This window comes from Meriones unguiculatus, chromosome 4 (genome assembly GCF_030254825.1).
Source record: "Meriones unguiculatus strain TT.TT164.6M chromosome 4, Bangor_MerUng_6.1, whole genome shotgun sequence".
NCBI classification, from domain to species: Eukaryota; Metazoa; Chordata; class Mammalia; order Rodentia; family Muridae; genus Meriones; species Meriones unguiculatus.
Window position 1 is genome coordinate 28786330 of NC_083352.1, and position 67666 is coordinate 28853995.

Consider the following 67666-nt stretch of genomic DNA (forward strand, 5'->3'; position numbering starts at 1 on the left):
TGTATATATGTAAGTGGGCACTAGACCTATAATATAGGATAAACATACTAAAATCTGTACTCCTAAAGAAGATAAACAAGAAAGAGGACCGAGGATAAGATTGTCAGTCTTCACTTAGAAAGGCAAACAGGATGGACATTGGAAGTAGGAGAAAACAAGTAACAGGACAGGAGCCTACCATAGAGGACCCCGGAAATACTGTATCTAGCAGTGTATCAAAGAAGATCCTGAGACTCATAACCAAACTTTTGACAGATTGCAGGGAGTCTTATGAAAGAAGAGGGAGTAAGTATGATTTGGAGAGGACAGGAGTTCCTCTGTGCACTGGTCTGTCTTTTTTGACCAAGGACGATGCATGGATATAACCTAGAACCCTTGCTTGGATGTAGCCCATGGCAGCTCAGTTTCCAAGTGGGTTTCCCTAGTAAGAGGAAGAGGGACTGTTTTTGACATGAACTCAATGGCTGGCTCTTTGACCCCCCCCCGTGGGAGGAGCAGCGTGTTAGGCCACAGAGGAGGACATTGCAACCAGTCCTGAAGAGACCTGATGAGCTAGGATCAAATAGATGGAAGGGGAGGAGGACCTCCTCTATCAGTGGACCTAGAGAGGGGTAGGGAGGAGGTGAGGGAGTGAGGGTGAAATTGGGAGGGTGTGAGGGAGGGGACTACACCTGGGATACAAAGTAAATAAACTGTAACTCATATAAAAAGCAATAATTTAATTAAAATATTTGTGTGCACAAGACCACTGTATCATCTCAAATAGGGGTTCTACTTGACATAGCCTATGCAGGCCCTCAAGGCACAAAAAGTTTCATAGAGAAGAAACCCAAATGCTCACGGTTCACATTCTTACTTCATTCTGCAATTTCTTTATGTTTCACTGATAAAATTATAAAAGTCAGAACAGTTAGTAAAGGCTCCTTTACAAAATGTAGGTACCATCTAAAAATGTACAGCAATAACAGCAGAGAACATTTCTAGTGTTGACAATGAACATATTCCCTATAGGTTGAACTTTGGGTGATTTGCTATGCATGGAAGTAAAAATGATCATGTGGGCTGACATGCTGATTCATAGGCCATGATGAGTGCTATGATGCAGTGTGTTTAGTTTTCTGGTGCTGTAACAGAAAGCCTGAGCCTGGTTATTTTTATAATGAACAGAACTTTTTTTTCTATTTTAAAGTCTGTAAAGTTTATGCTCAAAGGTCTTTAGCAGAAATAAAATGAGACATATGCAACAGCAATGTATTTGAGTTAATTTTATGTGCTAAATTGACTAGGCCATGGGATAGAGAAATATTACCTTAAGCAATATTCTTTTGTCTTCAGAAGAATTTCTGAGTCGTTTCGTATTTGAACTAGCAGAGTATATAAGGCAAAGTGCTATACCAGGTGCTGGTGGCTGGTGGAGGTTTCAGCTAATCCACTGAAAGCCAGAAAAAGTGAAAGAATCCAGGTAAGTTTCTACTGCCTATCTTTCAAGTTAAGGCATGCATCATCTCCTGCCCCCAGGCTAGAAATGAATTGTGATGGGACTGATTCCATTGGGACTGCCTAGTGAGTCTTAAGCTGATTTTTGTACTCTTGGGCATTGTCAGCCTCCACAACTATTCCAGCCAGGTCCTTGTAACAAATCTCTGTCCATTTCTTTTCTCTGAAAAATCCAGACTAATGTAATAAAAGAATGAAAGAACAAAAATCAAAATATAATTTCTGTATAATAATTATAACAACATCTTCAATTTTTATTGTATTCCCTATATAGGTAAGATAGTTTAATATCTAGTTTTAAGTGAGCTCATTTATTGTTTAGTATTCTGACAGGATATTTACAGACATCCAAAATATCAGAGTACCTATAATCGAAATATCTTCCTTTTGTTCCAATCTCTGAACCAAGTTCTGAATGTTAATGCTTAGGGTTTTCATTTGAGCATTTGTACTCCTTTTAAAAAATGAAGTAAATTTTGTTAAATTTATACCAACAAATTGTGAAACTAATATGTGAATGAAGGAATCTATGTTTTTACTGTTCATATTCTCAGTAATCATACTAATTTCCCTGGGGAAAATAAGCCTAAGAAAAATAAATTATGTAGTAGGGGTTGAAAACCTCAAGACATGACAATTAAATTATAACATGATTTTATTAACATTGTCAAAATATTTTAGATGTGCCCATAATTACATGTTTTTGCAACATTAATACATGTTAGATGGTTATATAGCAATTCCAAAGAATTATGCTACAAATATCCAGGACAGAATTGTTCCTGCAGCATTTTATTTATTGCACAATCTATATTGTTTACTTGGTGAGAAACTAAGAAAACCTTTTGCTGAGACTTTGTTTCAGCTCGATCTTTGACTTCACAATTTAAAGTGTTGTTCACTGAGATTCAAGAGGTTTCTTAAGGAACAAAATTGTTCCAGACATCACCCATAAACTTTGTAATATACTGAGCTTCATTTCACCTAAGACCTTAGATTTCCCAGTAGCTGTTAAGCCTTTCCACTTGATAGAGAAAAGACTTTTGTGGATGACATCGCTATAGCTTTCTTTACTTTGTCCTGGAGTGGTTTGGTCCTTTTCCAAGGATTATTGATTATCTTTCTTCCTCTATATCCTCTATGTCCTCACAGGGAAAGAATGTAAGGTGGAAGATGCACCTCCTGAAAATTATGCTCCTTACAGAAATCTGTCCAATGAGAGATGTGCAATGTGTAGTTCTACTAACTGAAATGATTTCTGCTTACTAATTATAACACTGTTATTTATTTTATTTTATTTCCTAAATAAATGTAGGTAATAAAAATTTATAGGAACAAATTAATAAAGGGTAATAACATGATGAAGATTTATAGCATCTATTTATGCTTGCTCTACAACAGGTTTATGTTTGCCTGTGAGTGCAAATTTATGAGTGATTGAGAACTACTCTATCTTCTTACTCTTGCATCAATAATCTTGAGTTCAGAATATTGTTGATACATTTAGTACATTTATACATTTTCTATGAAACTAATAAACTTCAGGCTTCCAATGAGTCTTACATGCATATTCAGTCTCTTTGTTTAAGGGCAGTTGCTTAGCAATCGATTTCTTAGACCACACAAGGCTGAAATTTTTCAAAATAATTTTCTGCAACTCATAAATGTCAATGACTTGCTCTATACAGCTTTGTCAAATGCTCCTCCCCTCTCTTGTGGAACAATTGGCATGAGTCAGGAGCTGTCCTGCCATCCAAGTAGGGAGAAGTTAGGGACGCACACAGTTGGGGTGATATCAGATGTAGCAATGAGCTTCATAGTTATTCCTCTTTTTCCTATTGTTCCTATTTCTTCTTATGTAGAAATGTCTACCACAAAATCAACTATCTTCTTCTTTACCAACTCACCAGCACTGGGACAATTAGGGACTGGTACACAGTTTATTTTATAATGTAATTTTGTCCTAAGGTCTGTAGTACAAGAAGTATGTGAATAGGAAAAGAAATGAGGATAATTATTAAGTATAATAAGTGTGGATATAAAACTCATGCCTCGGTATTTTTTCCAGCCATCATGTAGATGAAGCATTGAATTACTGCAGATATCAAACCAGATAAAATAATCTGCTTATGTGCCACAGAAAGAAAATGACACATTTTGATTAGAGCTTTATAATTTTATCATTCTGTCCATAGGGAAATATAAGAAAACATTTGGACTTGGTCATGCTCAATCAGATTCTGTAAGTTTTTTTTAATGCATGTTGCAATTACTTGCCATTATTATTCACATAAAATCAATATGAAAGATAATAAGCATATTGTTCAATACATATACAAAATTAAGTAAATACATTTACATTTTTTCTTTTATTAAAAATAAATTCTCCTCTCACACAATATAACTTGATTATAGTTTCCACTTACTGTACTCCTCCCAGTTACTCCTCATCCCTCTGCCCCTCCAGACCCTCTCTGTCTCTCATTAAAAATCAAGCTTCTAAGAAATAACAACCAAACATCACAAAATAAAATGTAATAAGATGAAGCAAAAATTATCATATCAAAATTGGATATGACAACCAAACAGGAAGAAATGAGTCCCAAGGTCAGCCTTAAGAGCCATAGATCCACCCATTCTTACAGTGAAAAGTCTCATAAATTACTAAGACAATAGTTACGATATGTATGGCCAGGACCTAGGGGCAGACCCATGTAGGCCCTGGGATGGCTTCTTCAGTCTCTGTGAGTTCATATATGCCTTGTTTAGTTGGATTAGAGGGCCTTTTCTCAGGGTGTCCTCCATATTCTCTGGCTCTCACACAAAAGACACTGATATGTTAGTGTAGCAGATTATAATTAGGAATTATTTTATTAATTTTTTAAGCAGTCATCTTTTATTTTATCCTTGATCTCTATGTTCTCTAGTCTCTAGTTCTTGGTTACCCAAGCAGTTCCATATGTGGGCTCCTTCTCATGGAGTGTGCCTTAAGTCAAATTGTAGAAGTTCTATGCCACTAGTGCCCTTGCAAATTATGCATGCAGGACAGATTGTATGTAGGTCAGAGGTTTTGTTGCTGTCCAAGTTTCTCTTTTGGTAGCCTGCAGAATACCTTTCATTACCAAATAGACCAGAACATAGGGGTAAGTCTTCCATGCAGGCACCAATGCTCAACGTGTTGTGTGAATGTTGTCCTTGACAAGGGGGCTCTGCTGTCAGTTTATGGAGAGCAACCTTTTGTATTGAATATATATGGAGAGTGTGGAAAACCCTCTCTTTGTTCCTGATTTTGTTGGACTAGTTTTAAGTTGCCTACATCTAATTAGCTATTGGCTATAGACTTACTGTGAGTTGCCTTTATTATGTTTAAGTAAATCCAGGAATTTTATCCTGAAAGGGTATTGGATTTTGTTAAAGGCCTTTTATGTGTCTAATGAAATGATAATTTCATTTAGTTTACTTATATTTTGAATTACATTTACCGATTTTCATATATTAAACCATCTCTAAATTTCAGGAACGAAGCATACTTGATCATGGTGGATGATCTTTTTATGTACAGTTAAATTCAGTTTGTGAATCTACTCCTCTTGATTGTACTTGCTTCTTTTTGTTCTAGAGCTTTCAGATGTGATGTTAAGTTGTTAATATGAGATTTCTCCATTTTTTTATGTAGGCACTTATTGCTATGAACTTTCCTCTTTGTATTGCATTTTTTGTATCCCATAATTTTTAATATATTGTGTATCAGTTTTGATTCATTCTAGAAAGTCTTTATTTTCCTTATTCATTTTTCTTTTGAATCACTTTTTTTTTAATTCAGAAGGGAGTTGCTTGGTTTACAGGAGTCTATAAGCTTTCTGTTGTTTTTATTGTTGTTGACATCCAGCTTTAATCCATGATCATCTGATAGGAGTTATTTCAATTTTCTTGTATTTGTTGAGACTTGCTTAGTGTCAGAGTATGTGGTCAATTTTACAGGAAGTTCTATGAGGTGCACAGTGGAAAGTATTCTTTTGTGTTTAAGTAAAATGTTCTGTAATATCTGTAGGGTCCATTTGCTTTATGTTTTAGTTAGAGTTACTATTTCTGTGAAAAACAAGACAAAACAAAACAAAACTAAACAAAGAAACAAAAAAACACCATGACCAAAATGCAAGTTGGGAAGAAAAGGGTTTATTCAGGCTTACATTTCCACGTTGCTGTTCATTGTCAAAGGAATTTGGACCTGGAACTCAGGAATACTCAGGAACTCTTGGAGTCAGGAGCTGATACCAGAGGCCATGGAAGAGTGCTGCTTAGTGGCTTTCTTCTCCTGGCTTGCTCAGCCTACTTTCTTATAGAATCCAAAACCACCGGGCCTGATTGAGAAAAATGTCTCACAGCTGAATCTCATGGAAGCATTTCCTCAACTGACGTTCCTTCATCTCTAATGATTCTATCTTGAGTCAAGTTGACACAAATCATGCCAGTACAGTTAATACTGTCTGTTAGTTTTTATAGTTAGTTAGTCTGTCCAGTATCTCTCTGTTTAGTTTTTGTCTGGATGACCTGTCCATTACTGAGAGTAGGGTATTAAAGTCTCTCACTCTCAGTGTGATGCAAGTTTCTTTTACTAAGTTGAGTGTTCTTTTGTTTGGGACATAGATGACAAGAATTGAAATGCCCATCTTGATGGATTTTTTTCCTTTAATTAATATATAGTGTCGTTCCTCAACTCTTTTGATTAGTTTTGATTTGAATTTTATTTTGTTAGATATTAAAATGGCAGTGTCAATTGGCTCCTTAAGTCCATGTGCTCGCAATATCTTTTTCCAACTGTTTGCTTTCAGTTGAGTTGATATCTATTTTTGATGTAGAGGTGCATTTCTTACATACAGCAGAAGGATGAATCCTATTTTCATACCCCATTCTTTTAGTCTGTGACTTTATTGGGGAATTGAAACCCATTGATTTTTAGAGATATCAATGACCAATGAGTGTTGATTCCTGTTATTTCTTGCTGTTGTTGATAGTGTTGGTGGTGGTGATGGTGTGTGTGTGTGTGTGTGTGTGTGTGTGTGTGCGCGTGAGTGTATGTATATTTATGTATATGTGTGTGTTCCCCTTGTTTGATTTTGCTGGTATGAGATAATTTATTTCCTGTTACACAGGATGGGGGTAGTTAACTTCCTTTGGTTGGAGTTTTCCTTCTACTGCTTTCTGTAAGGCTGGATTTGTAGATAGATGTTGCTCAAATATGACTTCTTCATGGAATATCTTACTTTCTACAGGTATCATTGGTCAATATAGTTGCCTGGGCTGACATCTTTGGTCTCATAGAATCTACAGCATATTTTTCTAGGTCTTTCTGATGTTTGGAGTCTTTATTGAGAAGTCAGGCATAATTCTAATAGATCAGCCTTCATATGTTACTTTGTCTCATTCCCTTGCAGCTTTTAATACATTTTATTCCTTCTGTACATTTATTGTTTTTATAATATGGTAAGGTATTTCTTTTCTGGTCCAATCTACTTGTTGCTCTGTATATGTCTTGTACCTTGATAGGCACCTCTGTCATTAGGTTAGGGAAAGAAGCCTAGGCTTCTTTTTCCTTCCTGTATACCTATTATCCTTAGGTTTAATCTTTTCATAATGTCCCACATTTCCTGGATATTTTGTAAAAGGAGATTTTTTTATGTATGACTGATTTTCTATGACTGATGTATCCATTTTTGTCTATGGTGTCTTTAATGCCTGAGGATCTTCCATTTCTTGGATTTTGTTAGTGAAGTTTGCTCTTGTGGTTCATGTTCAAATTCCTAAATTTTCATTTTTAGAAATACTTGTTTTAATTTTCTTTGTAGATTCTGTTTCTAATGTCTTTTCTTGAACTGTTTTATTTTTTCCTTTATGCTGTGGTGGTTTTTAAAAAAGAGACTTCTTCATTTCTTCTTTAAAGACCTCTGTAATATTCACAAAAAGCTGTTTTAAGGTGTTTTGTTTTTTTTAACTTTTTATTTTTTATTAATTACACTTTATTCATTTTGTATCCCCCCATAAGCCCCTCCCTCCTCCCAATCCAACCCTCCTTCCCCTTTCTGCATGCATGCCCCTCCCCAAGTCCACTGATAAGGGAGGTTCTCCCCCCCCCTTCTTTCTGATCTTAGTCTATCAGTTCTCATCAAAAGTGGCTACATTGTCCTCTACTGTGGCGTGGTAAGGCTGCTCCCCCCTCAGGGGGAAGTGATCAAAGAGCAGGCCAATCAGATTATGTCAGAGGCAGTCCCTCTTCCCATTACTATGTAACCCACTTGGACACTGAACTGCCATGGGCTACATCTGTGCAGGGGTTCTTGGTTATCTCCATGAATAGTCCTTGGTTGGAGTATGAGTCTCTGGGAAGTTCCCTGTTTTCAAATTTTCTTGTTCTGTTGCTCTCCTTGTGGAGTCCCTGTCCTCTCCAGCTCTTACTATTTCCCACTTCTTACATAAAATTCCATTCACTCTGCCCGACAGTTGGCCATGAGGCTCAGCATCTGCTTTGATAGTCTTCAGGGCAGAGGCTTTCACAGGCCCTCTGTAGCAGGTTCCTAGGTTGTTTCCTGTTTTCTTCTTCTTCTGATGTCCATCCTCTTTGCCTTTCAGGATGGGGATTGAGTGTTATAGTTAGGGTCCTCTCTCTTGCTTACTTTCTTTAGATGCACAGATTTTAGTGGGTTTGTCCTATGTTGTATGTCTATGAGTGAGTATATACTGTGTGTGTCTTTCTGCTTCTGGGACAACTCACGCAGGATGATTCTTTCCAGGTCCAGCAAATTTACCTGCAAATTTCATGATTTCCTTATTTTTCATTGCTGAGTAATATTCCATTGTATAGATGTACCACAATTTCTGCATCCATTCTTCAGTTGAAGGTCATCTGGGTTGTTTCCAGCCTCTGGATATTACAAATAAAGCTGCTACAAACATGGTTGAGCAAATGTTCTTTTTGTGTACTTGAACCTCTTTTGGATATATGCCTAGGAGTGGTATAGCTGGATCTGGAGGAAGCACTATTCCTAATTGTCTGAGAAAGCACCAGATTGATTTCCAGAGTGGTTGTACAAGTTTACATTCCCACCAGCAGTGGAGAAGAGTTCCCCTTTCTCCACAACCTCTTCAGCATGTGTTGTCACTTGAGTTTTTGATCTTGGCCATTCTGATGGGTGTAAGGTGAAATCTCAGGGTTGTTTTGATTTGCATTTCCCTAATGGCTAGTGAGGTTGAGCATTTCTTTAAGTGCTTCTCTGCCATTCGACATTCCTCTATTGAGAATTCTCTGTTTAGCTCTGTTCCCCATTTTTTTAAGTGGATTGCTTGATTTGCTGCATTTTATGTTCTTTAGTTCTTTATATATACTGGATATGAGTCCTCTATCAGATAAATGGTTGGTGAAGATTCTTTCCCAATCTGTAGGCTGTCACTTTGTTTTGATGATGGTGTCCTTTGCTTTACAGAAGCTTTTCAGTTTTGTTTTGTTTTTATGTGCTTCAGGAATATTCATGGCCTGCTATAATACGATATTTGAGCTTTAGCAGAGATGTTCCTCTGGCTGTTATTGATTTTAGTTTTGCACTGACATCTATTCATCTGGGTTTTGGATGTTTAAAGGTGTAAGTACTGATTTCTGGATTGTCCTTTATTGGTTCAGTGTTTTGTCCCTTAGTTTCTGTTTTCTCCCTGGATTTTTGGAGAGTGTGATTGCTCTGTGTTGTCTGTTTTTCTAACCAATCCAGCTGGTATGTTCACAGAGAATGCCGACTGGTATTGGAGCTTGAGTAATTGGGATGAGTAGGGATAAGAAAGGTTGGAGGAGAAGGTCTTTCTGATCCCTTAGGATTGAGGTCAGAGAGGAAAGGGAGACCACAGCAGGTGTCCAGCTATAAATCTGGAGATGAGTCTGGGGATGTTGCATCTCAGGAGTAGTAAGAGAGGTATGGGTCTACCTTGAGCCTATTTCTTACCCTAGCAGTAGCACTTTGGGTTAGCAAAGGATGCTACTGCAGGAGTCTGGGACAAAGCAACAAGTTATGGGAGGTTGAGGGGTTAAGATGAGATGATTTGTGGCCCCCACAGGAAATATGGGCAGGGGTGAGAAAAGTCTTCAGCTGGTGTTCTGTTGCAGGGCTAGGGATTGGAATAGCAGACCTGGAGAGAGAGAGAGAGAGAGACTAAAGGTCATGGGCAGCCTACCTGGTTTTCCTCCAGGTGTGGCCTCTAAGATTAAGTATGTTTTTATAAAGTTGTTAATTGTATAAATGTGAGTGTTTGAATGGGTAGTGGTATGTGACAATTCAAACGAGGTTATTTTGAAAAAAATATTTAGATCACTGATTTAAAGGGAGATGGTTCATTTATTAACGAGACATATGGACCTAAGTTTGGAGCCCCAACACCTATGAATATGTTACTTCAGAACTAGGAAAGTCAAGGAAGACTTCTGGGAGTATGATTCCTATCAAGCCTAAATGAATCTGAATACTCTAGGTGTGGTTAGAGACCTTTCTCAAGGAAGTATAACTGGACAGATGGTTCAGCCATTTGAAGTGTTTTCTGCTCTTGCAGACTGGAGTTTGGAAGGCTAACTACCTCCTGTCACTGCAGATTCAGGGGATGCTTTGCTCTCCTTTGACCTTACTGGTGCGCATGCATACCTACACACACACAATGGATAAAATAAAATACACAATGGATACACATAAAAATAAAATATCATTTAAAACGTAAGGTAGAAAATTATAGGCAAAAGCACCTGTTTACCATATATGTACATGCATATATACAGCTGTGTATGCCCACTTCCCACACCTATACACACACATATGCAACATGTATGAAGACATATACATGCATGAACATATATACACAAACATATATACAAATATAAAAGCTTTAGAATGATCAACTGAAAATGTACAAGATTCATTTCAGATTTTTACATATCTGTAACTAGCATATAAATATATGATAGAATAGAAAATAAAATATAATGAAGGCAGTCAACTTCAGTTATTTGAGGGCCAATGGGTAGAATATGTAATGATATAGGAATGTTTAAATAAATATGTTCACTTGCAAAGAGAGGGACAAGATTATGACATTTATTATCTCATTTATTGGGGAAAATGAATCACTAAACTTCAACCTCAGTACTATATTAATACTTGTTCACATTATGTTTATGAGATCTCTGAAGAGCAGAAATAGAACACCATTTAAGTGAAAAGATTGTCCAGAAGTTTGTAAGTCATTGGTGGGTGTGGAGAAGAATCCAGAAGACAGAGAAAAAGGAAATCTTCATTTTCACTCTAATGACACAATCTTTATCTAAAAGACAAAGTTATAGAGATCAGCCATGTTGTATGCTAGTGACACAAAGTCCAGCATACTTTCATTGACAGCCAAGTTGAGCGATTTGCCATAGGGTATCAATTTGCTCCTGCAAGAGGTCAATCCTCTGATTGAACACCATCAAGCTTCCTTTTAGTTGAGCATTAATTCCTTTATGTACAACTAAGGCATGAGCTACATTGGCTAAATGATTATTCAGGGTCTGAGCAGTCTGCCCAGTATGACTCATGGCTAATGCCCTGGTGGTAGCTCCAACAGCCGCCAATGAGATGGTAGTAACAATGGTGGCTGTAGTTCCAAGATCCCTTTTCTGTCTGAAGAGAGTCATAGCGTGAGGGGCATCAATGGGCACAGGCACCCAGTGAGGCATGCGAGTAACCAGGGCATACCTAAATTTACTAGCATTCCAGCATTGGGCAAAAAAGCAAGTATCATTACCACAATTACTTGGCTCTATCTGGCTAATAATGAATAAAAATGGGGGATATAGACAAACAGGTGTGGGCTTATAGGAAATATTATGAGAAGCCTTATCCCCTCGTTGGAACATCCTGCGTCAGTTCTAGAACTAGCAGTGGTGGTGTCCGAGGTCTGAGTAGGTTCAAGGAGACCATTGCCCCCAGGGGCGAGACGTGCTCCATGCCAATTGACTAACTCCATGTTTTCCTCCACTTTGGAAAGTCATTTAAGGTTCTTAAATTATTTTTTCCCTTTTTTTTTTCATCAATTACACTTTATTCTTTTTGCATCCCCCCATAAGCCCCTCCCTCCTCCCCTCACAACCCCACCCTCCCTCCTCCCTCTGCTTGCATGCCACTCCCCAAGTCCACTAATAGGGGAGGTTCTCCTCTCCTTTCTGATCTTAGTCTGTCAGTTCACATCAAAAGTGGCTGTATTGTCCTCTACTATGGCCTGGTAAGGCTGCTCCCCCCCCAGAGGGAGGTGATCAAAGAGCAGGCCAATCAGATTATGTCCGAGGCAGTCCCTCTTCCCATTACTATGTAACCCAATTGGACTCTGAACTGCCCTGGGCTACATCTGTGCAGGGGTTCTGGGTTATCTCCATGAATAGTCCTTGGTTGGAGTATGAGTCTCTTGGAAGTTCCCTGTGTTCAAATTTTCTTGTTCTGTTGCTCTCCTTGTGGAGACCCTGTCCTCTCCAGCTCTTACTATTTCCCAGTTCTTACCCAAAAATTCCGTTCACCTGCCCAACAGTTGCCCATCCGGCTCAGCATCTGCTTTGATAGTCTGTAGGGCAAAGAGGATAGACATCAGAAGAAGAAGAAAACAGGAAACAACCTAGGAACCTACCACAGAGGGCCTCTGAAAGCCTCTGCACAGGCAAACCAAGGAGACCAACACCAGAAGGCCTGCTAACACTCCCATGCCCGCCCATTCCTTCAGATGATTCATGGCTGCAGCAATCCATGTTGATAATCCTGTGGCTAGTCCTGCGTCCACTCTGGTAGAATTTACTGTGACAATGGCCACTCTCAGCTGCTCCATCGTAGTATCGAATTCTCCAGTCCAATTACCTAAAATATAGCTCGACAATTGTTTAGACAGATTTGCAGCGCAGGAAAAATTCTCATGTTGTATGCCCAGGTCCCGCCTCTGAGAAAAAGGTATCAGACTGGTCTGATGCTCTTTGGGTGGATGACACCTAAATGAACATCTGTACAAAGTCCCAATTTATTTCTAATATCAGAGATCAGACCTCTACTCTTGCCTGATGCATCTAAAACAAAAAGGGGGAACTGTAGAGAGCTGCGGAATGCTATGCCTTAAAGATGGAGCTGGTTTCCGCCTTCCACCTTCCCGATGGTGAGTGCTCTCTGTCACGAACAACTCCACATTTGGCTAAGGCCGAGGATCTGGCTTGCTTCCATGTATGTGGACCTATCTGCATTGCCCCCGTGGCACGCCTGGGTTGGCTACCCAGAGGCTATTTAAGCTGTGGGCTGGCTTTCCCCGGGGTCCGAGGATTGTTCAATGTTCCTGAATAAACTGCATTGAAAAAAAAAAAAAGAATAAAAGTTCATAATTTGATTTAAAAAGAATAATCATATTTAAAGGATGAGAAAATAAAAACTTCAACAAAATGATTAAGAAAGTTATTAAAGAAAAATTTAGGAATGATTGTCATCATGGATGCCTATACTCTCAAAAGCTAGTTATTCTAAATTTTGGGAGTAATTAGCTTATGCCCCCAGCAAGCTTTAAGATATACAGCCAAAGAAAGAACTAAGATTTATTTTTCATTCTTGTAAAACATATATGGAATATGAGAATACAAATCACTGTTATTCATCACTGGGGACACAACAGTTAGAGCTTGGGGAGGCTAACATTAGAAGACTTAGTATCAAACAAGTTAGTATTATTTTTATTTTGCATACTTTTATATATACTTTATTGATGTCTTTCACTGGTATTTTATTTTCCTATTGCATACACTATTTATTAGAAATTCTGCTGATCAAATTGTATGCTGAAGTTTGACATATTTCTTTCAAGCCTAAAATATGGAGGTACGCCAATACTGTAATGACTTGAAGATACCAGTTTGACCCATACTTAGGGTCATTCCTATAATCATTCTGTGTTTGCACCATTTTCAAACAATTCGGTCATGAATTTTATCAGAATAGACAAGCATGAAATGAATTTCCTCCCATGGTCTATGAGCACCAGCAGAGCCCATAGATCAGTAACATTTGCAGACACCAGTGCTTGATACTTAACTCGTCCTTTTAATTTAAGTAAGCAAATCCCTTCACACATTATTTTGAAATTTCAAGGACTATAACTGTCCTAATTTTGGAGCAATGTTTTCTCTCTGCTTTAAAAGGATGGTTTTCTTATTGTCCTTTTTGATATTTGAAACCATTTACTAAAGTGCTGTGATTACATTTAGATATTGTGACATTTAAATTAATCTCAATAAAGACAATAATCTGTGTTTATCAAGCAGTTAACATTGTTTAAGCCTGAATTAATTTTGAACTGTTTGTTTAGTATTTATGATAGACTATTTAAAGTATTAATTTAAATGGCATTATATTGTATTACATTGTTAATTTTAGAATACTGAAAAAAAGATTCTGTACTAAAAATCAGTTATATCAAGAAGATAAGTATTGGTGAAGAGTTTTTATTCTGTTACACTTATAAATTTTATTTATAGAGCCAAACTATGTATAATTCTAAGTCATGACAGTCAGAATTCCTATGTTGTTACTCATTAAATAGTCATGACTTATCGATTCAGTGGACTTAAACACAAATACTTTCTGTAAAAAGATGACAAAAGAAGTAATTTTCTTTTGTTCCTTATTTTAATTTTTGTGATAATGTTGAGGTCTTTAAAAAACTCTCACTTAAAATTTCTTTGAATTTGTATTTTTATTGACAAGTAATTTTAGTCTATTTATAGATTTGAATGTGACTCTTTAATATACACATGTCGAAAAATGATTTTTCCAAGCTGATGAACATGTCTTGGAAAAACGATTTTTCCAAGCTGATGAACATAAGTTGAGACACATAGCTGCATATTATTCAGTTAGCAAATTAAGAATCCTCTCACAATCTTGATATTATGTGTTAAGACTCACTGTATGTTAATTTAATAGTGAGAGCAGATGAATTGCTGGACACAATTACTTGAAGTGCCTTAAAAATTGTACTTTTCTATGGCTTTCATCTTAGCACTTAGGAGGAAGAAACAGGCAGATCTCTGTGAATTCAAGGCCAGTCTGCTCTACAAAGAAAATTCCACTAGAGCCAGGACTATTATACACAGAAACCCTGTTTCAAAAAAAAAAAAAAAAGGTTCTACCTCTCATTCTCTTCTTACTTTTTAAACATATAATAAGACTAACTCTTTTATTTGGCCATAGAGTGAGTGGAAGAATGGGCAGAGGGAAAGTAAGTGTGGAAGACAGAGAAAAGGGCTGAAAATAATAACTTCTGAGCTTGACACAGGCATTGGGATCTCAAAAATATAGCCACTGATACTATCTGCACAGGAACTACAAAACAGGTCTATTAACAGTCAGCTGTAGTTTCTGATGCTATCTGCACTGGACCTATGCAAGGGAGCCCTGTTTAGAGTTGGTTACAGATGGGGAAGGGGTTCATGGTGATCTATCCTACTGTGCACCTAGTGGTTGCTGAAACATACTAGTAGAAGTCAAAGCAGTGAGTTTAGTTATTTGTATGCTCATTGATTTAAATATGTAAAATGGGAGAGATTTACAGAATGCACAAAATACTCAGATCTATGCAATCTTAAGAAACTTGTTTATTCTTAAGTATAGACTCAAAGTTAAAATGTGAAAGGACATCCACCCAAAGAGCATCAGACCCGTCCGATACCTTTTTCTCAGAGGCGGGACCTGGGGCATCAACCCGCATGCAACCAGACATGCTCTTCTCTGCGTCCAAAGCGGCTGACCCTGAGTGCAGTGCTTAGCCTCGCATCCTGAGCATAACATTTTAGCTTTTTATGGTAGCCAACCATGCTTGGGGAGAATGTCCTGCTTCAATGGCTGTAAAGGCCTAAATACGAACATCGGTACAAAGTCCCAATTTATTTCTAATATCAGAGATCAGACCTCTACTCTTGCCTGATGCGTCTAAAACAAAAAGGGGGAACTGTAGAGAGCTGCGGAATGCTATGCCTTAAAGATGGAGCTGGTTTCTGCCTTCCACCTTCCCGATGGTGAGTGCTCTCTGTCACAAACAATTCCACATTTGGCTAAGGCTGAGGATCTGGCTTGCTTCCATGTATGTGGACCTATCTGCATTGCCCCCGTGGCACGCCTGGGTTGGCTACCCAGAGGCTATTTAAGCTGTGGGCTGGCTTTCCCCAGGGTCCGAGGATTGTTCAAGGTTCCTGAATAAACTGCATTGAAAAAAAAAATGTGAAAGGACAGATAATGCTACAGATGGGCTAAGAGCAGAGCTAGGAAATAAAACACAAAGATATCAATTGCAAGAGAAAGAGAAACTGGAGTTTTCATACACTATAAGCCTGAAAAAATGGTTCAGCTACTCTGAATAAGTATATACTTAAGCAGCAATTGCTTTGTTGGATTTCAAACAGAGAAAACAAAGATTATCCAAAGCTTATGAGTGATTATTCATGATGTGTTCATTTGTAACAAGCAAACTGTAAGTGTTTTTATTTCCTCAGATGAGGGAATGAGATGAGAGCTGTTCCCAAGCCTTCCTAGCTTTTTCTGAACTATTTTTTTTTATTTTATAAAATTTATTACAATGTATTCAATTTGTATCCCAGCTGTAGCCCCCTCACTCTTCTCTCCTAACCAGTTCACTGATAGGGGAGTTCCTCTTTGTGGCCTGTTAAGACTTTCTGACCTCAGAGGGAGATGATCAAAGAACCAACCAAAGATGTTCTCTAACATCTAAAATTAAATATCCCATGATTTTTTAAGGATTCCATTTAGAGGTTCTCAAGATAGTTGAATAGGTACGATGTTTGATGCTCAAGTATGAGGTTTCTAGTATGTCCTCACCGCCCACATAAATCATGGTGAGAGGCAGAAAGGTCACAGAGGATCACTATAGCCAATCAATAAGCTCTATTAGACATATAATGTAGGATAAACATACTAAAATCTGTACACCTAAAGAAGCTAAGCAATAATGAGGACCCTGGATAAGATGATCAATCCTCACTTAGAAAGACAAATAGGGTAGATATAGGAAGAGGGAGAAAACAAGGAATAGGACAGGAGCCCACCATAGAGGGCCTCTGAAAGACTTCACCTAGCAGGGTATCAAAGCAGATGCTGAGACTCATAGTCAAACTTGGCGCAGAGTGCAGGGAATCATATGAAAGAAGGGGGGAGATAGAAAGACCTGGAGAGGACAGGAACTCCACAAGCAGAGCAACAGAACCAAAATATCTGGGCTCAGAGGTATTTTGTGAGACTGATACTCCAACCAAGGACCATTCATGGATATAACCTAAACCCCTGCTCAGATTTAGCCCATGGCAGCTCAGTGTCTAAGTGGGTGCCCTAGTAAGGGAAAGAGGGGCTGTCTGTGACATGAACTCAGTGGCTTTTTCTGAACTCTTGATGGATGGTTTAACTTAGCTGTTCTGGTCTAAACTCATCTCCAAGCTGACTCATTCAAACTGGTTTCTCTTGACTTCTTATTGGTTCTCTGCTATGCCTCAAACTGATTCTGAAGATATGTTTTAATCTTCTATCTCTGTCTTATTCTCTGCGTAATTCCGTCTTCACCATTCTCTAGCTTGTTATTGCAGCCTATCTCTGTAAAATTGTTCTGGCAAAACACTCTTGGTCAAAACTCCCCACCTACCACACACACCACCCCTGTCAAGTGTTTCTCTGATTCATCACTTTGTCAATTAGATGTCACTTTCAATTACGGATGTTTCCTTATATACACTTCATTGTTTGGAATTAAGGGTGTGTACTAAGGGTGTGCTTGTATTCTAGCCAGATCATACTGTAAAACAAAGTGTGTCTGCATTCCAGCCTATCACATAGACCCAGAAAGTCTTTGGTTATGATCCCTTGCCATCAAAGCCATGTTGCCGGATTAAAATTCTTCTATAGCAAATGATAAATAACTAAAATTTCCTTATTGTCTGGATGTTTAATACATTATGTTACAACCACAGTGGGCAAAGTACTGATTAATACATGAAAAAACTACAATGTCTTCAAGGGCAAGAATCTGAATGAAATTAAGCCAATCTCAGACTCATACTGTATGATTCCCTTCAGGCAAGATTCCAAAAAAGATGAGTCACAGAAATGGAAATAAAATCAAGGAAAGAGGAAGGGGTGGCTTTGAGGACAAAGGGGAAGCAGAGACAATCTCCCTAATGAAGAACTGCTTTTGTGTGTGATTACAAAAATGCTCTTAAGGGTCAGATTAGGGTTCTACAGCATAAAATACAAACATTACATAAAAACCAAATTTAGACCTTGAGCACTGGAAGACTTTGTAATTGAGCATACATTTTTTCTTTTGTTAGGATTACATGAGTTTTCTAAGAAAATATGTAAATAATATGGAAATCTCAAATAAATAAAAAATTCAGAATACCAAATATTCTAAAGAGAGAAAATGGTCATAAAATTAATATTTCATATTATAAATAATTTAAAGCAGAATTTAATAATTCTGAATTATGCACACAAAGTTATGTGTGTACATGTGTACAGATACGCACACTTATCAAGAGAGTACATAAAAAGACAAATTATAACCTTTTTTCCAAGTGTTCTAATTGACAGAAGAATCATTCTTACTACTAGTAATTGGCAGTGGAAACTGAAGAATTTCTTTCTATGCTTCTGTAAACTAATGCTGAACATTTAGGAAAGTTGGTGTAATGTATTACTAGTAGATTTTATTGTTTACATAACACAATGGACAATAATATGCAAATAATGATGATTAAGTAACAGGAATAAAATATTAGGTTCTTTGAAAATTTTAAAGATGGTTAAAAATTCATACCATTTTGCATTATATATTCATTTTGAAGAAATATTTTTAACTTCAGTGTAAAGTTATTCATAGGCACTTAGCTAATTATTCTGAGTAATAGCAAAGGGGATTGTGTGTTGTAAGTGGTTAAAATTTACTATTGGTTTATCTTCTTGTAATGCTTGCTGCTAATCTTAAACAGCTGTATAACCAAATGACCATACAGAGACTGGGTTTTTAGTTAACCTAGAACACAATGCTGGGCAATATTTACTCCCTCCTAAACCTCCAAGCCCTCAGTTTCCTAACATTTAGATTTCCCACATTATATTTGCCTTTTGTGAAATCTTAGGTCTGGTTCATGCTCCAAGTCCTCCAAGCTCTCTCCTCCCTCTCTGCTCTCCTCGTGCTCCTCCTCCTTCTCCTCCAACCCTTTCCTGTTCTCTAGCTCCTCCCCTTTTTCTTGTCCTCTGGCTCCTCCCATTGCACAACATTGTATCTAGTTGCTTTATTTGTGTCCTGTTTACACAAGAGTTGAGACAGGATGCTTATAGTGAGTATCACAATGCAATATCCAGATTGAAACCAGAGAGTTGGGGGTGGGGAAATCAGCATTTGAATTAACAAGGGTAAGGCATATACATTTTAATAGAACATTATACCAACAATTGTGCTAATAAATTTAGAGTACATTTTTGAAATTTATCTTATAAAAGAGTAATTAATGTTCATTTTGTTCTGCTATACTGTATACAAACAGATGAAATAACATTTTCTTCCTAAGAAGTTAGAAGTTCTGTGCCTCAAAGTAGTGAAGGCTATTCATCTTCCTCACCTGAAGTGGAGACAGTGTCATCTTCTCAAGTCCATGATAGTGTTTACAATGTCATTTTTAAAGTTTTCAGGCAGTCTTATCTTTATCAACTTTAGAAATTGTCCTGTCAAATCACTATCATCATATTTCCTCCAGCTTTTGTCAAAATAAATACCATCACATACTTACATATTTTTTTTATTTTTTAGTTAAGTTCTGTACATTTCAAAAACCTTACTTCCTGAGATGCTTTCTTAATTTTAAATATATACTTCTACAGTTGCGAACCAATAAATTGGCAACATAGATGAGTAACAGAGAAAAGCATTAGAAGAAAAGATGAACACTTCTGACCCTGATTTTGATTTTTAAAAATATTTATTTATTCATTATATATAGAATATTCTGCCTACATGCCATGAGAGGGCACCAGATCTCATTATAGATGGTTGTGGTTATTGGGAATTGAACTCAGGCCCTCTGGAAGAGCAGCCAGTGCTCTTAACCTCTGAGCCATCTCTCCAAACGCCTATTTTGATCTTAAGTCAAATTTTTGGGCAGATAGGTTATGTATATCAATGGACTCTAAAGGTTGAAAGGAGTGGCCAAAACCTAGAGCAACAAGGAAAAAATTGAAAACTATGGAACTATAGTATATAATTTAGTGCCTGCTATAAACATACAGTAAAATCAATCAACAAATTGAATGTCGAGTCCAGAAATAGAACCATACAAATACAGTCAATTTAAGTATGTAGCAAAGGAAAAGAAAACAACAGTGAAACTAAGATTAATTTCAACAAGTGGTATTGAAATTCCATATGCAAAACAATGAATCTAGACACATAATTTATACCCTTCACCAAAAGAAAATCAAAATTAACCACAAACTTAACAATGAACTGCAGTACATTGGAAGCAATGAACTGAAATTCCTTTTTTGTTTGTTTGTTTGGTTGGTTGGTTTTTTAAAATTAATAATTAATTATTACAATTTATTCACTTTGTATCCCTCCTGTAGGCCTCTCCCTCACTTCTTTCTAGTTCCATGCACCTCCCTCTTCTCCCCCTATGCCCCTTCTCTAGTCACCTGATAAGGGAGTACCTCCTCCCCTTCTATCTTACCCTAGCCTATCAGGTCTCATCAGGGCTGGCTGCATCATCTTCCTCTGTGGTCTGGCAAGGCTGTACCCCATAAAGGGAGGTGATAAAAGAGCCTGCCACTGAGCTGCTATCAGAGACAGCCCTTGTACCCCTTACTAGGGAACCCACTTGGAAACTAAGCAGCCTATGGGCTTCTGCTGAGCAGGGTGTATAGGTGATCTTCATGTATGGTCCTTGGTTGGAGAATCCATCTCTGCAGGCTCTGCTGGGCAAAGGTTTCTTTTTCCCCCTCTGTTGGTCACCTTGTGGAGTTCCTGTCACTTCCAGCTCTTTCTATCTCCCTCTTCTTCTATAAGGTGTCTGGCACTCTGCCCAAAGTTTAGGTATGAGTCTCAGTACCTCTTTTGATATACAGAGATCCCCTGTGGAAGCCTCCTGTCCTGGTCACTGTCTTCTACTTCCAATGTCTATCCTCTTTGACCTTCTGAGGGAGGTTTCAGCCTTTTTCCTAGGGTCCGCCTTGTTGTTTAGCTACTTTAAGATGATAGATTTTATCCTATTTTATATGACTAATATCCATTTAAAACTGAGTATATACCATATATGTCTTTCTACTTCTGGATTACCTTATTCAGGATGATCTTGCCTGCAAATTTAATGATTTCATTGCTTTTAATTGCTGAGTAATATACCATTGTGTAAATGTACCACAATTTCTCTATCCATTCCTCAACTGAGGGGCATCTGGGTTGTTTCCAGCTTCTGACTATTACAAATAAAGCTGCTACAAATATGGTTGAGCAAATGTCCTTGTTGTATATTTGAGCATCTTTTGGATATATGCCTAGGAATGGTATAGCTGGATCTTGAGGAAGCACTATTCCTAATTGTCTGAGAAAGTGCCAGATAGATTTCCAAAGAGGTTGTACAAGTTTACATTCCCACCAGCAGTGGAGGAGTGTTCCCCTTTCTCCACATCCTCTCCAGCATGTACTGTCACTTAAGTGTTTGATCTTAGCCATTCTGATGGGTGTAAGGTAAAATCTCAGGGTTATTTTGATTTGCATTTCCCTGAAGACTAAGGACGTTAAACATTTTTTTAAGTGTTTCTCTGCCTTTCGATGTTCCTCTATTGAGAACTCTTTATTTACCTCTGTATCCCATTTTTAAATTGGATTACTTTATTTGTTGCTGTTTAACTTATTGAGTTCTTTATATATTCTGGATAGTAGACCTTTGTAAGATGTACGGTTTATGAAGAAGTTTCCCAGTCTGTAGGCTGTTGTTTTGTTCTGATGACAGTGTACTTTGCTTTACAGAAGTTTTTCAGATTCATGAGGTCCCATTTATTGATTGTTGATCTTGGAGCTTGAGCTGTTCAGGAAGTTGTCTCCTGTGCCAATGAGGTCAAGGTTCTTTCCAACTTTTTCTTCTAACAAGTTTAGTGTGTCTGGTTTTTATGTTGAGGTCTTTGATCCATGTGGACTTTATTTTATACAGGTTGGTAAATATGGGTCCTTTGCATTTTTTTCCATATAAACATTCATTTAGGCCAGCACCATTTATTGAAGATGCTTTCTGTTTTTTATTGTATGGTTTTGGCTTCTTTGTAAAAAATTAAGTTTCCATAGGTATGTGGGTTTATTTCTGGTTCTTCAATTTGATTACATCAATCCACCAGTCTGTTTCTATGCCAGTAACATGATTCTTTTATTACTGTTGCGCTATACTACAGCCTGAGATCATGGAAGGAGATACCTCTACAAGATCTTTTATTTTACAGGTTTGTTTTAACTGTTTTGTTTTTATTTTTCCATATAAAGTTGAGAATTGTTCTTTCAGGTCTATAGAAATTTGTGTTGGTATTTTGATGAGAATTGCAATGAATCTGTAGATTGCTTTTGGTAGGAGAGCCATTTTCACTATGTTAATCCTACTGTTCCATGAGCATGGGAGATCTTTGCATCTTCTGATATCTTCAATTTCTTTCTTCAGAGACTTAATATTTTTTTAATATAGGTCTTTTACTTGCTTGGTTAGAGCCACATGAAGGTACTTTATATTATTTTTGGCTATTGTGAAGGGTGTTGTTTTCCTAACTTTTTTCTCAGCCTGTTTGTCTTTTGCAACAGGAGAGCTACTGATTTTTTAGAGTTCATTTTGTATCCAGCCACTTTGTGAATGTGTTTATCAGCTGAAGGAGTTCTCTAGAAGAATTTTGGGGGTCACTTATGTATACTGTCATATCTTCTGGGAATAGTGATACTTTGACATCTTTCTTTTTGATTTGTATCCCCTTGATCTCCTTTAGTTGTCTTATTGCTCTAGCTAGGACTTCAAGAACTATGTTGAATAGAAAAGAAGAGAGTGGGCAGCTTTGCCTTGTTTTGACTACATCTTTAGCACCATGCCTGCCTGCCATCATGCTTGTATCTTGATAATACCGTACTCAACTTCTAAATCTTTAAGTCTACCCACAATCAAATAATTTCTTTTATAAGTATTGTGTTGGTCATGGCATCTCTTCACAGTAATAGAACAACGAATACGATGATTTAAAATTTTAAAATTTTTACATTTGACTATCATATAAAAAAGAAAATGTGTGACATATTAATACAGTTTTCATGTGATATAAATGTATCATCAGGGTATGTATATTCAGGTTCTCAAACATCTATCAGTTTAATTTGTCAAAAGCATTCACAAGTCTTTCTTTTCCTTCATAAGGTACCCATTCAGTACAGGATGACTTTCTGTAACCATCCTAATATGCAACAATGCATCATAATATTTTAATTTTATCTAAGTGCATCTTAGCACCCATTGACCAACCTTCTTTATCCTACTCACTACTGCAATAATGTAGATTATTTTGCATATGTATGCTGTAAATTTGTTTTATTAATGCTAATATAAAATAACGATGATCGGTAAATTGGTCTTTAAGAAACAATTTAAAGTTTTTACATTAAAATTTATTAAATATATTATCACATGATAATTCTGGCTTTTAAGCCCTGTTAGCATGTATAACTATTGTGAGGCTCATCATTGTTTACTTGCATGATGAAGCCATTCTTTATGTTTTATGCAACATAACAAAGTCAATAATTTTAAAAATTTAGTCTTCTGTCAGTTTAACTCTGCTTGTGTGTCAAAACAAAAAAAATTAGGTGGTTACTCTACATAAGTATAGTCAATTTTCAGAGGTTATTTGTGTTCAGCATTATCTCACAATTGTGATCCTATCATGACTGTCATAATTAAGATTTATGCAAAAAATTTCATTTTCAGAAATGAACTTCAACAGTTCTCATAAGAGTCTAAATGATTTTGGATTAATAGTTTCAATCTCTGTGAATCATCACTAACATGATTTTAAGTAAAAATATTTCAACTGAGAAAATTATTAAAATTTTTCTTCAGAGTTAAAATTCATGAAAAAAGCATATGATGCTAGCATTTCCCAAGAACACTCCAAAAATTTTGAATTGATATGAGTTGTAACTTAAAAAGTGAAAAATTCTTGTTCTATTAATTTGCAATGCAAATAACAAAGTGACATATGCTGATAGGCATATAGAGATTTGCTTTAGTCTCATCAAAGAAATGAATATTAAAAAACAGACTAGTAAATATTTTGAGTTAAACATGATGTTATTCATGCTACTGCTTTGACTTAAAACTTCTAGAAATCTATTTTTGTTCATGATAGTCATCGTTAAAACATTACCAAAATAATCTCAGCACATCAGTAAGCATATTTTATAGTTGAAATCAGAATCAAACTTTGTACAACAATCATCAAAATATTTTAGGAGGATTTGTAATCTATTTTTATACAACTGTGCTGGTGTACCAATACTCCATAGACTGACTAGGTGATTACAGATAAATTTACTTTTCTTGTTGCCAAGCGTTGTTCATCCAAGAATACAGGGAGCTATTGCATCAAGTGGAGACTTTCTAGTTACTCATTATGGTGGTTTGAAAGAGAATACTGCTCATAGGCTTATATATTTAAAAGTCTGATCCCTCATTAGTGAAAATGCTTGGGAAGACTAAGGAAGTACAGCCTTGTTGGAGGACCTGTATCACTGGGGGTGGACTTTGAGGTGTCTAAATGAAGGAAGGGCCTATGATTGGGATATTAACTCTCTGCTTCATGATTGTGGATCAAAATGTAAGCTCTTTATTTATTCTTCGGTTGAGGGACATCTGTGTTGTTTCCAGTTTCTTGCTCTTACAAATAAAGCCACTATGAACGTAAGCTGTGGAACATCTATACAATGGAATACTACTCAGCTAGTAAAAAAAAGAAAATCATGAAATTTGCTAGAAAATGGTGGGAACTAGAAAAAATCATCTTGTGTGAGGAAACCCAGAAGCAGAAAGACACATACAGTATATTCTCACTCATAAGTGGATATTAGCCACATAATACATGATGACCATACCATAATCCACAGACCTCAAGAAACTAAGTAAGAAGGAAGATGCTTAATTCTCATTCAAAAGGGAAAATACAATAGACACCTAATATGGTTGAAGAGAGGGAACAGGATGGGAACCTTTCATAGATTTCCTCTGAAAAACTCCACCCAGCAGAGAATCTAAGCACTTGCTCAGACTCACAGCCAAATTTTGGGCAGACCATAGGAGTCTTATGGAAGAGTGGGGGGGGTAGAAGGACCCAGAGAGGACAGGTGCTCAACAAGAGACCAACAGAGGCAACAAATCTGGGTCCAGGGGTCCAGCAGAGACTGATGCACCAACCAAGGATGATTCATGGAGAAGACTCTGGTCCCCTGCACAGATGTAGCCAATAGGTAGCTCACTTGCCATGTAGGTCACCTATTAGGGGGAGCAGGGATTATCTGTAACAAGAACTCTGTTGCCTGCTCTTTGATAACCCCACCACCACCACTATCACCGCTCCAGGGAAGCAGCTTTGTCAGGTCATAGAAGAAGAGGATTCAGGCAGTCCTGAAGAAACTTGATAGTTTGAGGTCAAGTTGGTAATGGAGGAATGCTCCTCCTTTCTGAGGACTAGAGGAGGGGATATGGAGGAAGAGGGAGAACAGGTGGGACTAGGAGGAGATGAAGGAAGGGCCTATGATTGGGGATGAAGGAAGGGCCTATGATTGGGATAGGCCAATTTTAATTTAATGAATAAATTAAAAAATTTCTAAAAAGATGTACCTTCTTAGCTACTGTTTTAAGTTAGGGTTAATTTAGATTATTGTTTTAGTTAGTAATCTATGATGAAACATAACCTTCAAAAGCAACTTGAGTAGGAAAGGGTATATTTTGTTCATAGTTCATCATCAAAAGCAGTAAAGGCAGGAGTTCAAACAGGGCAAGAACTTGGAGGCAGGAACTGATGCAAAGTCCATGGAGTAGTGCTCCTTCTAGGTTTCTTTCCATTCCTTGCTTTGCCTCCTTTCTTATAGCACCCAATATGACCAGGCCAGGGGGGGTCCCTATGCCTAATGGGCTAGACCCTTTTCAATGAATCACAAATTTAAAAAAATACTGCCACAGGCTTGCCTGTTATCCCATTTTATGATGATGTTTCCTCAGTTGATATTCCCTCCTCTCTGATGTCTCAAGCTTGTGTCAAGTTGACCAAATAAATCTAGCCAGTACAAAAACAAAATCAACAACAACAACAACAAAACCTACATGGTCAGGTCTATCAGGGTAATACTGCATAATCCTGTTATTAACTTATTTTATTCAAATTTAATATTGTTGTGATGAAACACTATGACCAAACAACTTAGAAGAGAAAGTGTTTATTTCACTCACATCTCCATATATCATTTCATCATCAGAAGCAGTAAAGGCAGAAACTCCAACAAGGTAGGAATGATGCAGGAGGCAGGAGCTGATGCAGGTGCCATGAAAGGGTGTGGGGCCAATGTGGTACTCAAACCCTCTGGTATCATAGCTTCTTCCCCATCTTGACCTCGTACCAGACTTTGAGGCCCTACTCCTCCTAACACCTTGCTTCATCCAATTACTATAATGGTAAATAAGTAGCATTGTAAAACTCACTGCCATTGTTGATTATTAATATTTAATATGATTTATCTTTTAGTTTAACAGTGGTTATTCCTAAACCACCTGTATACCCAAATTGCCACACAGAAACTAGAATTTACTTAATTAATCTAGAGCACAATAGTGAGCAATAATTACTCCATCCTAAACCAAGCCTATATAGGTTCCTCCCATTCAGATTTACCACTTTATACTTGCTTTTAGTCATATCTTAGGTCTGGTTGATTTCTCCTTATGATTCCAGGACCTCTCCTCTAGATTTTCTCCTCCCAGGTCTCTCCTCCCACTCACTTCTTTCTCCTCCTCTATGGACCAGGATGTCCAGCCCTATTGTCTTTATTGCTCAGCATTGACTGGTTGTTTTTATTGGCAACACAGAGAGCAAATGGTGGCATGTTTATACAAACTTGAGGCAGGTGATGCTTAGAATAAACATCACAGTAAAATGTCTGTATTGAAACCAGATAGTGTGGTAGAAAAATCAGCATTTGAATGAACAAGAGTAAATTGAGTACATTGCACAAGAACAGTATACCAACACAGTGCCAATCAAGTTCTGATTCAGTACCAAACCATTCCCAACATAGAGGCTGATGACTATGATGACAACTGTCTTTTATGAAAAAAAGAAGGAGATACGGGGCCAGAAAGCCATGTAACTGGGGAGGTGGACCAGAGCAAGAGTGAGGTTGAGACATGGCCAAATCCTGAATATCTCATCCTGAGAGTGGCAGGAATAGGACTGCTTCCTCCCTGCTCTGGAACTGCATGTCCTGGTGCATGTATCCTTGAGAAGCTATCTCTAACAACCTTGGGGTAGTCAAGTATCCTGGCGGCCAAGTTTCAGGTTATACTTCTTCTCTTCCTGTAAGGACACATCCAGTAAGCACATGGAATTTCCCTTCATGCAAATGAAACATTCCTAACACTTTGGCCCCAGCCAGTGATGTACACTCACCCTGAAAACTTCTACGTACTCCATAAGGCTTATATAGCCCATGTTTCCCCAATAAAGGAAAATGTTTCACTGAAAACCATCTAGAAAGGAGGCTGTTTACCCCCAACCAACAATCCTGCCTAACCCATCTGCTCCAGATAAGTTTTGAACCCTGTAGTCCAGCCTGGTGAGCAATGGTGCCTGGATACCCCAAGAAGAAAAAGCAGACTTGGGGTGGCAGCCATCACCCAGCATAGATATGACAGGACCTCCAATTCAAGCAGGAAAGCTGAGTGACCCTCTTAGCCTTTGTCATCAGCCCAAGGCCCCAAGCTGCCACAAAATGAAGGCTGTCAGTCTATCCTTTCTTCCTTTGTTTTCAGTTTATTACGGTGGGTTCAGAAAGAACAACTGAAGCCTTTTGGCCAGGGTGATTCCTTGGCATTGGTAGAAGGTTCTTGAACCTTTACCTGAACCTTGACATGCCATTTACCCTTTTTTTTCAAATGTAATCTATAATTACTCAATTAACAAAAACATAAAATTATGATTGATAAAAGCTGCCAAGATTCTAATCTACTTTGTACTCTTCTTGAGAAATTCCCTGTAAGCATGCTTTCATAAATAAGATTGCTTCTGGTATCAATCACCCTAACTAAAGGTCTGTGTTCTCAAACAGTGCCATTTAATAGAAATAAAATGTAAACTATGTATAATTTTATATTTTCCAGTAAACATATTAAAAGTTAACAAACATAGGTGAAAGTCATTTTATTACATTTGTTTTTATTTACCAATATATACATTGTTGTTTTAATATGAAATCAGTACAGAAATTAATTAGAGATATGTTTTGCCCTCTTTTATTTTGTTTTATTATTTAGTCTTGAATTGATTTAATAGAGGCCAGACCATTTATTTGGGTCAGTTTATTTTACACAGAGAAGCTGTTATTGACTATTCCAAAAGTACTGTACATTGGCCTTATGTCATATCTTGTAGTGTATGGATTTTTCTAAAAACTAATACTGCCTACGACACTTCCTAGTAGTTAGCAATCTACACTAATAAATTTCCTTCATGGAAGTAAAATTAATTCCAGCAACTTAGTTTATAAAGTTTCTGAGCTTTGGGCAGTCAATTTTGAAGGTTTACCAAGAAAATTTTTATCTCATTGTTATCTCTTATGCATACTCACAATGTTCTTTATAAAAACTATGATAACTTTCAAATGATAAGAGTGTTTTCAGCCATTATTTTGGTGGTAAAGCACACACACACAGATCTGAAATGCTCCCACTCCTCCAAAATTTTGCCTTTTAACTAGAGCTCTCCAGGCTTCTATACACAGGTCACATAGGTTAGCATGACATTTCCTTTTTCAGTTACTCTAAGTAGGTAGGATAAATGATGCTTTATTGACTTCAGAAAGTTTTAAATGTCAACGAGATATGTAACACAGCTATTAAAAGGACACTATACTTTGGAAAAGACCGCCAAATTAAGTCTGCTTATATACCTTAAGGGTATGTTAACCTCACAATAAAAGTAAAAAAAAAAAGTATTGACTTGGAGAAGAGGTTTTCCTCTTGTTTCAACTTCAACCCCTCCCTGAGGTTTACATAGCCCTTGCTCACCCCTAATTAGAGGAGCCAATTCATTAAAAACCACCTCCACGAAGGCTGTTTCTTCTGAACTCAACACTGATTGAGATCCTGTCTTCTAATCCAGCCCCGTGTGCAGTGGTGCCTGGATACCCCAAAGATATGGCTTGCTGGTATTCAGGATGGCAATGGGATGGTGCTTTCTGGCATGCTTTTCATGTCTTGTTCAGCCTTCTTTCTTATAGAATCCAGGAATGTCATAACCCACAATGGGCTGGGCTTTTTCTCATGGATGACTAATTAAGAAAATGTCCCACAAACTTGCCTAGAGCTAGGTCTAATGAAGACATTTTCTCAATTTAAGCTCTTTTCTCTCTTATATGACTTTAACTGTGTCGAGTTGATGTTAAATAGCCAGTTTAGCTATTGTTCCAGTGCCGTGCCCGTCTGCCTGTTGCTATGTTCCCTGAAAGATGGTCATGGACTATCCCCCTGAAACTAAGTACAACAATAGAAAAGTAACATAAGACACAAACTGAATTAAACTTTCTAACATATATTCAACTAAGTTATGCCACATATTTTAATTAATGGATTCACTCTTTTCCCCAGAAGAAAACAATCACTATGTTTTCTAAAACTACATTGATACTGTTAGTACTTTCTAATGCTTGGAAACAGTGGTATTTGTTGAGATATTTTGAAGAAGTATTTTTGTAATTTCTGTCAGTTTGGGTCCTCTAGGAATACTGAGTAATTAGAATTAGAAAAAAGTTAGAGGTGAGCATAGTGTCTATAAAAGATAAAAATGGAGAAAGAGAGAAATATGTAGGAAAAAAACTTAAGATCTTGATACTGTTTTAATGTGTATTAAAGTTAGTGAAGAAAATTTGAATTAAAAGAGCCAGGCACTGACAGGAAGTTCTGAGAATGGGTTAGTCAACTCTGCATGAGTTCCAATGGGAAAATCTGGGACAAAAATGCTTCATCCTGGGCAAATTGAAAGAATCTAGAAACCTCTATGAACACAGTAAATGAAAAGAAAAGGGCAATGAGGAGGCGGTCCTGGTCTTGGCCCAATGGCCAAAAGTCAGAAACAGGCAACTGGACATATTCAACCTGAATCTTGAATAAGTGGCTACTGGAATTTTCTTATTTAAACACTATCTCATCTCAAATGTCTAAGTTTTTTTTTTCTGTTTAAGGTCTCTTCAGTCTAAAGGTAAACATATTTGTACCATACAGTGTTTCTTTTTTGTTGTTATAGTTCCATGATATTATAAAATGATGAAAATAATGTTTATTCATTCTTAGGTTGCTTTACTCGCTTAACTTTTTCAATTAAATTCTAGAAATTACATACAATTACGTATTTACATAGTTTTTGTTATTATTATTTGATTGTTCATATCCTCTCTGAAAAATTCGTGCTGAACTCATACCTTAAAATGTAGAAGATTCAAGTTGTCAAAGGAATCTCACTAACTTTGATTTTTTTCAGATCTACTTGCTTCTAGCTCATATTGCAATCTCTGTTGTACAACAATGACTCCTTTTGATAAATAGATGGATCAAATCAATTTAAAATGATATTTTTTTGTAGTTCTGTAAGTCTCATGTCAAATAATTTGCTTGTGGGTAGAACCTATCGCTATAGAACAAGAAGCAGAAAATAAAGCCTCCTATTGTGGTTGGCGTGTTCATGTGAGAGAAACTGAGTATTTTTTACAACTGTACCATTTGGTTTACAGAATTTGTGTTTGGAATACCTTCTGTACTTCTGTTTGTCATTTATGGTTAATGTCGTATGTGTGTAGATTAATTCAATATGCTTATATTTTTATCAAACTTGCTCAAATTATATAAACTTAGAGTTTACAAATGTTCAGATTTAGCCAAGCAGAACCAAGCAAATGTCCACTGCATGTTGTCTATCATTCTTGAACTTTAGGTCTTCAAAATAATTTTGAGTTAAAGCACAGTATGAAGTTTTGTGATTAATATGTGTGATGATTAATGTATCCAAGAGGGTCTTAAATCTAAAATGTCATATCAGTTAGAGCGGCTAGCTAGCTATCACCCAGAAGGAAAGGATACCAGCTAAGTTTATTGCCTGTTCAATTTGCTTTTTGTCTGACAAAGCTTCTTTTATATAATGTACAGAATAGGATGAAAGCAGAGAAAAGAAATATAATGTGAGACAAGGAGGACCTAAAGAGAGGGGTGTATAATGTAGAACTGCCCATGCCTGTAAAATAGAGCCACATGGGAGTAGTAGATCAGATTTGTTCTGGTCTCAGAAAGGCAAAAAAATCATCTTCACACACATAGCCATGGCAGGAATTCACTGGAGAGGTTCTTTGCTGTTCTTCATGCTGGACAAGGCTGTCCTTTTAATTTGACATGATAATGCATGTGATATGCTTAGAACAGTGCATGGCATATGCTAAGCATTATGCAAATGCCATCTACTATCAGACTCAAGAATACTAAAGGGATGGTAGAGAGAATAATTTGGTCTGACAACTCTAAGAAGGGAGATTTATTCTAAATATTCTTCCATACCATTTCCACATCAGGGTATACTTACAAGAAAGTAAGTACATCTCTCTTTCTCTATTTCTCTCTGTCTCTGTCTATGCCTTTGTCTCTTTCTTTCTCTCCTGGAAATACTGATATCTTCTTACATTTTGAAGAAAATTAGAAAGATTGTATGCCTCAGTTCTTCCTAACTCTTACAAAAATTATTTACAATTACTTCACCATCCATTTTTCCAGAGGTATTTAATGTAAACAATGTTATCGTCAGTGTCTTACTCTGCTCAGCTAAATGTAACTAGTCAGACTGTCTGGGAATGCATTTTATTTTCTCTCTAAAAAGCCGAATTTATTTTTCTTTATTAAAAAAGTCTAGCATCACAATTTTGACAATAGCATATAATGCATAATTTATTGAATGTAAGTTTCATAATTCTTTTTCCTCAATACATTTATAGAACATTCAATGAACATTGCCACATCTTAAATTGCAATATATGTGAAATACAAATATTGAATAAGGAAATTAAAGTGAGACAATTTCAGTAAGAATAAGCATTTTCCTTAGAGTTTTGGAGAAAAAGAAATTTGGCTTAATGATAACATAAAATTAGACTATTTCAGTATGTTGTTAAAGTAAGTGGCCATCAGCCATTCTGTGAGTCAAATTTACTCATTTCTATTCAAGATTAGTAATCTCTATTATAACCATGTCAAATAAACCAGAGCATAAACAAATGCCTTCTGAATTTTTTTCTATGTATTTAGAACTCTGAAAAACATACACATGACATGTTACCATTTGGGGAAAGAAACATTATTAATGAATAAGTTTAATATTTCAGATGAGTCTGTGTTCCAAAGAGAGAGGCAAAATGTTTATGTCCTTTACAAAATGTAATATTACAGTGCTGCAAAAGTAAACTTGATTGTGACATGGTTGAGACTTGCTGTTTCAAAATACATTATTAACAAGTGTGGTTACATCGTTGTAATACTTATTTCTTGCATTACATTTTTTGTAAAGACAATATTTGCTTTTAATTGTATTCTTTGGGAATGATGTTATGTAAAAAGCAAATTTAAGTGATTTTTCTTATTCAAATTTAATATGGGTCAGAAAGCAGAGAAGACAGTTTGCAGCATCAACATATTTGGCCCAGGAATGATGATAAAACAGAAAGTGGACCAAAAAATCTGAACACAGGGGTCTTTTCTGAGGCTAATACCACAATCAAGGCCACTGCATTGAGATAACCTAGAACCCCTGCACAGATGTAGCCCATGGCAGCTTAGTCTCCAAGTGGGTATCCTAGCAATGGGAACAAGGACTGTCTATTACATGAACTCAGAGGCCGGCTCTTTGATCACTTCCCACTAATGAGAGAGCAGCCTTACCAGGCCAAAGAGGAAGATAATGTAGCCAGTCTTGGTGAGACTTGATAGGCTAAGGCCAGAGGGAAGGAGAGGAGGACCTTCCCTATCAGTGGACATAGGGAGGGGCATGGGAGGAGATGAAAGAAGGGAGAATGGGATTGGGAGAGGAAGAAGGAGGGACTATAGCTGAGATACAAAGTGAATAAACTGTAATTAATTATAAATAAATAAATTTTAAAAAGAACAGAGAGGAACAGAGGGGAACAGAAGTTGAAGACAAAGAATATAATGGCTAGCCATTTAAGAGCAATTGTAAGATCCTTTCACAATGCCTTGAATTTCCAAAGAACTCATTGTGGTCCCTTCAATCATTCTCCACCAGACAGAAACCGGAAAAGTAAAAAGTTTGTTAAGTGGGTGCCCCATTACCTAACCAAAATTTTAAAAATAAAATCAGAATTTTCAAGTGACATCTCTCTTAAGTTACACAAAAATGAACATTTTCCCATCCAATTTTCATGTGACTGATCCTTGAGTACTTCTCCCAAATGGTCTGACCTAGCCAGCCCACAGAAGAAAAGGAACCAGGTAACCCTGATGGGACCTGATAGGCTAGGGTCAGACTGTAAGAGAGGAGGACCTCCCTATCAGTGGACTAGAGGAGAGGGATAAGAGAGAAAGAGGGAATGAAGGGGGGACTAGAAGGAGATGAGAGAAGGGGTTACAATTGAAATACAAAGTGAATAAATTGTAAAAAAAATAATAATAACTAAAAAAATAAAAAGCAAAAAAAAGAAAGAAATGTCTATCAAGTTATAGTATGACAACTGTAACATTAGTCACATTTAACATAAAGATCAAGTTTTAGTGCAGTGGGGGCTGTTTGAAATAAAAGTCAGTGGTTGTTTATGGCTTTAGTAATTTTTTTATTTAAAATTCATATGCTCCTGAGGAAAATTTTAGTGCTTTTTCATAAATGTTTGGGTGGGAAGGGGGACCACCAATCAGTTGTTAGTGAGTTCTTTCCCAAACTTGGAGGAAAGCTCTGATCCATTAATTTTGTTTTTGTTTTTGTTTTTTTTTTTTATTTTCAAAATAATTTTAGGTTGTTTTAAAATCCTAGTATTGACTACCGAAGATGTTGGATCAAGAATTTCCAACAGTCTTCTCAGAGCCAAACATGATCTGGAAAAAAAAAAAAGTCATGCTCATTGATGGTCTGCTGCCAGTCAACCAAATCCTGGGGAAATGATTCATATGAGAAATGTGTTCAACAAATTGAGATGCAGCACAAATGACAATGCCTCAGCCAGCCTTGTTCAACAGAAAGGACCAAGTTTCCTCAAATAATTAGGGATACAATCAAGTTCCCAAATGTTGAACAAAGTTGCCTATGAATCTTTGCTTCATTCACCCGGTCCTCTCAGACTTACTACCATTTCTTTCCTCATCTTGATAACTGTTTTTGCAAGGTTCCACAACATGCAGGATGAAGGAAATGCTTTTCAAGAATTAATAGAATCCATTAACATGGACTTGTGTTCCAGAAACTAATACTTTTATCTTTCATTGACAACAAATGACTGTAATGTTGACTCTAATGATTCCATTTTTATTAGTAAATATTTTTAATCTAGCTAAAATTATTTAAAGGACACAGTTTGAAACTACAACTGAATAAAATCTCTTTTCATACCAGATTAATAAAATCTTAGTTGAAGAAAACATCTGATTCTACCTTAACTCCATCAGAGGTAAGGTGGAATTATGCTAGTCATGTTGAGACTAGAGCCCCTTTGAGGCAAATTTGTTGTAATTACAACACATTTGGTACCGAGGTAACCAGTTTTGGGAACATTTCAGCAATGGGATGTTTTTCATATATAAGAAAGTGATGAATCTGACATTTAGGAAATGACTTAGGATTATGCTGAAGGGACCACAATAGAAACAGAAGAAAATTCAAGCACAAATATAAAACCATGTGTATCAGGGGTCATTATGTTACAAATATCTCATTGAGGCAATGAATTGAAATAAGAATTTGCTCACCACTCACTTTTTATTTTTCTTCCTTCTTTCCAAGTGCATGTTTGTGTGTGATATGTGATATATACTTATGAATTCATATATATTCATACATATATCATATATATATGAATGCATATGTATATGAATGCAATTTCTGTATGTTTATATATGTTGGATGGTGTGTGTACACATGTGTGCACTCAGAGACAAAGGTCTGAGGTTGACATTAAGATTATTCTTTCCTAATGTTTCCACCTTACTCTTTGAGACAGATTTTCTCCATGAAACACAGAGGTTGCCAATGTGGCTCATCTCCCTATCCAATTTGCCTCAGGGATTACCTGTTGTGTATGCCAATTCTAATCCTCTGTTTTACACAAAGAGCACTTTAACCATTGAGCTATATTCTAGCAGCCATATCTTTCAATTCACTAAACAAAGAAATCAAAAGTTCCTGACACTCTGCGTGGAGTGAACAAGGTCTTCCTATGTAAACATATCCTAACTGTTTGACAGGATTCTCAGAGTACAAATTGCATCAGAAGAAAAACACTATCCCAAGATTACAATAAAGTAACAAAGTTGCCCAGGTGGTCAAAGCTGATTACTGAATAAAAGAAACGCCTGGAGGTGATGTGCAGGTCAGATAATATAGATATGGAAAGATTCAGCACATTCAGTTATAGAGAAAAGGCCATTTTCAAAGCCAGTGATCAGAAGCCATTTTGTGACTCAATTTTTCTTGAAATGTCACTCTTGTGTAGAAAGATTGCAAATTTACTGCAGAAATAGGATATAGACCACATGCCTAGTTCATCTTTGTCAATATTAAATACTTTTAATTAAAGTCTCAAAAGAGAGCTTGAAGTTATATTGTTGAGTAATAATTCACTACCTAGACATATTTTTACTTTGCATAGTATTTGAAAGGATTTTTGAGCTTGCCAGCATGGTGAATGTGTTCCGCCTGCTGTAGGCCATATATTTTGGAAGGAGCTACAAATAAATGTTATTTTCTAATCCAATATCCAGTTAAATTTCCACTCTAATATCATAGTCTCCAATTTCCCTCTCATCTGGTGGCAGTGACACATTTAAAATTATGCTGAATGTCTCCGCCAGTCAAGTTTATTTGGAAAGCTCTTCCAGGTTGATTGGGTCAAATTTAATGAGAATCACTGCCACCTGAGAACTAAGCCAGCAGTATTCCAGACAATAAACCAATTAGGCATAGAGAATATGTCATTTCATTTTCCTTCTAACTTTCCTTAAGATGTGTCTGAATTGTGAAGAGTCAGAACAACCATAGAATAATGACTAAAGTCATACAATAAGTTTAAAAAATTGGGGGGATTAAAATTTAGATTTCATATTTTCTTTTTTAAGAGTATTTGTTGATAAAAAAAAATAATAATAAAGAGTATTTGTTTAGACGGGATCCAGGATAGCAGCGCCGGGAGGACACTCTTTCTGATCAGCAGCACAGCAGGGTCTGCAGAGTGACTAGCAGACAGAACTCTGGACCCTAAAACATACATGATTGTGTTTCTCAGGTGAGAGGAAACCCCATGTTATGGGATTCAATCAGCTTCAGGTCACCCAGCTCAACTGCAGAATAATTCCCGGGTCCCTCCAAGTGCTACATTGCCAGCCCAGAACCTCATGCCAGTGTGCTCTGATCACTGTCCCAGACTGAATTGTGGGCCCCGCAACACCAGAGCCTGGGATTTCCAGTCTAGAGATAACCCCACCCTGCAGGAAGCAATTGGAACGGACTTTAGGTCATCCAGTCAAACCCTGGAAAAGGACCTGGGGTCGAGTGGGCACCTAGCAGCCAGCCCAAAGTGGGGCGCACAGGCACCAGCACATAGTCCTGCATGCGCGCCTGACTCACCATCCCAGAAAGAAATGAGAGCCCCAAGGCACCAGAGACTGAGTTTCTTTGTCGGGTGGAAACCCAATCTTGAGGGGAATAGTAGGTCTGACTTCAGAGCACTCAGCTGACACTCCCTCCCCCGACCTCGTGGAAAAGTTCTCCGGAAAAATTCCCGGGTTCCTGCAGGCATCCAGGTGCCAGCAAGGAGGAGCCATATGCCTGTGCCTGCGTGTTCTACTCACCATCCCAAACAGAAATGCAGACCTCAAAACACCATAGACTGTGTGTCCTTGTTGACAGGAAATCCCATAGTGAGAAAAATATCAGGTCAAACTCACATGAAACCTAGCTCCAGAAAAGTTCCCACAAGCACTAGGTTCTGGCCACCTATGGCATGCATGAGTGCCTTGCTCATTTGCCATTGATTGCAGCTAGGGTACTGGGTCACACAGCTCCAACCTCAGACCCACAGAAGCCTGAAAGCCCTTGGAGCAGCCCTCAGATACTGCTCCAAGGTTTGACCAATTATCCCTAGCTAAACTGACTAAACCAAGAGACTCCCTCATTCTTCACGAGGGCTGCGCCCAGCAAAAGCAATTTAAGAGCAGCAGCAGCAGCAGCAGCCTCTCACCAAATTCAGAGCAAGAAACCCAGCAGCAGGGCAGCCTTCTCCAGGACTTCTCCTGATGAGAGGAGAGCCTTCCTAAACACCACAGTTAACACACAGGTCCATATGAATGAGGTAAACTGTGACAATTCCTAAGAAGCACTACTATTCAACTGACCATACCCAATAAGCTGAGGAGACCTCCTTCAGAACCCTGCCAAGGGGATTCTTCCCACCCCAGGATTCCAGCAGGCAACATAAATTAATAGACAACACCTGACACAGCCAGATGTATAGAAGCCAGCAGAAAAGCACAACCAACAAAAGACAAAGCAATATGGCTTCCCCAGAACTCAGTTATCCAGAGGTAAGTAGCCCTGGACACACTAACATAAGTGAAAATCAAGAAGATGACCATACATCTATGCTTATGAAGAGATTAATGGAGGAAACAAAAAAAATGAGTAAAGAATTAGAAGAAGATAAAGTCAAACAGATTATGGCCATCTGTAAAGAAATACAGGAAGATGCAGACAAACAGTTTGTGGCTTTCAGAAAGGAAATGATTAAATCACTGAAAGAAATAAAAGAAGCTGAGGAAGGTTCAAACAAACAGCTGAAGGAAAAACAGGATAATACAGAAAGACTGGTGAAGGAAATTAACAAAACAGTTCAAGATCTGAAGACAGAATTGGAAAAATTAAAGAAAACACAAATGGAGGAGATATTGGAGGGAAAGAACTTAGGGAAGAAAACAGGAACTACAGTGGTAAGCATAACCAATGGACTACAAGAGATGGAAGGAAGAATCTTAGGTATGGAAGATACAATGGAAGAAATCAATGTACCGTCAAAGAAAATGTTAAATCCAAAAAATTCCTGACACAAACCATCCAAGAAATCCTAGACAATATGAAAAGACAAAACCTAAGAATAATAGGAATAGAGAAAAAAGACTTCCTTTTCCAATGCCCAAAAAGTATTTTCAACAAAACTGTAAAAGAAAATTTCCCCAAATTGAAGTAGAGGCCTATAAAAATACAAGAGGCCGACATAACACCTAATAAATTAGACCAGAAAAGAAAATCCTCCAGCCTCATAATAATCAAAACAGTAAGTATACAGAACAAAGAAAAAATAATAAAAGCTGCAAGGGAAAAGGGCCAAGTAACAGATAATGGCAAACCCACTACAATCACACCTGACTTCTCAACAGAGACTATGAAAGCCAGAAGGGCCTGGATGGATATTGTGCAGACCTTAAGAGAAAACAGATGTCAGCCCAGGCTACTATACCCAGCGAAACTCTCAGTCCTCACAGATAGAGAAAACAAGATATTCAATGACAAAAACAAATTTCAAAACTACCTATTCACAAATCCAGTGTTACAGTAGATAGTAGAAGGAAAAATACAACCCAAGAAAACTAACTACTTTCAAGAAAACACAGGAAATAAATAACCTCACTACAGCGAAACAAAAAGTAACCAAGCACACAAACACACTACCACAGCCAACATAAATATCAAAGAATTTAACAGCCATTGGTCATTAATCTCCCGCAAAATCAATGGACTCAATTACCCAATAAAAAGACACAGACTAACAGAATAGATATGTAAACAAGGCCCAACAATCTGTTGCATACTAGAAATACACCTAAGTCACAAAGATAGACATTACCTGAAAGTAAAGGGCTGGAAAACAGTTTTCCAAGCAACTGGAACCAAGAAGCAAGAAGGAATAGTCATTCTAATATCTAATAAAATAGACTTTCAACCAAAATTAAACAAAAGAGATGGGGAAGGACACTTCATACTCACTAAGGGAAAATTCCATCAGGAAGACATCACAATCCTGATCATCTATGCCCCAAATACAAGGGCATGCACTTTTCTGGAAGAAATATTAATAAAATTTAAACCACACATAGATCCCTACACAATAATAGTGGGAGACTTCAGTACTCCATTTTCAACAAAGGACAGGTCAACAAAACACAAATTAAACAAACAAACAATAACTCTAATATAGGTCATGAATCAAATGAACCTAACAGACATCTACAGGATCTTTCACCCAAACACAAAACAATTTACATTCTTCTCAGCAGCTCATGAAACCTTCTCCAAAATAGACCATATAGTTGGTCACAAAGCAAGCCTCAAAGATGCAAGTTGACTTGCATCTGCTGTATCCTATCTGACCAGCATGGAATAAAGCTGGACCTCATCAACAACAGAAATAGCAAAAAGCCTGCACACACATGGAAACTGAACAACTCAATACTCAATGACAGCTGGGATAGGGAAGAAAAAAGAAATTAAAGTCTTCCTAGAATTCAAGGAAAATAATGTCCCAACATACTGAGACTTATGGAACACAATGAAGGCAGTGCTAAGAGGAATGTTCATAGCACCAAGTATTGGAGAGATCAGGGATACAAGGCACATAACTAAATATAATTAGACAATATACATTAAGCCTATAGCCAACATCAAACTAAATGGAGAGAAACTTAAATCAATCCCACTGAAATCAGGGACAATGCAAGGCTGCCCACTCTCTCCATATCTCTTTAACATAATTCCTGAAGTCCTTGCTAGAGCAATAAGACAATTAAGGGAGATCAAGGTGATACAAATTGGAAAGGAAGAAGTCAAAGTATTACTATTTGCAAATGATATGAAATATACTGGAGTGACCCAACAAATTCTACCAGGGAACACCTACAGCTGATAAAAACCTTCAGCAAAGTGTCTGGATAAAAAATCAACTAAAAAAAAATCAGTAGCCCTCCTGAATTCAAAAGACAAAAGGGCTGAGAAAAAATTAGGGAAACAACACTGTTCACAATGGCCACAACCGACATAAAGTAGCTTGGTGTGACCCTAACCAAGCAAGTCAAAGATTTGCATGAAAAAACAAGTCCATTCTCTGAGAAAAACATAGAAGATGATATTAGAAGATGGAAAGATCTCCCATGCTCCTAGCTTGGTGGGATTAACATAGTAAAAATGGCCACCTTACCAAAAGCACTCTACAGATTCAATGCAATTCATATCAAAATGCCAACACAATTTTTTTTACAGACATTGAATGAAAAACTCTCAACTTCATATGGAATAACAAGAAGCCCAGAATTGCTAAAACAATCGTCTACAATAAAAGATCTTCTGGGGGTATCTTCATCCCTGATCTCAAGCTGTACTATAGAGCAACAATACTAAAAACTGCATGGTACTGGCATAGAAATAGACTGGTGGATCAATGGAATCGAATAGAAGACCCTGACATAAATCCACACACTTATGGACACTTGATTTTTGACAAAGATGTCAAAACCACATAGTGGAAAAAAAGATAGCATCTTCAACAAATGGTGCTGGTCTAAATGGATGTGTACATGTAGAAAAATGCAAATAGATCCATACTTATCACCCTGCATAAAACTAAAGTCCAAGTGGAGCAAAGACCTCAATATAAAACCAGACACAATAAACCTGTTAGAAGGAAATTTGGGGAAAAGCCTTGAACTCATTGGCACAGGAGACAACTCCCTGAACAGGACACCAACAGCACAGGCTCTAAGTGCAACAATCAATAAATGGGACCTCACAAAACAGAAAAGATTCTTTAAAGCAAAGGACACTATCATCAGAACAAAACGACAGCCTACAGACTGGGAAAAATCTTCATAAACCCTACATCCGACAAAGGTCTACTATTCAGAATATATAAAGAACTCAATAACTTAAACAGCAACAAATAAAGTAATCCAATTTAAAAATGGGGTACAGAGGTAAATAGAGAGTTCTCAATAGCGGAACATCAAATGGCAGAGAAAGACTTAAAGAAATGTTCAGTGTCCATAGTCATCAGAGAAATGCAAATCAAAATAACCCTGAGAATCCACCTTACACCCATCAGAATGGCTAAGATCAAACACTTAAGTGACAGTACATGGTGGAGAGGATGTGGAGAAAGGGGAACTCTCCTCCACTGCTGGTGAGAATGTAAACTTGTCCAACCTCTTTGGAAATCAATCTGGCACTTTCTTAGACAATTAGGAATAGTGCTTCCTCAAGATCCAGCTATTCCATTCCTAGGCATATATCCAAAAGATGCTCAAGTATACAACAAGGACATTTGCTCAACCATATTTGTAGCAGCTTTATTTGTAATAGCCAGAAGCTGGAAACAACCCAGATGCCCCTCAGTTGAGGAATGGATAGAGAAATTGTGGTACATTTACACAATGGTATATTACTCAGCAATTAAAAATGAGCAAATCATTAAATTTGCAAGCCAATAGTGGAAACTGGAAAATCATCTTGAGTGAGGTATCCCAGAATTAAAAAGACACAAAGGGTATATACTCACTCATAAGTGGATATTAGACATATAATACAGGATAAACATACTAATTTCTGTACACCTATAGAAACTGATCAAGAAGGAGGACTCTGGCTAAGATGATCAATCCTCATTCAGAAAGGCAAAGAGTTTGGACATCAGAAGAGGGAGAAAACAGGGAACAGGACAGGAGCCTACCACAGAGGGCCTCTGAAAGCCTCTACCTTGCAGGGTATCGATTCAGATGCTGAGAATTATAATCAAACTTTGGGCAGAGTGAAGGAGTACAGGGAATCTTATGAAATAAGGGGGAAATAGTAAGATCTGGAGAGGACAGGAGGTCCACAAGGAGAGCAACAGAACAAAAAAATCTGGGTACAGGGATGTTTTCTGAGCCTGATACTACAACTAAGGACCATTAATGTAGATAACCTAGACCTCCTGCACAGATGTAGCCCATGGCAGTTCAGTATCCAAGTGGGTTCCATAATAATGGAAACAGGGACTGTCTCTGACATGAACCAATTGGCCTGCTCTTTGATCACTTCACAGTCAAGGGGTTGCAGGCTTATGAAGCCACAGAGGAAGACAATGCAGCCACTCCTAATGATACCTGATAGACTAGGATCAGAAGGGGAGGAAGACTTCCCCTATCAGTGGCCTGGGGGAGGGTCTTGGGTGGAGAAAAGGCAAGCAGGGTTTTATTGGTAAGGGTCAAAGGAGCGAGCTATAGGGGGGATACAAAGTGACTACCAAATGTAATTAATAAAAATAAAAATAAAACAATTTAACATATATATGTTAACCATTCAAGGACTTCAAGCACAATCTGCTGAATTTTAATGTGTTTGAAATTGGTGTCCACATTTATGTTAGTAGAACTTAAGGGAAAAAAACACTCATGTATTTCAAGTTATAACACCATAGGCTACATAATCATTTCTTTGTCCTCTTTATAGGTGTCTTCTTGACAAATAGTTGGAACTACCTGCCAATAAAACTACTATTATTAGAGTATAATCACTTGGGCTTGCAAGGTGGTTCAGAGCGCTTACTACATAGTCTGGTCACCTGAGTTTTATCCCAAGTACTAAGGTGGGAGGGGAAAACTGACTACAGAAAGTTATCCTGTGACTTTATGGTCCTCTGCACACAAATAAAATTAAATAAAGCAAAAGGAAAAGTAAAAAAAAAAATCATTTAATTCCATTAACCACTAAACACTGTAGTGTAGCCCCACAATATACTGCATCACACTGGCCACAAACCCTGCTGAGCTCATCCCTGATGAGTAGCCACAGTTTCCACTGTTTTCCAGAACTGTCAAGGAATGGCATATGGCCAGCTCTGAAAAAGATCTGCTCTCCTTTGCTTCTGTTGTGATAAAATAGCATGTCCTGCCAAAGGCCGCCAGCAGAGTCAAACAGTTTCTGAGTGGGGAGTGAAGATTGAAAGAAAATTTCTTAAAAATCCAACACATTACACATGGTATCTGTTTGAGAGGGCTGCCAGTAGAAACTGTCACACCGGTTTGTTCCATAATCCCTTTTCATGGTAAGAGCAAAGCACCTCAGTACAATGAAGGGGTTTATGCAGTAATCAAACTTGTTTACCTCCTACACCTGTCTGTGTGATCCTTACACAAACAAAAGGGAGTGAACCTGGAAAAACATCCTGCTAATCCCTGACTCCAGGTGAAGGCCAAAGTGAAAACATGTTCTTCCACTGAGAGCTCAATGATAAAGCAGACTGAAAAACAAGTGGCTCTCCACAATATCCAAAATCAACTTGAAAAGAAAAGGATTTATCTCATTTTACAGGTTAGAGCCCATCATGGAGGGAACCTAGGGAAGGAAATTAAGGAAGGAACTGAAGCAGAAGTCATGAAGGAATGCTGCTTAGGAGCTTTCTTCTTGGCTTGCTCAGCCTGCTTTCTTATACAGTCTAGGATCACCTGCTCAGGAATAACACTCCTCACAGTAGGTTGGGCTCTTCTAAATTAATTAATAAAGTTAATTTAAAAAATCCTCACAGACTTACTTATAGGGCAATATGAGAGAAATAATTTCTCAATTGAGGAAACTGAGAGTTCTCTCTTTTTAAAAGGGCTCTACTTTGGGTCAAATTGGAAAAAAAAAAGAAAAATCAACAACCACAAAATAACAAATAAAAACCACAAAAAGATGAATGAAAACACCATTAATTAACACAGACTCTAAATCTAAAAGTTCAAAATGTGTGTCTAATTATTTATTTATATTTTATTTATTTATTATTTATATTTTATATTTCATTGTATATTTTATTAAAATATTTTTATATCACCATATTCTGATCACAATTTCCTCCACCAGCTCTGTCTAGATCTTCTACACCTCCCTGTCCACACAATTTTATATCTTATTTTCCTCCCTTTTAAATTACTTTTTTATTTAAAATTATTTTCTCACAATACATTTAAGTCCAAAGTGGTTGTACCAGTTTACATTCCCATCAGCAGTACAGGAGGTTTGGGAAGGTTTCTCCACAACATCTCCAGCATGTGTTGTCTCTTGAGTTTTTGATTTTAGCCATTTTGATGGGTGTAAGGTGAAATCTCAAGATTGTTTTGATTTGCATCTCTCTGATGGCTAAGGACGTTGAGCATCTCTTTAAGTGTTTCTCTGCCATTCTATATTCTTCTGCAGAGAATTCTCTGTTTAGCTCCATACCCCATTTTTTAAATTGGATCACTTGATTTACTGCTTTTTAACTTCTTTAGTTCTTTATATATTCTGGATATTAGCCCTCTGTCAGATTATGGTTGTTGAAGATCCTTTCCCAGTCTGTAGGCTGCCATTTTGTTTGGACAACAGTGTCTTTTGCTTTACAGAAGCTTTTAAGTTTCGTGAAGTCCGATTTATTGATTGTTGCTCTTAGAGTCTGTGCTGTTGTTGTTCTATTCAAGAAGTTGTTTCCTGTGCCAATGAGTTCTAGGCTCTTCCCCACTTTTTCTTCTAACCAAGTTAGAGTATCTGGTTTTATTTTGAGATGTTTGATCCACTTGGACTTTAGTTTTGTGCAGGGTGATAAATATGGCAATTAGGCATAGTGCTTTCTCAAGACCCAGCTATACCACTCCTAGGCATATATCCAAAAGACACTCAAGTACACAACAAGGACACTTGCTCAACCATGTTTGTAGCAGCTTTATTGGTAATAGCCAGAACCTGGAAACAACCCAGATGTCCATCAAGGGAGGAATGGATACAGAAATTGTGTTATTTTTACACAATGGAAACTACTCAGCAATTAAAAACGAGGAAATCATGAAATTTGCAGGCAAATGGTGGGATCTAGAAAAGATCATCCTGAGTGAGGTATTCCAGAAGTACCCAAAGACACATAGGGTATATACTCACTTATTTAGACTTATAAGATATGATAAACATAATAAAATATATACACCTAAAGAAGATAAACAAGAAAGAGTACCCGGGTTAAGTTGATCAATCCTCACTTAGAAAGACAAATGGGATGAGCATTAGATATAGGAAAAACAAGTAATAGGACAGGAGCCTACCACAAAGGGTTTCTGAAAGACTCTACCTAGCAGTATATCAAAGCAGATACTGACACCCATAATCAAACTTTCGGCAGAGTGCAGGGAATCATGAAAAAAGGGGGAGTTAATATGACCTGGAGATGACAGGAGCTCCACAAGGACCAAATATATCTGGGAACAGGGGTCTTATATGAGACTGTTTCTCCAACCAAGGACCATGTATGGATATAACCTATAACTTCTGCTCAGATGTAGCCCATGGTAGCTCAGTATCCAAGTGGATACCCTAGTTAAGGGGAACAGGGACTATTTATGACCTGAACTCCTCCCCACTCCCCAAGGGAGGAGCAGCCCTGCTAGACCACACAGGAGGACTTTCCAGCCAGTCCTGAAGATACCTGATAAAACAAGGTCAGATAAAATGTGAGGAGGTCCTCCCCTATCAGTGGACTAGGAAAGGGGCAGGGAGGAGATGAGGGAGGAAGGGTGGTATTGGGAGGGAATGAGGAAGTGGGATACAGCCAGGATACAAAGTTAATAAAATGTAACTCAAAAAAATAAATAAAAATTAAAAATCAATACATGGAAATCATGTTTTTACCTTCTGCATGTCATCCTAGATCCTCCTTACCTCTCTATCCTCCCAAATTTGTTTTTTCCTCTCTCAAAAATAAGATTAAAATAAAAAAAAACACTAAAATCAAGACAAAAACCACAAATATATATTTCCTTTAAAATAAATTTTTAATTCATTTTGATAACATTCCTCCCCCTCAAAGCCTTTCAGGTCCTCCTCACCTTGCTGTGCATCTAACTGCGTGCTTTTTCTCACTTCCTTACTCTGTCTCTCACAATAAAAGGAGAAATATGAGGAAAAAAGCAAAGGTCAAAACAAAAAAAAGAAACAATAAAAAACTCCCAATAAAACAAAAATACCCAAACAAAACAAAACAGGAGTTGTGCATGTCCCCATTTACACACACACACACACACACACACACATCTGAAGAGACAGCTTTGTGTGAAAACTTCCCTGATTTCCCTTGTGCATATCTGTGAGTATATGTATCTACATGCTCCCTATAGAGCTCTAGGTAGCTCAATGATTCTAGGACATTCCAGAAAAGGATGAGTGGACTTGCTTTTTTAAATTCTCAAATTCGTTCACCCTTTTTTTTTCTTTTTAAGCCTACCATATTCTGAGTTTGCAATCCAGTACATTCTTAGCTTTACACAATTATTATGTCATTAAACACAAATTACTGTGTCATGTTTGTGTATGCTCTTTATACCACTGCTTGGAAATGTGAGTGGTTGTGGTAAATATCTATTGTCACAGGGTGTTGCATGTTTGTATTTTATGAAAAATTGTTTCTTGACACTTACACTGAAATAATCATACCTAATTTAGTCTGACTCTTTGTTAGAGAAAAATGCAGATGTAAGTAACTGAAAAGTAGACATGTATCCATCTTTATCGTTCAAACAAGACAAAATGGATTCTTTGGTCAAAGCCTTGCTATATCCACAGACCCAATAGTTAACTTCTCAGTAAGTTAGTTATGCTAAAGTCAGGAATTTTCTGAAAACTTGAATCATTATCATTTTTGAAATGGCATCATGTAATTATATAAAAGTTCTTTTCATGAGAATAATTATTTAATTAGTGTATGTTTCTATTTCAAATTTATTTAAAACATAATTAAATTTTATTCTTGAAGTGATGACTAAAAAAATAAAATTTTAAATTGTTAATTCCTTCTACCAAATTATTGTTAGGGAACTGTATTTTATAGAATAAAATTATTCATTCCCAGCACTATGTATATGGGTTGGTAGAACATTAAATTTTTATTCTGTAAACCATTTATTTTTAAAATGTTGAAATTAAGTACAAACATGTCATTAGGTCATGGAAGTATATTGAGGTCGTTTAGTCATAACATTGGTGTACCTTCAGATTGTCCTAGGCCTTTGTGAACAAAAGGTGGGTGGGGGTCCTCTGTGGTGTACATGAAGACCCACTAAAGCTTCTTGGCTTTCAGTGTGAATGGTATAGGTGCAGAGCCTGTCTTGCCCACATTCCACTCCCCGTGTTACTTTGGATATGTTTAATAATTTCTCCTGCTTCCTCTGCACAGAATGTAGTTACCATATAATCCTGTAAATTAAGTATACTGTTAAATTCAATTATCCTCATTTATGGATTAGTTTATAAAACACGTTGACTAGCACATTTATTGTTATTGTGGAAATTTAATTTTCCATTTTTGTTTCCTTCTGGTGTGCCATTGGCTTTGTTGGTGTGTTATTTGCTTCCTATGGCAGGTTTTTAAGAACCACGTAATAGTTAATACAAGGGCTATGTTTTATTTTCAGAATGCCCCACCTCCCCTTAGTATTAAAGAAATTGAAAAAGCCTTGGCCCACAACCCATTTATAGAAAGAACAAAACTTAACTTGAAAGCTTAGGAATAGTCAGAGCCTTCATGTCCTGTGAGCTGACTACAGTACAGTTATTAAATTCAGACGAAGGAAACTAACAAAGCCAGCATCTTAAAAAGTCAATGCATCACTGTCATACAGCATGTGTATAACCGAAGCAACAGGACCACTAAAATCAGAACAACTTGAAATCTATTTAAAGTGAGTTGCCTAAAATGTGTCATCATGTATTATCTTTATAGGTAAACCAGGCAGAGGGTATATTTAAAAGTGCAAGGACTAGAATTAAATTCCATGTAGGAAATTTACCAAGGTCATCATAAATTTGTGGATATTTGTGATTTCACACCTGCCTTAATTGTCTTCTTTTTGGTCTTCATGTGGAAGTGGCTATACATCCTACTCCTCCAATAATATATTGATGATGAATCAGTGAATGAAGCTTGCCTCCATGACATATTTAACAGAATGGGTGTGACCAAAACAGGGGCAGTTAGTTCTTCCTGGGATAGTTATACAGGCTTTGAGGAAAGACTAGTCAGGTTCAACAATGGCAGTGACTCTAGGTCTCCGAGGAATAAAGCCAAGCAGGGATGAGAAGTGGCTGAGTCCTAACACATCTGTGAGTCCAGGATTCCAGCTCTGAAGGAAATCAAGGTATAATGGAAAGGTGGACCGGAGAGAAAGAGGAAAGTAGCTAAAGGGGTTTGGAAAGAGAGTGAGTATCACAATAAAGCCCTGAGGAAGAGTCACTTCACAGACGTGAGTTCTGATGATAATAATAGCTTCCAGAGTGGTGTGAGAAGCCATTTGTCCTAGTTTACCTATCGCTGTTTACCATCCACTCAATATATTCTCTCTGCTGCCAGCCTAAGTGTCTGAATCCTATTGACATGAATATATTGTCAACATCTGCTTCTGTTGGAGTTAGATTTAAGAAAATTGCAAGAAATGTCATAGAAAACATTAGCAGTGTAGATTTTTGCATTTCAGTTAATGTTATGTTTTCCAAGCATGGAAGGAGATAAGCTAGTACACACCAAACAGACACACATTGCTCTGTATTACATTTTGAAGCAAGAATAATAGAGGAGAGAGGATATGCCTACCACTTCCTAGACAAGAAGACAAATTACTGTCCCGGTAGCCTTATATAAATGGCATCATGTTTATGACATGTAATGGTTCTGCAAGGAAAGAATTATTTCTGAAGATATTTTATATACTAATGTTTTTAAACACTTAGAACAGATTTAGGATGCTATTATACTTCAGAAAAAAAAGAAAGAAAGAAAAAGAAAAAGAAACCCAACACCACTACTCATTTTGGCATGCTTTCTAGAAAACAAAGAAACAAACAACAACAACAATAAAATTCAGGCCAGCACATACATATCTCTGGAATATCTGTCCATGCTGCCATGACCATGTGGGTGCTTTAAAAAAAAAAACTCTCAAACAGTGGAAACATCCAAAGAAAAGCAATTTTTACTAAACAAAAATTCATATTTATTTCTCTATTATCTGAAATCTTTCTGTATTTATTTTAGACTGGGGGTAAGATAAAATTTAGTCCGGTATAAATGGAAATGATTTTATAGACCTTAGAATACATGTGGACAGAACATATATAATGTTATATGATTCCTCAAGAGATAATGATGTAAACGAAGAGAGCCAAGGAAGTGTATCACACACTCAAGGTCTTACTGGTTGCCAGTGAACATCACAGCCTGTGTAGGAGGAAGACTCAGATTCCAGATATATTTGTTTTGTAACAAGTTTTCACTTAAAGATGCTACATGTGTGTTCTTCACCTGATTAGGAAACTGGATGACTAACAGGCTCATTCATGTAATTAGCCAATTCTCTTTTGTTCATCAAGGACTATGTGAATTCTTGCGGCTTCTTTAGTTCATTCATTAACTTGCATATTGAACAGTAGTCTTTCTTTAAAGAAAATGTTCTATGATGATCTTCACTTACAACATGAAAATTAAAACTAAGGTGAATTGGAGATGTAGCACATTAGCCTGCCCATGCATGGGTTCCTGAGTTCAGTTCTGAGGACCACAAAATTTACAAAATAATTTATAATAATTCAGGTTAAGTACAAAAGCTCTGCTTGGGATCTGTGCTATATTAACAACCTAATGTTAATAGAGTATGTGAATAAAACAATTGAAAAACTGATTCAAATTGTTTTAAGAATTGAGAAAAAATCAAACAAGATCAGAGTTGGCCCACAGTCTGGAGGACCCCATGTTTCACTGGCCCTTTACTTTGAGGGCAAAGGTGGCCCAGTGCATCGTTACAGAAGGTCATTGTGAATAAGACTGAATAGCTCATGGAAGCTAGGAAACAAAGATATGAATATTTTGTGGTTTTAATATTGCAGTCCACGGCAATTTTTTCTATTTGTCTCTACAATATAACCTGAAAGTCAGAAACTGGGGATCAAAGATTTTGATACCAGGAACTTTGGGAGATTTGTATCCAAATTACAGCCTTTTTATTTTTTAATTATTTTTACCCAAACACTTTGAGTGGTTTTCTCATTCAAAGATATGAAGATGTTCTGCCTCACAGTTTACTTTGGGTTGTTTTGGTTCTGTTTCCATCAGCGTAACAAGAGAAGACACAACACAGATAAATAGTAGTCTGTGACCCACTATTTTGGTCACATCAAGGTCAATACAAGGCCATGCCTCTGGTGACAAATCTTATGTCCCTAATTTCCTGTTACCCACATTGCTATAAGATTATGAACATAATTACTCATTTAGATGGCTGGCAGTGAGATAAATCAGCAATGAAATGAACATATCTAATTACTTCTTTTTCTGTCATCAGGAAATTTGCTTTTTTTCCCCATTGAAATTAGACTTTCAAGAGAAGGGTTTTCAAAAGCCCGCGGGACCTATGCTTGCAGAGTCTAAGGATTCTCCCCGTGGAAAGCATTCCCGCTCAGGGGGCTCACCTGAGCCTAAGCCGAGGTGCCCCCCAATTTCTGAGCCGCTCCTGCAACAGCCCCTGCTGTTTCCTTCAGGGCCGGGACCCACAGCATTGGGCGGATCCTCTGAGGACCCCACTGCCTGGGTCACAGGGGTTCAGAGATTTCAAGAGGCCCTCAAGACCCCATACAGTCTGGCCTTGAGAAATGAGCCCAGCAGAGCAGATCTGAAGCATGTGGTGATAGACGGGAGTAACGTGGCCATGGCCCACGGCCTACAAAAGTTCTTCAGTTGCAGAGGAATAGCCCTCGCCGTGGAGTATTTCTGGAAGCTTGGCAACAAAAACATCACCGTGTTTGTCCCACAGTGGAGAACGAGGCGGGATCCTCACGTCACGGAACAGCACCTGTTGGGCCAGCTCCAGGAGCTCCGCATATTGGCTCTGACTCCTGCCCGCAGGGTCTCCCGAGAAACCATCTCTTCTCACGAGGACACGTTCCTACTGCACCTGGCAGACAAGACCGGTGGGATCATCGTGACCAATGATAACCTGAGAGAGTTTGTGACTGAGTCGGCGTCCTGGAGAGAAATCGTTGCCACCAGGCTGCTTCAGTACACGTTCGTGGGAGACATATTTATGGTTCCCGATGACCCTCTGGGAAGACACGGACCTCGGCTGGAAGAATTTCTTCGAAAAGAGCTCTTTCCTCCAGACAGGCAGCTGGTTGTTGACAGCGGCCTGCCAGGCATGAGCACTTTGGACACTGTCATCAGGAGCCCCAGCCCCAGCCCCAGCCCCAGCCCCAGCCCCAGCCACTGGCCACCCCAGATCCACGGAGCCTCTCCAAGCCCTGGGCTTCCTCAGCAACAGCTCTTCACCGCCCAGGTCACAGGGCCCAGGATGCAGCAGAAACTGGCCAGGCCCGCACAGAGATCTTGGGCAGAGACCACCCAGCTGAGGGAGGCGCTGATGAGCATCTTCCCGGACCCTGAGCAGAAAAGGAAGATTGACGAGATTCTGCTAGCTCATCCATCCACAGTGGACCTGAACGCCCTCTCTGGCCTCGTGTTGGATACAAGGCTGGGCTGAGACTGCACTCACGGTGGGGTGGGGAGCGGACCGGGGAGGGCACTAGGGGCTGCCACCTGTGGGTACTTCCTTGCCTGAGGGAACATTGCTGTATGCTATGGGAGAAACGAGGGACAGATGCTTGGTGTACTCAAAATGGAGATTCTAAATAAACAGAAACGGGGAGTAAGAACTCCCACAAATACAGACTATTGTGTTTTTGTGTTTTGTTTTGTTTTTTAAGTTGAAATTTCCTGATTGTGAACCAGGCAGACAACTTCTGTTCAAAGGCCCTGGATTCTAGGAGAACGTGATGATGAGTGTGAGCTTCCATTCTTCAATGGGATTTAAAAACAGTGGGGTGGGATTTAGCGAATGGGATGCTCAGAGGAGCAGCTTTTGCCTATATTTCCACAGTTGAGCAATGCCCATGGGTTCCATCAAAATGCAAAGGGAGCCCATCCTGAGTGACAGAGGATTCCCCAAAAAAGCCTCTACTCAATGTCCTGGTGAAGGAACAGTTCATCCAAAGGACTAAAAGAAGACAGTGAGTTTCTGAAACAGGCAGATGAGAAGACCTAGATCCTGAAATGGCCATTTGCTGAGGGACAGATATTCATTGGGATCACGGCCTGAAGGCATCTTCAGGAGCATTATTGGACTCTTTACTTGAGGGGAGTGATGATGGTCTGTGCTCTAAGACTGAAACCCAGTACAATGTTCCCACTGAGCAGAAAGAAGTCCCTGGAAGGAAGGGGATTGAATCAGGGGTCCTTACGACAGCCTGGAGAAGGGGAGAGGGTTCTTTCCTCCTTCCTTCCTTCCTTCCTTCCTTCCTTCCTTCCTTCCTTCCTTCCTTCCTTCCTTCTTTCTTTCTTTCTTTCTTTCTTTCTTTCTTTCTTTCTTCCTTTCTGTTTTTCTCCTGAGCTGAGTACAAGGTCCACTGCTTGAATGCCCTGACTCTCTGAGCTAGTGGGTTTTTTTCCCCCAGCATGTATCTCCTCGGTCAACAAGGCTTGGCATGTTTTTTATTTTTTGTTCGTTTTTTGTTTTGGTTTTGTTTTTTTCTTCCAGAAAAAATAATTTTCCTCCAGAAAAAAATTTTGTCTTCCAGAAACAAACAAACAAACAAACAAACCAAAAACACTGCAGAAGGGGGTAGTTGTAGAGGAATTTCAGTCCTGCCACCTGGATGTTCTGGCAAGGGGTCACACCCTGAACCCTTCTGGGGCTGCCAGCTGGGGCTGGAATGCAGACACACCTGAAATCCCCCTTCTATCTGGAATGGTGACACACCCTTAGGACATACCTTAATCCCAAACAATGTAGGGACCTCTAGCTTGGAAAGAGAGAGGGCCTTGATTGGAAGTGAGGTCTAGCGGAGGGGCAGACAAAGAGCCAATCAGAGAAGGACTCGTCAGCAAGAGTCAGAGATAGGATCCGCCCACCAGGAAAGGGAGCCTTCTTAAAGAGAGTGCAGCACTGTAGAGCAGCTCAGTTGAGTTCTCGCTGTGCAGTGAGGTGGAGCTGAATGCTGGATCGCCACCCCACCCCCTTCCCGCCAGCAACCCACCACCCTTTGTTGATTTTCTGAGTGCGGGTCTGTGCTGTTGAAGAGAGTCAGGTGAATCCCGAGAGTCGGAAGGGACCAGAAGTGTTTGCAGTAGAACCACCCAACCAGATCGGGAAGGAGAGAACCCACCAAGGGTGCAGGAGGCAGAGGACATCTGACAGAAAGGTCTCAGGGGAGAGCAGACATCTGAGGGAGAGCCTAGGAGGAGGAGGAGAAATTCCCTGGGATCCACTGCAGAAGATCCACTGTTTCACCCCTCTCCTGCTGGAGAACGCTTAGGAGCCTCCATTTTGGAGAAGGGGGTAACTGAAGGCCCAGAGGGGTTCCTCGGGAAAGCCATGGCCGCAGTTGTTTGGGACTTGATCACCAGCACCATCCCCAGCCTGCTTGCACTTGCACTTGCAGCCGCCCTTATGTACTTTGTCTCCAAGAAGCTTGGACCAATATGTGCCCACCAAGAACGCACCTCAAAAGCTTTTGGAAAAGCAGCTCTACTGCAAGAAGTGGTAGTCGTGCAACAAGCGAAATTAGCGGTGATGTTACTGAGGCTGCAGAGACAGGAGAGAGGAGAAACTAGGGTACGTGATGGGTCTGGGGGCCGGGATAGACAGCCCGTGGAACCTGAGTCGCCGCCGGCTCTGAAGGAAACCGAGCAAGGGCAGCCACCACCCTCACCGCCTTTCCCACTGGCCCAGGGAGGGACGCCTGACAAGGGTTTTCAACCGCCCGCGGGACCTGTGCTTGCAGAGTCTAAGGATTCTCCCCGTGGAAAGCATTCCCGCTCAGGGGGCTCGCCTGAGCCTAAGCCGAGGTGCCCCCCACTTTCTGAGCCGCTCCTGCAACAGCCCCTGCTGTTTCCTTCAGGGCCGGGACCCACAGCATTGGGCGGATCCTCTGAGGACCCCACTGCCTGGGTCACAGGGGTTCAGAGATTTCAAGAGGCCCTCAAGACCCCATACAGTCTGGCCTTGAGAAATGAGCCCGGCAGAGCAGATCTGAAGCATGTGGTGATAGACGGGAGTAACGTGGCCATGGCCCACGGCCTACAAAAGTTCTTCAGTTGCAGAGGAATAGCCCTCGCCGTGGAGTATTTCTGGAAGCTTGGCAACGAAAACATCACCGTGTTTGTCCCACAGTGGAGAACAAGGCGGGATCCTCACGTCACGGAACAGCACCTGTTGGGCCAGCTCCAGGAGCTCGGCATAGTGGCTCTGACTCCTGCCCGCAGGGTCTCCCGAGAAACCATCTCTTCTCTTGAGGACAGGTTCCTACTGCACCTGGCAGACAAGACCGGTGGGATCATCGTGACCAATGATAACCTGAGAGAGTTTGTGACTGAGTCGGCGTCCTGGAGAGAAATCGTTGCCACCAGGCTGCTTCAGTACACGTTCATGGGAGACTTATTTATGGTTCCCGATGACCCTCTGGGAAGACACGGACCTCAGCTGGAAGAATTTCTTCGAAAAGACATCTTTCCTCCAGACAGGCAGCTGGTTGTTGACAGTGGCCTGCCAGGCATGAGCACTTTGGACACTGTCCTCAGGAGCCCCAGCCCCAGCCCCAGCCCCAGCCCCAGCCCCAGCCCCAGCCCCAGCCCCAGCCCCAGCCCCAGCCTCAGCCCCATCTCCAGGCCCAGCCCCAGCCCCAGCCCCAGCCCCAGCCCCAGCCCCAGCCCCAGCCCCAGCCCCAGTCCTAGTCCCAGCCCCAGCCCCAGCCCCAGCCCCAGCCCCAGCCCCAGCCACTGGCTACCACCCCAGATCCACGGAGCCTCTCCAAGTCCTGGGCTTCCTCAGCAACAGCTCTTCACCACCCAGGTCACAGGGCCCAGGATGCAGCAGAAACTGGCCAGGCCCGCACAGAGATCTTGGGTAGAGACCACCCAGCTGAGGGAGGCGCTGATGAGCATCTTCCCGGACTCTGAGCAGAAAAAGAAGATTGACCAGATTCTGCTAGCTCATCCATCCACGATGGACCTGATCGCCCTCTCTGGCCTCATGTTGGATGCAAGGCTGGGCTGAGACTGCACTCACGATGGGGTGGGGAGGGGACCAGGGAGTACACTAGGGGCTGCCACCCGTGGGTAGTTCCTTGCCTGAGGGAACATTGCTGTATGCTATGGGAGAAACGAGGGACAGATGCTTGGTGTACTCAAAATGGAGATTCTAAATAAACAGAAACGGGGAGTAAGAACTCCCACAAATACAGACTATTGTGTTTTTGTGTTTTGTTTTGTTTTTTTTAAGTTGAAATTTCCTGATTGTGAACCAGGCAGACAACTTCTGTTCAAAGGCCCTGGATTCTAGGAGAACGTGATGATGAGTGTGAGCTTCCATTCTTCAATGGGATTTAAAAACAGTGGGGTGGGATTCAGCGAATGGGATGCTCAGAGGAGCAGCTTTTGCCTATATTTCCACAGTTAAGCAATGCCCATGGGCTCCGTCAAAATGCAAAGGGAGCCCATCCTGAGTGACAGAGTGAGAGACCAAAAGATAAAGCAGTGATTGTTAACACTATGTAGAGTAGTTGCTGTATAGCAGTAAGTTCCCTGAGGGGAGAGCTACCTCGCTGCATTCTTTCCTGCATTCTTTCCCGCCTTCCCGGTTCCTGGTGGGTACGTGACTTGGCTCACAATCTGCCTTCCTGCCTTCCCGGTTCCAGGTATGTGACTTAACTATGGCTTTGTTCAAACCACCCAATCAGACCCCTGTAACTATGCTTCTCGCTTCTGTAACCGCGCCTCCTGCTCCCGAGCCCTATAAAAACCTGTCACCCCAACTGAGAGGCTTGAAAGTCCTCCGATAGGCTTGGTCGCCCTGGGTACCCGTGTATCAAAATAAATCTCTAGCGGCTTGCATCCGAAGGCTGGTCTCGCTGTTCCTTGGGAAGCGGGGTCTCCCCGTCTAGATAGGCTCATGGGAGTCTTTCATTTGGAGGTCCCACCGAGATCTGAGACCCCCGCCCAGGGACCACCGACCCAGCGTCGGGAGGTAAGACTGGTAAGACTGCCGGCTTTTTGTTCTGTGAGTCTTGTGTATCGTTGTGTTAAACGGTCTGTCTTTGTGTGAGTTCGTTTCCAAGGGGTTCAAGTCCCCCTGTGGTCTGGACTTGGCCAGGTCATCTGTATCAGACAGAAACTAGAAGGAGCCGATGGGCTTGGACTTCTTTTCCGTGCCTCCTGGGAGACGTGTCAGGAGTGCCTGGTAGGGGAATCATTTGCTTCCCCGTCTGAAAGGTAACCCTTCTTGGGTTCCCTCCTGTCTGGAAACACGAGCCGAGTGGGACTCTTTGGGACGACGCCCCTGAGAGAAGGCTACGTGCTTCATCTGGGAGATGGAGGAACCGGACCTCTGACACGGTCTCCATCTGAATTTTTGTATTCGCTTTGCGCCGATCTCGTACCGCGCGGTTTGTGTTGTCTTCTGTCTGCCTGATTTTTGTCATAAGTGTAGTGAGTGTTGTTTGTCTGTCTACCTTTTGTTTTCTGTTCTGAAAGGCCTCACGAAATTTGTTTAAAATGTGTGCCTATGCACCTTATTAGATCCATAAGCGCATATTGTATATGTTGGTTCAGGGATGGAGGGTGGAGCTGTGGTTTTACCACCATCTTTGTTTAGGGCTGCCAGCTGTGTTCAGTTCTCTGATTAGTGCTAAGTACAACTTTTGTCCTTTAAGCTTTTTGTTGTTCAGTTTTAATTCAAAGTGGTAGGATCAGCAAGATTTGCTAGCCCTTCTATGAACTATATGTGATTAAAGTTTCACTTTGCTTTTATTTTAGAAAGATATTTAATGTTATGTTAACGATTGCAGTTAGTTACTATGTTGATCTTTACCTAGTGTCTTTGTTTATGTTTGTTTGTTTGTTTGTTTGTTTGTTTTTAAGATTAAGCCTAGGATGGGAAACTATGAAGTTTTTCTGTGTCAATCTACTTGAAATATAGTTTGAAAAAATACATCTAAGGAATATGCCAGAATTAGAGATTATAGCATTCTGTTTTATAGGATGCAGTTTATAGCAGATGATAAAGATAGACAAAGAGTAATTCAGATATGCTGCTCCTCAAGCTTGCCAGAAATCTTACGAATATGGCATTTTAACATGTGTAAGCATATTATTATAGAGAGCCCAAAATCCTGGCAGCAGCTCCCCCAAGGTCTCCGAGAAGATTTGGGCATACAGACAGATGACTGCAACTCTGGATTGTAGTATGCTAACCACTGGGCAAGGCTGCCCCAAATGGCGCACTGCTATGGCCCAGCCTAACTGTGGACAAACCTGTGGACACCTGGAGAGTCATTGTTTTACATTGCAGAAGGTGAGGTGAGCTCAATTTCTCCTGTTCCCTTTTTTGCTTTCCATAGAAGCAGTCTCTCATCTTCTGTGCCTGGCTGGATTGCCTCTGCTCATGATACCTTGAGAACAGAAGAGCCAGGGACACCGCCTAGGTGATGCAATGACTAGTTGTCACTGTCATTTTGTTTGATACATGGATTGGTACATTTATTTAGCTCATAATTTGTTCTTCTCAAGTCTCTGATCACATTGATGGCTAAGCTATGCAATTGGTAGCCTGAGTAGGAAATTTAAGGTATATAAATGTGAGATGTATAAGAAAATAATTTAAGGCATATTAACATGGGAGATATTTCATATGTCTCTCTCCTCTCTGCTATGTTATAAGATTTCAGAAGTTCAGAGTTTTGACATTGATCAATAGAGTTCTGATAAGCTGATAGAGCACTGACTGCTTATTATTCAGTCATAAGCTTGAGATTTTAATTGCCTTTTGGTTGTCTTCTGGAGACAGACATAGAGGAGCATTTTATCATGCTAAAAAAAAATCTGTCTAATGTGTATATCTGACCCAAAAGCCATGGTTTTTATTATGGTATTCTTAGTACCTGCCACTTCCGAAGTAGACTTTGACATAGGATTTAAGAATATCTTAAACCTGCTCCTTTTAGTTGCTTTAAGGAAAGTTCAGCCATCCACGGTTTAGCAGTAAAGCCATTAGCAGTAAAGCCATTAATCTATTTCTACCTAAGTTTCCAGTATGGCAAGGAGATGGGGGCTAAAAGTAGATGCTGAGTGTACAAAAGGTGGCCAAGCTCCATTGGTGGCTGATTACCAACAGCTTTGCCCACAGGAAAAGTTTGAGATTTTCAGAACTTGGACACACTTAAATTGTTTATAAAGGTTACAAAACAAACAACTAGGAAGAACTGATACTTATTCAGTTGGATGCTGTTTTACCCTTTACTCTCAGAATGTTGTTATATTAGATTTGCTGATATGTTACTTTTCTGAGTATTTTTTAAATATATATTTCCTTTTGTGTACTAAAAATTCATATGAATCTCAGGAAATCAAAAAGTCATGAGACCTGGATCTGGCATAACTTAAATGGACCCCAGATGAATTTTTTCTCTGGTCTTGGCATTCCTCACTTTTCCCATTTAATAGACAAATTTTAACTTCTGTCTCTAGTCTGAATTTGTCTCAGCATATTTTCACCTGCTTGACTCTATTCTGAGATAAGCTATGGAGTGCAAGCTGAAATCTGAACTTGTTTAAAGCTGACATGATTTCTCCCTGCCTCTTCATGTGGATCAACTAACCAGGTGCTTCTGAGGACTGCCCCATTGCCCAGCCTTTGACTGGCATTTCAGCCTTCCTAGCTCCTGATGCCAATGGTCCTATTGTCAGCACTGAAACAATTTAAGAAGATGAGACCCTTAGTCCAAAATCCCACCTAGCGGGCTGAAATGCCACCCTGACAGTAGCTATTATCTTGGGAACCTGCTTCAGGAACCTGCTTCAGGAATAGAAACTAGTATTGCATCCTGGAGAGATACTAGAGAGGAAGGATTCCAGAGGTTGGTTTAAATCCTAGTATAATATAGGGCTTACTACCCTTATATCCATCCCGAAGGGACCCATACACATTTTGCTTTATACTTTGGGCCTTGTATTTTAAATTGTAGGATGGCTTTCATGAAGGAATGCTTAAGAGCAATATAAATAATGGTACTCAGATCCCATTATGAAAAGGTAAATTTGGAGGATGGATTAGAGGGGCCATATCTAGAAGACCCAAATTTGGGTCTTCAAATGATCATGAGAAGGGGGAAATGAGGGACTAAAGACTTAAAAATCAATGGGTAATGTTTTAAAGGCTAGCGAGGTGGAGACATGTCTAGTAATGGGGGAAGAAATAGCCTTCCTGCATTATTTCCTCACCCACTAATTATACAGTTGTTAGGAAACGGGCCCATATGTCCAGGCCAGAACTGTTTGTATTCTTGGCACCCAAAGTGGACCAATCATCTCAAAAATCAATTTTCCTTACCAAGTCATGTAATGCCAATGTATGAAAGTCCCTGCTTGCTTTTTTTTTCCCTTTGAAAACTCTGTACCCCTATACCTCATGCCCAAATTTCTCTCCTGTTTCCAAAGGAAGTTTGCATCCCATATTGAACACATAAATAATTAAAAAAAAATCTTGTATTTACAGCAGAGTCTATTTATTCCTGGTCTTTTGGGGTTTCTGAACTGGTCATAACATCCTTAGTTGAGTACAAGGTCAGCTGCGTGCTTTCCCTGCCCTCTGAGCTAATGGGATTTCCCCTGAGCATGTGGCTCTTGAGTCCTCCTTGGTAAAAAGCAACAAGGATAGGCCTGCTTTTTCTAAAACCCAGTAGGGGAGGGGCCAGTTGTAGAGGAATTTCAGTCCTGCAACCTGGCTGCTCTGGCAAGGGGTCACACCCAGAGATGTTCATGGGCTGCCTGCTGGGGCTGGAAGGCAGACACACCTGAAAACCCTCCTGGCTGTAAGGCTGACACACCCTTAGAACACAACTTTAATTCTAAGCAATGTAGGGAACTCTAGTTTGGAGAAGGAGAGGGACTTGATTGGAAGTGAGGTTTAGTGGAGGGGCAGACAAAGAGCCAATCAGAGAAGGACTCATCAGCAAGAGTCAGAGATAGGACACCCCCAACAGGAAAGGGAGGCTTCTTAAAGAGTGCAGCACTGTAGAGCAGCTCAGTTGAGTTCTCACACTGCAGTGGAGTGGAGTTCCTTGCTAGATCCTTTCCTATGTACAGTTCTGTGCTGGTGAACAGAATCAGGTGAATCCCAAGAGTCAGAAAGAAGAAGTGATTGGGCTCAAACCAAAGTGTTTGGGAAGGAGAGAGGCCACCAAGGTTGCATGAAGCAGAGGTTATCTGACAGAAAGTTCGCAGAGGACAGCAGATGTCTGAGGGACAGTCTCAGGAGAAATTCCCTGAGATCCTCTGCAGAGGAATCATATGTTTCACCCCTTGCCTGGTGGAAAACACAAAGGAACCTCCATTTCAGAAAGGGCAGTACTTGAGGGAAGAGAGGTTCCATGGGAATGCCATGGAGACAGTCCTTTGGGCCTTGATCACCATCACGATCACCAGCCTGCTTCCACTTGCAGCTGACCTTATCTACTTTCTCTCCAAGGAGCTTTGACAAGTAAGTGCCCAACAAGAACAAATCTCGACAGCAGTTGAAAAAGTAACTGTACTGCAAGAAGAGATAGTTGTACAACAAAGGAAATTAGCTGTGATTTTGCTAAGGCTGGAGGAACAGGAGACAGAGGAAGTGAGAGAACTGAAGGTGCTCGAAGGAGAAACTAGGGTACCTGATGGGTCAGGGGGCCGGGATGGACAGCCCATGGAATCTGAGTCGCCAGCTTTGAATGAAACCCTGCAAGGGCATCCACCCCCACCGGCTCTCCTAATAGCCCAGGGAGGAATGTCTGTAAAGGGTTTTCAACAGCCACCGTAACCTATGCTTGCAGAATCTAAGGAGCCTCCCCGTGGAAAGCATTCCCGCTCAGGGGGCTCACCTGAGCCTAAGCCGAGGTGCCCCCCACTTTCTGAGCCGCTCCTGCAACAGCCCCTGCTGTTTCCTTCAGGGCCGGGACCCACAGCATTGGGCAGATCCTCTGAGGACCCCACTGCCTGCGTCACAGGGGTTCAGAGATTTCAAGAGGCCCTCAAGACCCCATACAGTCTGGCCTTGAGAAATGAGCCCGGCAGAGCAGATCTGAAGCATGTGGTGATAGACAGGAGTAACATGGCATGGCCCATGGCCTGAAAAAGTTCTTAGTTACCGCGGAATAGCCCTCGCCGTGGAGTATTTCTGGAAGCTTGGCAAAGAAACATCACAGTGTTTGTCCCGCAGTGGAGAATGAGGCGGGATCCTCATGTCACGGAACAGCACCTGTTGGGCCAGCTCCAGGAGCTCGGCATAGTGGCTCTGACTCCTGCCCGGATGTTCTTCGGAGACAGTTTTCAGGAAAAGCAGTTGAAGGCAGGAAGGGCCTTGAACTTGGATCTGGCAAAGGTCCTATTGCCCAATAATGTTCCAAACCCTGGAGAAAGGAAGAACCAACTCCAGCAGATAGCCAATGACAAAGGACCCAGAGGACAACGCAAGCCACCGCTGGGTAGGAACCAATGCAAATATTGCAAGGAGGAAGGTCACTGGTTGAAACAATGCCCCTAGAATTGATCATGTCCCAGACTAAGGTTCTGGCTTCGGAGGAAGAAGAGGGGGACGGTGTTTGGATCCACTCCCCAAACCCAGAAAAACCCTTAGAGTGGAGGGGAAGCCCCTGTACTTTCTCGTGGACACTGGAGCTCAACATTGAGTGCTCCTACAACCCGAGGGACCGGTCTGATAAAAAAGGTCCTGGGTCCAAGGGGCAACCAATATGGTACAATATTCATGGACTACTGGAAGAATGGTGGACTTAGGAATGGGCCGAATAATCCATTCATTCATGATAATTCCAGAATGTCCCTATTACCTGTTGGGGAGGGATCTGCCTAACAAAATGAAGGCTCAAATTCATTTTGAGTCTGAGGGCTTCAGCTATTAGATGAAAAAGGCAACCAATAAGATATTGACTCTTGACCCAGCCTCTGAAGCTGAATATAGATTGTTTGAAAAGCCAATTACCCCCGCGAGTGATTTGCAGACCTGGTTGGCATGATATCCCCAAGCTTGGGCAGAAACTGGAGGAATGGGGTTGGCAAAACACCAACCCCTTGTGTTCATTGAACTCAAGCCTGGGGCAGATCCTTCTCAGATCCATCAGTATCCCATGTCCCAAGAGGCTTGAAAGGGAATAACTCCTCACATTCAGAAACTGTTGGTCAAGGGGATCTAAGGCCATGCCAGTCAGCTTGGAATATACCCTTATTGCCACCGAAAAAGCCTCATACTAATGACTACCTTCCCATCCAGGATTTGAGGGAAGTCAACAAGTGGGTAATGGATATACATCCAACAGTGCCTAATCCATATACCCTTCTGAGTTCTTTGTCACCTGAGAAGCCTTGGTATACTGTATTAGATTTGAAAGATGCTATCTTCAGCTTACTGTTAGTCCCCAAGAGCCAAGAGCACTTAGCCTTTGAATGGAATAACCCCTAAAAAGGAATACATGGACAGTTGACATTGATCTGCTTGCCACAGGGATTCAAAAACTCTCCTACCATCTTCGATGAAGCTCTCCATGAAGACCTGGGTGAATACTGAAAACAAAACCCAGATGTTACTCTGATTCAATATGTTGATGACCTCCTGATGGCAGCAGGGTGAGAGCAAGCCTGTCTGGAAGGCACACAAAGACTTTTTCAGACCTTAGGAGACTTGAGCTATTGGTCAGCAGCTACAAACACACAACTTTGCAAGACTGAGGTGACATATTTAGGCTATATTCTGAAAAAAGGACAGAGATGGTTGTTGGATGCCAGAAAGGAAACAGTTCTCAGTATCTCTCCACCTATAAGCCTTTGTCAGGTGAGAGAATTTCTGGGGTCAGCAGGTTTTTACAAGTTATGGCTACCTGAGTTTGCAGAAATTCCTTTATGAAGCCACAAAAAAAAAAAGTCTTCAAATAAACTGCGGAAAAAGCAACAGGCCTTTGAAAAATCTTAAATGAGCCCTGTTGTCCGCACCAGTTCTTGGGCTACCCAATATAACCAAGCCCTTCCATTTGTTCATGGATCAGAACAAAGCAGTGGTAAAAGGAGTGCTAATGCAAACCCTGGGACCTTGGACAAGACCAGTAAGATACCTAGGAAACTTGATAGTGTGGCCACTGGATGGCCACCATGCCTCTGCCTCATTGCAACAACCATGCTCCTGGTTAAGAATGCAGACAAATTGACTCTGGGTCAAAAATCTGGTTGTAACTACCCCCTTGCTATAGAAGGTATAATTAAACAACCACCTGATTGATGGTTGAGGAATGCCCGCATGACTCATTATCAGATTTTGTTAATTAATCCTGGTAGAGTTGTTTTTCAGCACTCTGCCTCCTTGAATCCAGGAACCCTCCTGCTGGACCCAGAATTGGAGCAACCTCTACATCAGTGTGAAGAAATCCTGGCTCAAGCACATGGCATCCGTGAGGACCTTAAGGATGCACCTTTGCAGAATGCTGACTACACTTGGTTCAAAGACAGAAGCAGTCTTATCCATGAGGATCATAGGAGAGCTAGTGCGGCAGTAACAACTGAGGTTGAGGTAATATGGGCTCAACCCGTTCCTCCAGGATTATCTGCCCCATGGGCCAAACTCATAGCCTTGACTCAATCTCTGACTATGGGTGAAGGGCTGGCTATCAGTGTTTATTCAGACAGTTGATATGCCTTTGCCACCACCCACATGCATGGGGCTATATGTCAGGAGAGAGGACTCCTCACAGCAGAAGGAAAAACCAAATATAAGGAGGAGATCCTATGGCTCCTAGAAGCCTTATGGCTTCCCAGGAAACTCACCATTATTCATTGCCCTGACCTCAAAATAATAGTACTAAGATAGCAGCCAGAAACAACCTGGCCAATAAAACAGCCAAAAGTGTTGCACTCCAAGAAACAACTGATGTCTTGGCTGCCATACTGCCAGAACCACCTGATCCAAATTTACCAAAATGCCCTGGTACACAAAAGAGGAAATCCAATGGGCAAGGAAACAGCCCATGAGTCAATGGCTGGAAGGACAGTGGCACTCAGCTGAGGGTAAGTTGATCCTGCCCAACTGTTTATCGAGAACAATCCTTAGAAAGATTCACAGAGTTACCCACATGGGATCCAAGAGAATGTCAGACACTGTCCAGCAGTCAAAAGTGACATTCAGAGACCTGCATAAAACTATTGATGACATTGTGATAAACTGTAAAGCTTGTCAAGAGACTAATGCCACTAACAAATCACAACATACAGGGACACATTCTCAAGGTAAGAGGCCTGGAAACAATTGGGAGGTTGACTTTACAGAGGTCAAGGCTGGAAAATATGGCTACAAAAACCTGCTGGTGTTCATGGACACTTTCTGGGAATTGACTGAGGCCTTTCTCACCAAAGATGTGACTGCCTAAGTCATGGCAAAGAAGCTACTGGAAGATATTTTGTCCAGGTATGTCTTTCCTCACATGATAGGGTCAGATAATGGAGTGACATTTGTGTTAAAGATAAGTCAGAACGTAACTAAGTTCATTGGGGCAGATTGGGGATTGCATTGTGCTTATAGGCCCTAAAGTTCAGGACAGTTAGAGAGAATGAATAGAACATTAAAAGAGACCTTAACTAAATTGACCTTGGAGACTGGTGGTGACTGGGTGATGTTTCTCCTCTTTGTCCTTTATAGAGTGAGGAATTCTCCTTATCAGCTAGAGTTAACTCCTTTTGAGATCATGTATGGGATGCCAGCCCCTATAGTACCCAACCTTAAGACTGATGCTATTGCTGAAATAGAGAAAGATGATTTACTCTTTTGGGTCAAGGCTACCCAGTGCGCGCATAATCATGTTTGGCCTAAAGTATGTGCTCTTTATGAAGCAGGCCAAGTTCCAGAGCTGCACAAATTCCATCCTGGAGATTGGGTATACATGAAGTGGTTTCATCAGAACACGCTGGAACCTAGGTGGATAGGACCGTACATCATTTTATTGACCAGTCCCAAGGCCATCAAGGTTGATGGGATTGCTGCTTGGATCCATTACTCACACAGTCCGGCCAGCTAACCTTTCTCCACCCCAGAAGACTATCTGACTCCAGCTGTTCCAGAATGGAAGGTCTCCAAGGACAAAGCCAACCCACTCAAGCTAAAGCTCCAGCGCTCCTCCCATTAATAATTATAACTTTAAGTTTCTTTCAGAATCATGTAGCCCGTAACTCACATCAACCCCTGAATTTAACTTGGAGCATTATCAACACAGCTACAGGAGAAATTGTGAGTGTAACGTCTAAAATAGCCCCCCAAGGGACATGGTGGCCCAGTCTCCAGTTTGACCTTTGTCAGCTGGCCATAGGGTATTGCAACATGGGCGACTGGACTCCAGATTTGAAGCGAAGGCCCAAATCAGGAAGCACTGGTAAAGGCTGCACCCTAAGGCCATCCTCTTTCCCCAGAAAGCCTGGTTTCAGCCACTCGACACGGAAGGCAGCCTTGCTAAAAACCCCCTTCTATGTTCCCCTGGAGAAGGAACATCAGGACACAGGATCCACACCTGTAGGGGAATGGATAAATTCCTCTGTTTCAGTTGGGGCTGCAAACCCACAGGCACTGGGCCCTGGCACCTCCCAGAAGATGACTTGGTCTGGGTTTCGAGGGTAGACCTCCCTCAACTGAGCACTAATCCCCTCTATGGGAGGTGTTCCACCTTCCTCTGTAATCTGGTACATTTCACAAGCAAAGGCAGATCGTTCCACTCCTGGGAGACTAGGAGAACCTGGGGCCTAAGGTTTTACCAGTCCGGGTATGACCATGGACTCATTTTCATAATTAAACTGTGAATCAAGCCACCCAGTGCCATTAACCACCCTATGTCCATGGGACCCAATTATGTCCTACCTCCCCCAAAGGGTACGATGGCTCCAGCCTCCCCTGACACTATGGCCTTAGTAAGCTTCGCCACAATGAGGCCCCTTTCAGATCCGAAGTTAAGTGACCCTCTTTGGTCAGTGATGCTGGAGACTTTCCAGATTTTTAAATGCATCTCAACTGGAATTTACTTCTTCCTACTGGTTATGTTATGATGTCAGGCCCCCTTATTATGAAGGAAAGGCACTCACTAATAGTTACACCATCAGGGAAGCTAAGGACTGTAGATGGCAGCAGAGAGGACAATCTGGAATTGCTTTTGAAATCTATAAAAGGGAAAGTTGTCTGTTTAGGGAAAGTGCCAGCTCCTTTTCAAGAACTGTGCAATGGCACCAGAAACGTGACTGCCTTGGACAATGAATACCTAATCCCTCCCCCTGAGGGAGGGTTGTCCTGTGGATCAGGTCTAACCCCTTGTGTTAATGGAAAAATATTGTCTGATCATAATGATTATTGCATTTTAGTCCAATTAATGCCTCAGTTGATTTACCACTCACAAGAAAGGGTTCTTAACCAGTGTGACAGTGGGAAGTTACCCCAAAGAGTGAAAAGGGAACTAATCACCACTGTAACCTTAACTGTTCCATTGAGATGAGAACTGGCAGGTGCAGGGACGGGTATTTCATCTTTATTGATGCAAAATCAGTATTACAGAACATTGAGAGAGTCAATTGCTGCAAGTATCAAGCAATTTGAAAATTAAATTACTCACAGGAGTCATTGTCTTCACTAGCTAAAGTAGTATTGCAGACTAGATGAGGGCTACATTTACAAGAGGGACTATGTGTGGCATTAGGGGAAGAACGTTGCTTCCATGTGGATCATTCAGAAGTAGTCAAAGATTCTATGGCAAAAATAAGAAAAGGACTGGAGGAAAGAAAGAGACAAAGAGAAGCAAGTCAAGGATGGCTTGAAATTTAGTTTGATACATCTCCCTGGTTTATTACTTTAATCTCTACCCTACTAGGGCCTCTTCTTATTCTTCTACTTTTAGTCACTTTTGGAACATGTTTGCTAAATAAATTGTTAGGATACATTAGGCAAAGACTAGGGACTATACAGTTGATGGTGATGAGAACCCAGTACTGCCAGATTGAAGCTGACAATGGACTGTAAGAACCCAAGACTGTCCTCTTTATGCACAAGGAAATGGGGGATTGAAGAACTTAAGTTAGCTTGGGTGACTTCACTTTTGAGATAAGAAGCCATCTTGTGCATACCTGTGATGGGGGACTAAACTCAGGTACCAGGAAACATCACAGAATGTACACTTGGCAGAAAACAGAGTTAACTCTCCTAGCAACAGCTTCCAGGAAACATCACAGAATAAAGCTTGGTAGAAAATAGAGATAATTCCCATGGCAGCAAACAATCAGAATTGGATGGGAAATTTTTCCACAATGTTCCAGACGTAGTTTAGAAGAATAACCATTGTAAGTTAAGCTTCAGCTAAAAGGTCACCTTGTCCCTTTAACT

At 39.8% G+C, this 67666-nt stretch overlaps 2 protein-coding genes across 2 annotated transcripts; both read left to right on the forward strand.

The window, feature by feature from the left end:
* Window positions 1–48221: 48221 nt before the first annotated feature.
* LOC110544746 (NEDD4-binding protein 1-like) lies at window positions 48222–51715 on the forward strand. The gene is made up of 3 exons (XM_060383206.1): window positions 48222–48293; window positions 50525–50890; window positions 51116–51715. The coding sequence occupies exons 1-3, from the start codon at window positions 48222–48224 to the stop codon at window positions 51713–51715; spliced, it is 1038 nt and encodes a 345-aa protein (XP_060239189.1).
* Window positions 51716–53605: 1890 nt separating this feature from the next.
* LOC132653785 (NEDD4-binding protein 1-like) lies at window positions 53606–55285 on the forward strand. Its single transcript, XM_060383207.1, has 3 exons — window positions 53606–54318; window positions 54532–54836; window positions 55002–55285. The coding sequence occupies exons 1-3, from the start codon at window positions 53606–53608 to the stop codon at window positions 55283–55285; spliced, it is 1302 nt and encodes a 433-aa protein (XP_060239190.1).
* Window positions 55286–67666: the final 12381 nt, after the last annotated feature.

Excerpts from the sequence above, each read along its gene's own strand:
- LOC110544746 (XM_060383206.1), top strand. The coding sequence starts at position 48,222 with ATGGCAGTGACTCTAGGTCTCCGAGGAATAAAGCCAAGCAGGGATGAG. Across the intron at positions 48,294-50,524 it reads GGCTGAGTCCTAACACATCT|GAAATTTGCTTTTTTTCCCC; the intron begins GTGAGTCCAGGA and ends TTCTGTCATCAG. Across the intron at positions 50,891-51,115 it reads ACGGGAGTAACGTGGCCATG|GACACGTTCCTACTGCACCT; the intron begins GCCCACGGCCTA and ends TCTTCTCACGAG.
- LOC132653785 (XM_060383207.1), top strand. The coding sequence starts at position 53,606 with ATGGCCGCAGTTGTTTGGGACTTGATCACCAGCACCATCCCCAGCCTG. Across the intron at positions 54,319-54,531 it reads ATGGCCCACGGCCTACAAAA|GTTCCTACTGCACCTGGCAG; the intron begins GTTCTTCAGTTG and ends TCTTGAGGACAG. Across the intron at positions 54,837-55,001 it reads CAGCCCCAGCCCCAGCCCCA|CCAGCCACTGGCTACCACCC; the intron begins GCCCCAGCCCCA and ends CCAGCCCCAGCC.